We start from the raw sequence: 66510 nt of genomic DNA on the forward strand, positions 1-66510 counted from the left end.
ATTTTTACGGACTGGCTTTTTAAGATATGGTGGATTAATACTGTAGCAACTCTTCGATGAAGAAGGCAGAGAGAGCTCGTATTTTGACAGGCAAACATTGTACATCGCACAGGTGTCATCATCCCCCCCCTTCCCACACTCATGGTGCAGAAAAAAAGTAAACAGAACAGGAAGAAATAAGTTAGAGTGAAGCAAAAAAAACTGCTAGATGAAAGGACACGTAGGCAAAAAGAAATACCAAGAAGAGCGCCTTGGCCTGCGTCAAGAGTGACATGGACGGATGGAACAGAGAATCGGGCAATTTTTCAAAATAAAACATCTTTCAGATTCCGAAATAAATAAAACGGAAGTACAGTTATTTATTCTTTCTGTGTGACCCAGTACCAAATGACCCATGGACCGGTACCGGTCCGCTGCTTGGGGATGGGGCCCGCTGCTCTTGATGGATGGACGGACGGATGGATGGATGTCCCTTATGAAACTATTTCTGTCTGTTGATCCATACACCCATCAAATCAAACTCAAACTCAAACTTTATTTATTTATATAGCGCCTTTCATTTTGGTTAAAAACACAAAGCGCTTAACATAAAAACAGATAAAACAGTCATAAAAAATGAAAGTTGTTCAAAACAGAAAACAAAGGACAATCCCACAAAGAAGGTACCCCTCCCTCACCACCCCCCGCCCCCATCCCCACCCACCCAGTTACCCCAGTAGAACAGTGAAGAGAAACAAATAACTGCAGTTGAAGAAGGTCTGGCTTGGTACTGCTGTGAGGAAACGATATCATGGGGATCCATTCATTCCAAGGCCCAGCCGGACCACAGGGGCCATTACCGTAGCGCCCGCCCAACACAGGGCAGCCCAGGGCCCCATCCATGGCTATTAGACCACAGAGTGGGACCCCAGCCCGCCCAACCAGAACGGGCACCACAGCAACGGCACGCCCTACAGGTCAAGCTGGTGGTGCCCAAGAACGATGGATCCCCCAGAGGAAATCACATACACAGTAGATTAAAACACACATTTAATGTAGAATAAATAATGTAAATATTGTCAAATACAATAATTAAACTCATAAAAGCAATAAATTCTTATTCAAACCAATTGTGTGATGTTTACATTTTATTAGAGCTTAAATCTGCTCACATTTAGTACTGTGGTTTTTTTTATTGCAGCTTGGGTTAAAGCCTTAGTCACATCTGTATGGGGTTGACCTGGCGGTAACAAGAGAAAGGTGCTGATTGGTTTATCAAGACCAAATCTGTTAAAAGTCTGAAGTTGTATCTAAATGTTGTATCTGTTTACATGCATGCTCTTGCAGAAAGAACACTTGTGTGTTGTATGTGGTCCTTAAAGTATCCTGTAAAATTTAAAAAAATGAAATAAAAATCTGTTGCTGTAAATATTTTCAAAAGTTTTAATATTTACTTTACCAAAGGAAAAAAAGAAAAAAAATGATGTTGCGAAAGTACAAAATAATTCTGCATGTGAAAGATTTTTTCCCAAATGCAAAAAAATGAAGATATTATTCAAATGCAGCTCTATTGAGCAGCAAGCTTTAACTTCTAATAGTTTCTGCTATTTGCAGATGCAAAACATATTTAAACGTGTGCACATTATGTACTAACTCAAAAATTGAAGCTTTGGTGCAATTGCAATACAGAAGATCTACCTCACTTCCAGGTAACCTGGGTTCTTGTGTCACTCACTTTACATGCTACACAACACTCATTTGTTGGCGCAGAGCAAGGCCGGTCTCTTCCCATCATCCATCTGTTTACGTGCTCTACCCCTAGCTTAAAGCCCCTCACACCCCCAACCTAACATCAGTGGTGAAACAGAAATGGTGAGCAATAATGGAGCCATCCAGCCGTACAGTTTGGAGCCAGAGACCAGCTTGGATGAGGTCAATGAAGACGTATGGATCTATTTGTCTACAAGCGGATGCAGAATGGGGCAGAGCAGAGTGGCTTGTGGTTTGCTGTAGTAACTCCTGATTCACGTGATATGAATACAGAAATTCTCAGAAAGGCAATTTTTAGGCTACATTTCCTTTATACGTCTCCTCTATCATGAGAAAAACCCCAAGAACACGTTAAAAACACAGAAAAACACAGTTTTCATTGGAGTGGGTCAATACAAGGAATACAAAAAAGTAATACAAGAAAATGAACAAATAAAATCCTCTGACTCAAACAGAAAGACAGGAAATCACTCAAACAGCTGCAGAACAGTTGAAATCAATCAAAATAGTGACAGGAGAAAACAATGACTTAACAACACTTTTCCAGCTTTGTCCTTGATCACCTTAACCCGTTACACGTCCTCACATTTCTGTTTCCCCACCTCACATGTTGAGACCCAGCTCTCCCTCTTTTGGGTCCAACAATTTATAAATGAATACAATTTTTAAACCACATATAAAATAGAAACTTATCACTAAAACTATAATAAGGAACACATGACATAATCTGACATTAAGTTACTTTAGCTAAAATAATATTGTGTTCTGGCTATTGACTTTGACAAAAAAACAACTTAAAAATACAACATCCACTTTAACAAAAAAACCAAAAAACAAACAAACATTACAGTAGATCTTATTCAAATGCAGTTCTATTTAAGCAGCAAGTTCTAACTTCTAATAGTTTAGGTGCCCTAAGAGTTTGTTGTATTTCCAGTTGCTAAAATAATCTTCTGTTCTGACTATTGGTTTGGACAAAAAAACAACTTAAAAATACGACATCCACTTAAGCATTAAAAAAAACATTACAGAAGATCTTAGTCAAAGCAGTTCTATTTGAGCAGCAAGCTCTAACTTCTAATAGTTTAGGTGCCCTAGGAGTTTGTTGTATTTCCAGTTGTCGTTTCTGGGTCTTTGATCTTCCTCAGAGTCAACACAAAGTAGAGAAATATGAAGAAACCTGCATGAAAAATGAAGGAAAAAAGTAAAGTCAGACTGTGAGCTAAAATGGGTTCAAGTAATTTGTAAAAAATGTGAATAAACAGTTTCTGGAGTCGCTTTAAGACCAAATTATTTGTCTTATGTCTCGTGTTTTTCTCTCAGGTCCATTGTCTTTAAAGCATCCACCGTCACTGATTTTAACAGTCTTCTTTACTTTTCTGTTTGTGTTCAACATCACACTTTTACTATAACTTTTTAATCCAATTTAACAATTTTCCCAAACAAACCTTCACCTTTTAGAGCACAAGTGTTAAACCCCATAACTCTGGGGCCATTGTCTGTCATGGTTTTCAACTAACCCACCATTATAGCATCTTACTGAAAAAATAAACCTGATCCAGGTAATCAGGAGCCTGTGACGTCTATAGTCCAAGACGCCTGTTGTCTAATCCAGGGGTGGGCAAACTACGGCCCGCAGGCTGGATTCAGCCCGCCTCCATAATTGGTCCGGCCCACTGAACAATTTCAGAGACCTGTGTTTTTGTTTTTTTATCTGGCCACACGATCAAGACCCGCATAGAACGTGATATTTTATTCCACCCTTCTGCAGTCTGTGCTCCTACCTGAAACCCTTTAATATCTCTGTCAATTAGAACGGAAGACAGTCTTCCCTTTCCATGTCGCAGTTCATCTTTCCCGGTTTAGCTCATTCTTTTAGAGCGATTATGCTGCTTTTTTTTTAAACAGTGCACCCTGTTCTGTTTCCTGATTTGGTGGAGACCTTGTCAATCAATCTCCTCAGTGCCGTGTCTCCTTTACAGAAACGCAGAGCTCTTCAGATCTACAGAAATCTTTGATCGATCAGTTGTGTTGCTGTTGTTGTTGTTCTTGTTATTGTTCTTTTTTTTAAGAGTTGTGAATACAGTATTTCTATTTTCTATTTTATTTCATTTTTATTCTATTATTTAACTTCTTCACTCCAAGGCTGGTGCAATTTCATTGTATCCCCACGTACAATGACAATAAATGATTCTGATTCTGTTGTGTTTGAGGCCACAGCATTGCTGGAATCTACCCAGCTGCTGTCAGTCACTGGTAGGATCATCTAACCACTTCTGTCCCTTAGATTGGAATGCTGTGATTGTTACAGACAGGTCCAGAAATCTACCTAATATATTAAAAGTTCATACACTTGGCAGTTTTAACAACTTCAGATAGGTATATCTCTACAGTAATAAAATTTGGAAAATACCTAATAGACATCACATTCTGAAATATGTAAAATAAATGAAACATCATATAGGTCTTTGCTTTGTGAACTCCACTTCAAAATTTACCAGTTGAGAACAAAGACAGTGTGTCACCTTGCAGTGAGTTGACAGTGGAGAAGATGTAGAGGAGAGGAGTTGCCTGGCGCCAAAATGTGAAGAAGAAGCAGCCCCAGCCAAGGCCAAGCAGAGTGATGAGGGCCAGCAGCATGGCCATGTCCTGCATTCTGTTCTTTTTCATTTGTCCAAATTGATTAAAACAATAAATGAATAAAGAAAACAATTAATGACATTTTGTTCAAGTAGAGGTGGATCAAACATAAGCTCTATATCTTTAAACAATTCTAAACTTTTTATCTTTAAACTATTCAAATTAGTCAGCTGGCATTGTTCCACACGGATTTTCTCTTAGGATTTTAGGAACCCAATAATATTCAGATATTAGACAAGTTATAGAATTTTGAAACAACAAGTTGTGACAAATATGGCCATATTGTTACTGACAATTTTTCTAAGCCCTCCAGTTAGTTTATTGATGAATTTTTCTTCTTTTATGTCAAATGTTTTTTTTTTAAATCAGATCATAAATTCAATGAATCTTCATGTTAGACTGCCATATGTCTCACTTCTTTACTGTATAAAAACAGATAAAAAAGAAGACTACAATTGTGTCATGAAACTAAAGTGAACAAAGAACATTGGCACCAATGAAAATACGCGGTACATGATAGTAAGAATTACTGCAAAAGAACGATAGATTCACATTGTCTTAATTCTATTAAAATTCCTTGTATGCGAATGAAACATCAGTAAAGAGTGAAACTTACTTCTTTATGATGCTGGTTAGTTATTAGATATCTCACAGTCATAGAAAACATGACCGTGTTAGAGATGAACAAAAGGGCGAACGGTCCCAGCGTGGTCACCAGCCTCACTTTACTGTCAGTTATGAAGCACCTATTGGAAGAACGAAGACGTTTACTATTTAGAATTCTAATTAAAAACACCCCTGAAAATTATTGCAGGATTTTTTGAGGCGGTCTATTCCCCCTCATAGTCTTAGGTTTCCTCCATGTGCTCAAAATTTGCTATGAATTTTGAATCTAAGTTGAAAGAAATATTGTACAATTTCTTTTTTTTTTTTTAGCTACTGTAGGGTGCAGTTCTCTTCTTGACCTGCTGGTAAAAAAAGTCCAAATTATTTTCAAATTATGATGACTCTCTGGGTGGGCATTATGTTTTTAATCTGCTGTTCTGATTGTCAAAAATAAGGGACATTTTGTTCATTAAGGTATTTTCCTTTTTTGTTTAATTGGCAGATGGGTGAATCAAACATTTACTTAACAAAACCTTCACAGTACTTTGTCCAGTCAATTCACTATTTATGAAAAGTTTTAAACTTGGGAAAATGCTTGTCTAGCTTTGTGCATCCACATTTGGTCAGTGATTCTTGGTCCAGTGCATATTTATGTTTTTTTTAAGAGAGTTAAAGTGGAACAAAGCAAATGAGGGTGGAAAATTCATCATTATTTCCCAAAGTTCTCAGCTGTTTCTAGAAGAATAATACCAGAATAACCCTTTAACACCAGAGCTGTCCCCATGCAGCAACATCAAACTAACATCACTCTTTGAACTACTGCAACTTCTTGAATTTTCATGTAATTAACATAATTCCAACAGATTCTGACTTTCCTAACATAAAGTGTTATATATCAGTGCAAAGCCACTTTTCTCTGTGTCAGAGACTTACATTGATTGTGAAAGTACTTTACTATTGTAAAGCGTCACATAAACACAAGGCTGCTTTTCTGAGCTTCAGAATCAGTTGGAATAAAATTAATTGCGTAAATGGTTGAAGAGTTTTATTTTCAAATAACATCAACACTGGAACTAAAGCTCTGGCGTTAAAGGTTAAACTTTTTTTTGAAACAAAACTTGTCTTGAGGTCCAGAACCACATCTTAACACTTTTCATGGCCTCCTCTAGTAGTTTACATCCAGCAATGCCTGGCTCCGGTGTCATTTTGGTTAAGTTGTTCCGCTTCAAGCACAGAGCCTATTCTGAGTGTGAAACCTAAGTACAATTGGAAACAAACCTAAACCACCTAAAAACATTGGGTCAGAGAGCAGTTCATAGTCACAGACCAGAATCGGCTTGTGTGTATTCAGACTGGAAATTTGTTCCTGATAATCCCGGGATACAAACTGTGGTGCAGTTTAAGTGAATCAAATGTGTCCAGTCTAAATAAACCCTTTAACCAGAAGGGACTTTAGACATGACGCAAGACTTGGTCTTTCTCAAACATCCGTGTTGGATGTACCAAAAAAGATCACTTTAGCAATTCTTTTTGCTGGAAGAGCGTGAAAATCAGCAAAAATAGGAACAAATACTCTTAAATGCTGGGACTTCTTAGTTTTGAAAGACTTACATTTTTTAACACTTATGCTTAAAAAGTTAAGAATCTTTTCTTACAGTTGAGTACTGTCGCTAAATTTTGCGAGTCCATAATACTTCTTATTTATAGACACCACAATTGAAAGAATGACTGCTGGAACTCCTGAAACAAAAAGACAAAAAAATGAATTAAATCTTCTTCAGGTTCAGTTTCTTAAATATTCAAAACTACATGAACCCACTCACCCCATCCAATCACGCTGACTTTCAGCAGGTATCTACTGATATAAATGTTGAAGACTTTGACTATGAGAAGGTAGAGGTGGAACCCCTCCAAGGCCATCCAGCAGAGGGTGGCCAACAGAAAGTAGTGAAGAGCAAGAGCCATGTAAAGGCAAAGGCCTGATGAGGAAGATGTTGCGACCATCTCATTGGGTAAAAAATGTAAATTGAGGAAGATCAAGGCAAACACAAGGTTGATATGGATCTTTCTAGAATCATCCACTCTGATTTTCCTGTCAGAAGAAGAAAACAAGATCAGGTAACTATTGTGTAGATTGGAAAACCTGTTTTACAAAATCATAAAGGGTCATCTTGCTTCAATAGTTTTTCTTTTAGAGAAGGTCAATGTTTCACTGGATGTTTGTTCTGTAGGAAAGTTGCACTTTAAGGCTTCATCTAGAAAACTGGATTCTTGATAACAGAGTAGATTCCTCAGTTCTAACTTCCGATAGGGATCCAAGTCATTTATACATTTTGGAGTTTTAAAAATATTAGCTATGTGGTCCGATTCCAACGTCTACAACCTGGTGCTTAACAAAATGATTGGCTAATGTCCTATTACTTTCAATGGGAGTCCAGGTATCATTCATTGTTTGTGTGTGGCAGGCACCTTAGTGCTCCTCTCCACTACATCTCACATCCACAACACTCAGGTCTTTGTCACCAAGATGACACACTAGACTCTTATGATGTTTCAACTCATTCCGCCAAAATTCCACAAAAGAAGCTACAGAAATGGTGAGGACAAGCCTGGAACAAGACCCAACCCTGCCAAATAGAACCAAGCAGACTTCAGAATACATTGGAGATCTGCTGGACATCTACCTGAACACCTGTTTCCAACTTTAGGGAAGTTCACTCTTAGGGTTAGAATACGATAAGGCAACTTCAACAGTTTCATTATATAGTAAAAGTGAACACATCTTTCCCACATTACCATGATACCATGGAAACACACACTGAGAATCAGCAATGGGACAACATCTGATAATATGAGCTTTGCTCATCAGCCCTCATCTTAGCTGTGCGTGTCAGAGGGTTGTCTGGCTAATACCCCAGAAAAGTTACATCTTGACAAAGGAGTTTTAAACAAAAGGGAACAAAGATGAAAAGGGAGAGATATGTGGTTAAGGCTATATGTTGCAGCCAGGATCTATACATTTGTAAAACTAAACAAACTTCCAATATTGAATTGAATTGAAAACTGAAAGGATTGTACAGCACAGGATAGCTACAAGTTTAGGCCAGAACTGTCAGAATGGAGGCCAGAAGAGGAGTCCAGGAAGAAATCCATGCCTAATGAGACATTTCCTGTCTCCTTTGCAAAATTAAGTTTTGACAACTTTGCCAGGGAGACATTTACGTCTGCCACACACAAACAATGAACTTCTAATGGGTGCCCCCACCTCTGAGCCAACTTACAGGGCAGTACTTCACTATTCTGGTAGGCACTGGATTGTTGACATCTGCACGCATGAAATCTAGTTATTTTACTTTTTTTAACCACATCTTTGAAGCAGTCAGCAAATAAATAACATCAGGGGTGCTCATTACATTGATCGCGATCGACCGGTCGATCTTCAAAGACTTGAGGGTAGATCGCAGGCCAGCAAGGATGGATAACCAAAAAAATAAAAAAGTTAATCTAAAAAATCCGTCAAGGTATCAAAATCCTCACCAAGAAGAACGGGACTTGATTGACATGCAGAACGGCCAATCAGACATTCTGTGATACATACGTCACTGCAATACGTGTGTAGCAACTTTAAAACCAAACAGTCGCTGAGAGGCTGATACTGGGTCAGGGTTATTGAACGACGCGCTCGAGCTCAAAAAAAGGACCATGCATAGTGAAGTTTGTTTCCTGAACTTTTAATCGGGACAAAAAAGGATAATTAAAGGTAACATAAATAAATATATTCAAAGCGTAGAGAGCTTATAAAGCGTATGAAGCTGTCAACAAAAAATACGGCAACCCAGCTCATCCCCCCTTCCATCTTACACTGGTAAAGCACCACAGGTGAGATAAAGTCAATTAAGGTCACCGCCCACAACCATGTGACCCACCAGCTGGTTACCTACTCAATGGCCTATAATCAAAACAAATATATATTCATTCACCATAAGAAAGACCACACTTAATTCATGGCACCTACAACGTGTTTAAATACACTTATCGCAAATTATGTCATGAGAAAGTGGCTACTTGCCCCACGGCACGTCAAGTCCCTGGATAACGCTCCAGATAACTGGAGTGTTTCGCACCGTGAGTCTCCTCTGGCTGCCTGCTCCGTAGCCCCCCCCCCCCCCCCCCCCCCCCTTCTGTGGGACGCGCTCCTCACGTAGCCAGCAGGTTTAAATGCCATGCTGCCCCCAATCTTCCTGTCTAGTTGAGTTATCAGTACATAATTATATAAACAATGAAATGTATTAATAGTTCATAATACTATGTTTATCAACCAATATTTTAGTCTCAAAATACCATATATGTATATATATGTATGTGTATATGTATATAAATACAAATGTTTTTGCAGTTTTAATAGAAAATGAACGAACGAATGAATGAATGAATATATATATATATATATATATATAGGTAGATCATCAAGACATTGTCGTCTCAAAAGTAGCTCACATGCCAAAAATCTAAAAATGGCTATTTAAACTTGTAGTTGTAGGGTTAGATAAGCTCAGAGTTCTGGAAAAAAACCCTGTCCATCCTAGGTGAGGATCCCTTCTTTTTAGTTTAGTCTGTTTAGTTTAGATTAGTCATTACCTAATGAATTCTACGACTTTCTGTTCCTAATGATTCATGTTTATAACATAACTACCGATTTGAAGCCCATTGAAATGAATATTGTTGTACCATTTGGCTAAATAGATTAAAATTGAATTGATTTGAAATTTATCTGTAAAGAATCACTAAAGTCCAGAATTCAGACAAGAATTCTGTGACATCAGAATTATGATTAAAGTGTGTTATTATGAAAGAATTCAATTTTCAAACCAAAGAGTTAATTACTTGTGTGTGAAGAAAAGAACAACAGTGAAGACCAGAGCTGTGAGAGAAATTCCACTGCCGATCAAAGTGATGTAAGACAATCTCTGCAGGTCTTCAGATGACAGGTTAATGGGTACCTGAAAAACCAAACAAAATACAGCTTTTTTCTTTATATTGTAACCCATAAAAATCTTGCTGGCGTAGTAATTCTTTCAGTGATGCACTATATATACAGATACAGAACCAGGTGTCCTAATCACTTGGCCTGGCCACAGGTGTATAAAATCAAGCCCTCATAATACGCCGCTCTCTGGAGCTCAGTGAATTCCAGCATGAAACTGTCAACACCACTGCAGCAAATCCAGTGGTGAAATTTCCTGGCTACTAAATATTCCATCGTTAACTGTCAGCTTTATCAGAACAAAATGGAAGAGCAGCAGCTCAGCCATGAAGTGTTAGGTCACATAAACTGATGGAGAGGGGTCAGCGGATGCTGAAGCGTATAGTGCAAAGAGGTCGCAGACTTCCTGCACAGTCAATTGCTACAGAGCCAAACTTCTTGTGACTTTCAGATTAGCCTAAGTACAGAACGCAGAGAGCGTCATGGAATGGGTTTCCATGGCTGAGCAGCTGCAATCAAGCCACACATCACCAAGTGCAATGCAAAGAGTTGAATGCAGTGGTGTAAAGCACACTGCCACAGGAGTGATGAATCCCGTTTTTCCATTTGGCAATCTGATGTACGTGTCTGGATTTTGAGGTTGCCAGGAGAAAGTTACATTTGGAACCACATTGTCCCAAGCGTGAAATTTGGTGGAGGAGGAATTATGGTGTGGGGTGGTTTTTCAGGACTTGGCCCCTTAGTTCAAGAGAAAGGAACTCTGAATCCTGAAGGATCCCAAAACATTCTGGACAATTCCATACTCCCAACCTTGTGGGAACAGTTTGGAGCGGACCCCTTCCTTTTCCAACATGACTGTGCAGCAGAGCACAAAACAAGGTCCATAAAGACATGGATGACAGAGTCTGGTGTTAATGAACTTGACTGGCCTGCACAGAGTCCTGACCTGAAACTGATACGACACCTGAAGGATGAATTAGAGTGGAGACTGAGAGCCAGGTCTTCTCCACCAACATCCGTGTGTGACCTCACCAATGCGCTTTCGAAAAAATGGTGAAACATTTCTGTAAACACACTCCTCAACATTGTGGATAGCATTACCAGAAGAGCTAAAGCTTTAATAGCTTCAAATTAATCTCTGGGGGTTAGGAACGGGACGGCAGTTTAGTTCATTTGGTAATATAGTGTTTTTCTGTTCCGTGAAGTGTTTGACAGGATCAGTCGGCCACTTTATTACTTCTTCTTTCTCTTTCGGCTTTTCCCATCAGGGGTCGCCACAGCGAATCATCCTTTTCCACCTCACTCTATCATGGACATCTTCTACCCTAACATTAGCCAACTTCATGTCCTCTGTTAAGACATCCATGTATCTCCTCTTTGGCCGTCCTCTCGCCCTCCTGCCAGGCAGCTCCATCTCCAACATCCTTCTACCAATATATCCACTATCCCTCCTCTGAACATGTCCAAACCATCTCAGTCTGGCTTCTCTGACTTTGTCGCTAACACAGGCAACATGAGCCGTCCCTCTGATGTACTCGTTCCTTATCCTGTCTAACCTGGTCACTCCTAAGGAGAACCTCAACATCTTCATCTCCGCTACCTCCATCTCAGCCTCTTGTCTCTGTCTCACTGCTACCGTCTCTAACCCATAGAGCAGAGCTGGTCTCACCACTGTCTTGTACATCTTTCCTTTGAGTCTTGCTGGCACTCTTCTGTCACACAACACTCCTGACACTTTCCTCCACCCGCTCCAACCTGCCTGCACTCGCCTCTTCACCTCTTTTCCACACTCCCCATCACACTGAACTGTTGACCCCAAGTACTTAAACTCCTGCACCTTCTTCACCTCAGCCCCCTGTAACCTAACGCTTCTACCTTGATCCCTCTCGTTCAGACACATGTATTCTGTCTTACTACGACTGACCTTCATGCCTCTTCTTTCCAGAGCAAACCTCCACCTCTCTAGCTGTTCCTCCACCTGCTCTCTACTCTCACTGCAAATTACAATGTCATCCGCAAACATCATTGTCCAGGGAGATTCCTGTCTTACCTCGTCTGTCAGCCTGTCAGTCGGCCACTTTATTACCATCTGTGTAAAACCAATAAACTCCAATAGTGGCACTTTGAAAAGGCTTGGCTCCTTTTGTTACCATTCACTGCTGCCCAGCAGTTGCCTGCTTTTTCTGATTGTGGCCAGCCCAATGTACAGATTTAACAAAGAAAATATATTTTTCACAAAACCTATTGATGCTTAGAATAGGTTGATAAATTGTAAAGCATTTAGAAAATGTTAGCCTGAATAAGACTGTTGATTAAAGAAAGGAGGACCAGCCTTACCAGGAGTACACCAAAGTATGTGAGATGGTTACAAGAACAGGTGACTTGGCTCTGATTTTTATCCCACAGGGTCTGGCAGCCATTACTGCTCCAATCTGGTGATAAAACAGTGATTTTTTTCTAGATTATAAACAAAAGAAATAAATTCTGTTTTTTGTAAAATAAACCATAAACCATCCAGCATTGACTTATTTTGTTAGTAATAGAGTATCTTTACTCACTTCCTGCAGAATTATTTAGGAACACACAGAGAGGTTCTTCTGATGATTGCTGTGACCAAACACAATCAAAACTTTAGCTAAGTATCTAATTTTTACCATTTTAATTTTTTGAATTTTAATTTCATTTTTTTACTTTTTTCATACACATGTTGGTAAGATTACAGTGTGACAGTGTCACATTACACTGATGTTGTGCAAAACACAGTTAGAGGAAAATTCTTAAGACATAGTGCCGTCAGGAATTTGTGTTTTGTTTGAAAAAGTGTGTGTATGTATTCCTGCTGTGGAAAACGTTGGTTGCCTGTTTTTCGTCATGTAAATTACTCTTCAAAGGTAAAAGAATCAAAACGAAATAATTGGGGAACATCAGTTAAAGACTATAAGGAGGTGGTGACGATACAGCGGGAGCCAGCTAACTTCCTCGGAAACGCCGGTGAGGGGTTTACCGCGAGGATTTCCCCTGTCACATCTGCAGGCTGCGAATGACAGCTCCACAAGTGGATCTGTTTGGAGTGAGTTCACTGGCTTTTTCGGACACTGATCGCTTTGATGGAAAAAAGAAAGAAACCCACCGGCGCCGGTATACGTACATTAACCATTCGGGTCCTTCGAGTCACACTACGGTGGCCCCACTTGGACAAACTGTGTGGCGTGGAGATCTACTCGGGCTCTATATATTTTCATTTTACATTTCCTTTTGTAAGCTAAAGTTCTTTTCTTTCATAAAGTGTGTCTGACATTATTCTCTGTAGTGTTTATGGAGAGATTTTGCCACAACCCACTTTGTAAAAAGATCTGTGGCTGTTTGAATGAACCTGCTGCTCCACATGAATGAACAGTGTCTCTGATCAGAGCAGCTGGAGTCTCGTAGCTTCGTGTTTGCAGGCGGGGAAGGTGCTTTGTTATAGTGTTCGGTCCAGAGAAAGGTTCGGACTGTAGTCCGTTCGGCTGCAAATGGACTTAATAATCATCATAACAATAATAAAAACATTTTTTAGAAGATAATCTCGCTCTATGTCGGAGCTCTGGTTGTTTACAACAGACTTCATAATATCTTCTATTATGGTAGTATCTTAATTTGTCTAGACCGATCACTATGTGACGCGTCATCGGACCAACATACAGCCAATCACATAATGTGACGTCAGCACTAGTCAAAGGACCCCGAACAGTAGTTATAGGCCGAACGGTTATTGTACCTATACCAGGTCGTTAGAGGAACAATGGAAGAAGCATTACCGAGAGGCGTGATTCCTATAGCATAACGTGCTTCATGATCAGGAGCAGGAGTGTTTGCTGCGAGACGCCACGTCAGAGATCCTGGGTTCAACGCTGGTGAGATCGAACCATTTTTTTTGTAGTTACTGGTATTTTAGAGCACAGCGATCGCTTTAGGGCTATTTGTCTTTCTTTTTTTTTTTGACTCTTAATAAAACAAATAGGTGGTGAAAATCCTTTATATTGGTGGGTAATAAAGGCTATAAAGTGAGGTGGTTGTCACCTTAAACAGTACATTTATTGTGGCTCTTCTTATTTTCTAGACAGATTTGGGTCAGTTTTTACATTTTATAATTCAGATGTCATGGAGAACTCTCAAATGTCCAAAAGATCCAGACTAATGATTTATTAAAGCCTTTGGACAGTTCTGCAGTTTTGATGAGATGAAAGGCAGACATTATAAATTGATAAGTAAACAAAGACATAGTTACATTTTGTCCCAGTGAAAAACTCATGGTCAGGTTGACACGTTCAGAAAGTCCTGAAATGGTTTTGTTGGCCACACTCAGGCCAACTAGTCTCTGTCCATACAGTTTTAAAGTGCTGTTCTGAATAGTCTGCAAACAGAAAAAAAAAAGAAACACAGTTTCACAACCTAATGTAAACGGTCTCTTCTTATATGAATGGATAAATATTTACTATTAAAAGAAACTGTCAAAAAACGTTTGGGGATTTTTTCAGACTCCACAGTGTTCATCTACGTGAACTAAAGCGAGTGTTGTATGGGAACGGGCCCCCCCTCTTCTCGGTTTTAATTGCACCTTAGACATTTAGGACCCTTGGTGGGGAGGGTGTTTGGACATCACTGTGAGTAATCAGGAGATGTCCTCTCAGTACCCTACCTGCCCATTTAAACTGCACCTCTTTAGTACACACACCCTTTACCCCTTAAAAATATACCCCCCAACACACATACATACACGCACACACACACGCTCACAAACACACACACATTATAGAAGGAAGGTGGGACTTCTGACCATCTGTCATCTACCCCATCCCTGGTAGAGGGTACCAGCAACGGCGGCCGTGTTCTTTGGGTGCTGGCTTCCTGGGCCTGGCGCCCCTCTCTCCACTCGGGGAGAAGGATTCCCTGTGCTCTCTGGCAAGACCGGGGGCCGGGGTTCACATCACATCTGAGCCTGGGGGTGTATGTGTCCCTGTGGTGTCGGCTCTGGTCCTTGGTCTCGGGCGCTGGTCTTCTCCAGATTCCATCTATGGGTGAGCCTGGTCGGGCCATAGTAACAACACTTCTTGTGGACCTCACCGCTCTTGGGTGTCTTCCTCCCGAGTAGGAGTGGCCGGCCCCTGCCTTGCTCTCCCCTGGACCAACTGTGGGATGGGTGGGTGGTTGTCTGGGGCATGGTGCGGTTCTCCCTTGGGGGGCCTGTGCCCAGGGTTGTGGTGGGTTGCTTGTCTGGGGCTGGGGGTGCTTCCCTGGGGCGGGCCCCACGTTGGGCCCTACCGTAGTGTGTGTGTGTGGGGGGGGGGGGGGGTCTGCCGCGGCGGAGGTCTTGGTGTGGGGATGGCTGGACACTCTCCCTCCCTCTTTTTACATTTCATCATTCACTTTAGAAGAGCATAAAGATCCACTTGAACAAAGGTCCTATCTCACCTTTGTACAAATAGTTTGTGATTAAATAAAATATTTCACGTGGGTCTGTGTGAATGCATAAGTGTGCATGTGTGAACATCAGTTGTATTGTGTACATGTTGACATGTTTTGTATGTGGCTTTTTTTGAGCCAACAGGTATGTTTGTGGCATTTGGGTGTGTGTGGACAGGATTTGTACTACTTATAAACCTGACTGTAATGATTGTAAACGTCCAGCAACTTGTTGCTTTATGATGCTTCACGGTTCTACCCCCCCACCCCCCTGGCATCCCTCTCTCTTCTTCCCTTCTTTTCTTTTCTGTCCGGTCCAACAAAAGACTGTCACAGATATGAGTAAGATGAAGATTGAATTTTAGCCTAAATTACAAAAAGGGTTTATGTGAAGGAAAATATTTTAGTATTATCATTGTGTAAATGTATTTGTGTAAATGTATGTTAAAATATTAACTCAGATTGACCTTTTTACCTCTTCTGAAAACAGTTCTGTGTGTTTGTTCATCTGTTTCTCATCCCCAGCAAGGAAGAGAGGGGGTTTTACGACACACTGTCCTTAGCTGATAAGGAATACTGTTTGAACTTAGAATCCAACCAAAAGGGTCATTTGACGACATCCACTAATGAACTTTTTCTCTTTGTCTTGAAGTTGTTACCTCCTTCTTGTGTTCTTAATAAAAGCAGCATGAGGAGAGGCAGACTTTTGAGAAGAGAAGCGTGGTAGACGTTTTCTGTCACTCTTGCTCCTCTCCCTCGTGCATGAGAAACTTGATTCTTGTTGTGGTTTGTTGTTTATAATTGTGTTTTTCTTTAATGTCTGCATGCATTTATCTGACAGTTTATTCAAATATCCATCTAGTGTGTCAGAAGATTAACAACCCCTATTGAAACAGTAAAATGTGTCCAACACAATTGGTTTTCACCTCTCATCTGTCTGTTCAGCTGTTGGACAGGACAAGTAAAAAAATATATATATAACTAAGGCGAGTGTTTGATGTTCAACCGTGTTGTCTGACCCCATTTGGAAACTGAAGAATGCAGAAGATGATTTTGTGTTCCTCGCCAATATCCAAACTTGCTGGGAGGTAAACGCTCACCGTGGCGTTGGCATTATGATGATAGGTAACGGACTGTTGGTGAAAAAAACAGCAAGTCAAAGATTTATTGTGTAGCAAAACATCCGACATTCAAACTTGTGACCTTAGTTTTTCTGTACATTCGTTCTGATTTATCCCTGCAGGAGACATTGCCATGTAGGCAGGCGGCTGTAAGGTCAAATCCTCAAGTCATATCAGCAAAGATTGATGCGTTCAAGTTCAGTTCCTTTGGTTTTATTATACGTACAATTATTCAGTAACATAATAGTTCAACTCTGGTCTTCATGTGAATTTTTTCTCTGCGAGGTGAATAAAGTTCAATTCTTTATTTGACAACATTTGTAGTAACAACACATCCTAGCAAACTATTTTCTTAGGTTTCCTCTTGTACGAACACAAACACAGCAATTTGTTGACATTTGGAAGCAGCTTTTGAGAAAAAAAACGTTTTACCATATTATTGTCAGAATGAAACTCTGCTCCATTGAAGGGATCATCAGGCTGGTACAGCAGCGCAGAATAGCTGTCGCCACAGAATAGAGTTGATTCTGACACGTTGGTTTCTTCAAGAACATCTTCCAGTTCATCAATGTCCCTGGGAGGAAAACAAAAGAAAAATGTTAAGCCTTAGCAGTCTGGGCTACTTTACTTTGACGAAGCAGTGTCACAGCGCCTAAACACTAGCCTAAATTGTTTGTTTTTGTCTCTTTTTCTCCCAGCCCAGTAGCAGTTTATTGTTTTTTGGACACATGCACAAACCCAGGCAAAAACAAATTCACATTTCATATTGTGTTTAATTCTAAGGTTGCACACTTGGTTTTAAACAGAATCTCACTCATCATCCAATTTTTCCTCCACCAACAGCCAAACCACAGCAATGTACACATCAGCATTCATATCCACAGGAAACAGAAAGTGACTTCACATGTCAGAATTGTTTTTTTTTTTTTTTTGCTTTGTTCCCCTGTCTAATTGATTTTGTTTTTGTTTTGTTTGTTACTTTTTAGAGGAAAGATGAGTGTACAAAATTCAATCAAGAAAATAAAGTTTGCATGCGTCACTTTTGTATTTGAACCAAAGGTTGAGTGTGTCAAAATGGAGTTATGTGTGTATTTGTCTGCTTTTTCTATTTCATTTTCTTTATACTGATTTTAAATGTGCAACAGCAGTATTTTTCAGTATTATTAGACCAAGTTTTAAAGAACTACTAAACAAAAATTTGCTTTTACATTTACTTTTGCAATGGTTGAGTTTTACTGACTGTTTTTGTGCAAAAGTCATCAGTCATATTGAAAAAAATTTCATTTGAAACAACAATTAAAATGTGATTTAAACCAGTGTTTTTCAACCAGTGTGCCCCGTGGGAGATGGCCAAGTGTGCCGTGGGAAATTGCCCTCATTAACTGATCTAAAAACATTTCCCATCTCCAGGATTTTAGCTCTCTGTTCATCCAAACAGGCCCTGATAAAACACTGAGGAGTTAGGAATATAAAAGATCGTAAAATACCTTTTCTTTGCGTTTATTTTATTTTATTAAAGACATTTTGATAAGAATGACGTACCGCGATTCAGCTGCACCTTCGGCTGTATTTTGGAAAAGTCCCGTGTTGGGGGGTTAATCACATGTCATCGGTCTGACCAATCAGAAGTGCTTAAAGTCTTCACTTCCTTGTCCCGATTTGGCTCGCAAAGTCGCTCAGTTCTAACAGAAATACCAGCTAAAGCTCGTCTTTAGCAGTGTAGCTTTCCACAGAATCCGGTATCAGACCGGGGAACAAGTGAACAAAACAGTGAAGCTCCGAAAACCGATCTTCGGCCGTTTTATGCACTACATTTCCCATGATGCATTGGGTTGTGAGAGTGACAGCGCAAAAGGAGATCTGTTGTTAAACGTCTTGAAACTAACGAACACACAAACTGTTTTTAAATCTTCTAACTTAACTTTTATTGCATCTTTTAGAAAAAAACAGCTGCAGTTTCCAGCTTTTTCTGCAACAATTATCTCAAAAATGCATGTGAGATTGTGGAGGGACTGTAGATCAATACAGACTATGAGTTTCTCCTTTTTTTTTAATTTTTGGATGCTGGTGTGCCGCGGGATTTTTTTTAAGGTTAAAGTGTGCCGTGGCTCAGAAAAGGTTGAAAAACACTGATTTAAAGATTTATAAGACTTATCCATTTAGACATCTGACCCACAATATTTAGAAACAAAAACAAGTAAATGACTTCTTTTACATATGAAGTGTAAAAAATCACCTCAAAAAGTTTTGGTGCATTCCATGCTCACACGTGTTGATAAAACTTTCCATGGCACACAGTGACTGAAATTTACCTGTTAAAATATTTATCAATAGTTATTGGAATAAAAGCAGGACATGAATCATTTCTGGGTTGACTGTATCACACACAAAGAAATAGCCCATGTGCATAAAATGGATGACATATAGTGCAGTCACTCCTACACATAAAAAAGAACGTATTTATCAAAAAGAGTTACCTAAAGTTCCCAGTAACATTGTAAATATGAATTGAAAATAGGTAAACCTTTCATCTTTGTATCTAAAAAGTTATCCAATGTGTACCTTTTTAGATACAAAGATGAAAGGTTTACCTATTTTCTTTTTACATCCATTTGTATTTTTGTTCTAGATGGTGTCATGGTTTACGTTTTAGGTCTCTGGATTCTTTGTTTTAAATTCTGTTTTTTTTCGAATGTTGACTGTGACTTCTCCCAGATAAACCCCGCCCTCTTTCTTTGGGTTACTTGAGTCAGTTCTTTTGGGTTCTTTGAGTCAGTCAAAACCGTCTCCACATAAACGTTAGTGTTTTAATTTATGAAGCTCTTTCTAAATTTGGTTAAAAAGTCTTAATCAACATGCTGTCCACCATTCATAACTATCAAGATGAATTTAACTTTTGTACTCACCATCTCCCTTCTCGTCCTTGCATTTCTGTCTATAAAATAAACAGAATCCATTAAAATTCAGAAGTGGTTCATACTTGAAACCATGTCAGGAGAAGAAAAATTAAATTCACAGTTATCCTAATTCAAATCATCCGTTTATTTCCAAACAGTTGATTGAGAATACAGAAACAATTAATGCAAACGTGGACAGATTTCTGTTTTACCACTGACACTACAAGCATTTATTTGAACTTTGATAACATACTCTATGCTTGATGTTGAAGGCCAGTTAAAATCCCAACACTGACATTCTGTTGACTCATGGTCATGTGTGTTTCTAATGATGCTTTGGAAACATCTACATGTTGAGGATTCAACACGTTGGTTGAGCCATCACTTTGTTTAGGACTGTAAAGCACAAAAGCCTCTTTACGATCACACATGGTGTGATTACATCACTTTGTGTTTGGCCAGACTGGAGGAAAGAGGATCTGGTCTTTGGAAGAGACAAAACCTCAGCTCACAAGTACCTGCAGCTAAAAACCACCAGGGGGAGCACTTTTCTGACGCTTCAGTTACTAATCTGCAGCATCATAAAACCAACCATCAGAGACAGAAAGCAGAAACTGTTTGGGGGTCGTTCAGATTAGATTTGATACAGATGTTAATTTTTGGACAATCATCTCCTGGTTCTATGAAAATCTTAAAGATGAATCATCATCAAGGACATTTATGACAGAGTTTTTATTTTGATAAGAGTCTAATTCTGAAGCTCCATCAGCTGTTGTTTCCATGTCCTCCAATCAGAGATTGTGATTGGATTACTAAGTGACTTTTGGATTTTCTACACTCCACTGAAATCTAGAGGAGACAGAGCTTTTGGAATGGCTGCTGATGGATCCTGAAGTTGGTCTCTGAGCATCAGAGCTGCTGCAGTTTTTCTCAATTTAATACTTCAATCAAAAATCACATCTTTGAAATAGCTTTTGAAAAAGCTAGAGAAAAACCTGTTTGGACTTTTAAAATAAAAAATAAAACTGTGTAGTCTCTTTAGGATTTATTTAAAGTTCTACAGAAAATAAACGAACACTTGCATTGACATTTACCCGATTGCTTTTGGTGAGTTATTATGAATTCCACCGTGGATCATCTCTTTGAGTTCCTTACAGTCTTGGGGTAGAAGAAAAAAACAAACATGAAATTGACATTTCTATTTATGTTAAAAATTGTACTATTTGGAGCATAAAACTTCAAATATCAATTTAGATGAATGAAAATAATACACAAAAAACACTTACTATTATCTGACGTATTTCTGCAGAGGCTATCCAGTGACCATGGTTTACATTGACTATCCGCATCATTTTTTGAGACATAGATGACCATCAATCCCAAAAATATCCAAAACATCATCCTGTGACATGAAAAAACTCAGATAAATAGCAGAACCTTTCTTTAGTATTGAAAGTGTTGTTATGCTGCTTCTCAGCTACACACTTCTCAAACAAACCTGCATCATTTTACACACAAACATGGAAGATCTACACCACTTGACCAAACCCAAATGGTTTTGGGTCTCCACCAAGAACATAGCTATACATTTTAATATTTAACTGCAAAAACTTAACTATAAATTATTTAAAAAAATAAAATAATAATAATTCAGCGAAAGCAAATGTTTTTTGCTTTGAACCCCTTACAAATCAAAAAAATAGTTCCAGTCAAATAGTTAAAACAATATTTTTTTCTGCTGCACGGTGGCACAGTGGTTAGCGCTCTTGCCTCACAGCAAGAACGCCCCTGGTTCAAGTCCTGGCTGGGGGACCTGAAGCAGAACAACAATGGGGGACTTTTCTGTGTGGAGTTTGCATGTTCTCCCCATGCATGTGTGGGTTTTCTCTGGGAACTCCGGCTTCCTCCCACCGCCCAAAAACATGCTTCATAGGTTAATTGGTCACTCCAAATTGTCCATAGGTGTGAATGTGAGGGCAAAATGCAAAGAGGGGATTGCATTTGCATTTTAACATCCAACCTGCGAACATTGTCACAATATTCAATTGGAAAAAGCATTTCCAGCGAGGAGGCGGGGCGATGACGTCAGTGCTTTCGCTGTGTGTCTGCCTGGCTGCTAAGAGACACAAACACATCAGGAGCAGTGGAGCTTAGACAGTTTGTGATGGTTGTCAACTTCTGATGATTGTACACAGCTTCTCAGGACTACAAAGCAGCATTTCCGCCTTCTGCGGTCCTCCTCCTGACGCACCGCGGACAAGTTTTTTTCTTCGGACCGGCAGCAGCCTCCGCATAGCGGAGCGCGAAGCTCCCGATCGTGATCGCCGAAGGCAGAAAAGCTTCTGCGATCTGAGAAACCATCATATGAATTTGTGCTTCCAGTGGTGTCCACAACAAAATAAAGGATGATGTAATTCCGACATATTTACATCCGAGATGCTCATTGCCCGTTCAGAGTTCTAAATACCTCCACAGAGTTTGGTAAATTTAGTGAGATATTCAAATATTCGTACTTCGGGCCTCAATAATATATTCAATATTAAAAAGAGATATAATCTTTCGAAATGAATATTGTGACAACGTTCGCAGGGTGGATGTTAAAATGCAAATGCAATCCCCTCTATGCATTTTCGTTTTAATTATGACACAGAATAAGCGGTTTTAAAGTATAAAATAAAAAAGCATTTTGGTGGATTGCTTTTTCATTTGAATTTTGAGTCATTTGATGCGGTTACATTTTGAAAATGAAAAAGTATTTCTGTTAATCCATTTAATTGTCAAATTAGACATTTCTAAATGAATTTTGCTACTACGCATTTACGAGAGAACCTTTTGAAAATGAAATGTCAAATACCATTTTATTTATCATTTTAATAAAGTGACAGAATAAGCAGTGAGGTAGAAAAGGAAAAAGCATTTTAGTGGATTTCTTTTTCATTTTAATTTTGAGTCCAAAAATGCAGCTTCATTTTGAAAATTAAAAAGCATTTCTGGTTTTGACTTTTGTGTTTAATGATGCTACAGAATCGCTTCCATACCCGTCAGCTTGAGAAGAAACATATAACTTAATGGCAGCATTTTAAAAAGGCTTTGGACACAGCTTCTATTGAAAAAAAAAGTCTGGCTTAAACTTTTATTTAACTTTTGAAAACTGCAGCATTAATTTATGTGATAATTTAGCTTTTTTATCTTTAATTAAATAAATTAGAATACAACACTCCTCAGCTCTGCCTCAGTAATATTTCTGCTTTCATTTGACCTACCTTGACTTCCACTGTATGGAAAACAAAACTATGTGAATATAAAATTAGCACAAATAGACACACATTCTTTGTTCAGCATTTGGAACAGCTTGCAAAACTGTCAACAGCAGTATTCAAATGAGGATTCATTGCGGTTTGGCATTGGGTAGTTTAGAAACTTTGAAAGGTCAAACACCTAAAATGAAGTTAAACCTTCAATAAAAGAATTGAAAATACTTGGGCTTCAGCAAAGAATGTCATCTAATGATTCAAATATGGGAGTCTTTGAAAAATGTGTCTGACGAAACAAGAAGACTACAACCAAAAACTATTCCTTTGATTACTTTTAATAGAACCTCAGCTAATGAGATAAGCTTAGGCTTCCCTGTGAAATTAATGTCCTGTAGAGGGATTGAAAATGTATATAGGCGGTAAGAGCTGCTCTGAAGTGCAGCAGCCACAGCCTGGAGATAGAGATGAGCATAGAGATGAAGACATAAACAGTAAAACATCTTACAGTTACAAATGTGACACACACAGAAAAAAAAAGACATCGTAGAGATATTTGTCAGCTATCATGACCTCTGCCTTTGATTACACATCAGCCCTCAGCTTCAGAATCTCATCAATATGCTATAAAAAAGGCAATCTGGATCAATCATTTCATAATAAAAAGATTTGGTATCCCTGGATTTGTGCCAAATTTGGGCTATTAGCCTTTAAGGAATCAAAAATATGGAGTGCCATTTTTTTTTTTTTCCTCAGGCTATTTTTAGTCATGTTTCCCCATGATGGGCATGTCAGATATTTAAATATTTCCAAGCAGTTTAATGATCTTCTGCAGTTCAAACCGAACATCAGAATGGAGAAGAAAGGTGATTTCAGTGAATTTAAAGGTGGTTGTTGGTGCCAGAAAGACTGGTCTGAGTTTTTTATAAAACTGCTGATCTGGTGGGATTTTCACCCACAACTATCTCTAGGGTTTACAGAGAATGACCTACGGTGGCCCAGAAGGGTCACAACACAACACATTAACTTAACACACAACACATTAACTTAACACACAACACATTAACTCACAACACATTAACTCACAACACAACACATTAACTTTACACACAACACATTAACTTAACACACAACACATTAACTCACAACACAACACATTAACTCACAACACATTAACCTTACACACAACACATTAACTTTACACACAACACATTAACTTAACACACAACACATTAACTCACAACACAACACATTAACTCACAACACAATAACTCACAACACAACACATTAACTCACAACACAACACATTAACTCATGGCCCAGAAAGGTCACAACACATTAACTTACCTCACAACACTTTAACTCACAACGGAAGTAAAGCAGCAATGGAAGTGCTTTTATTCTGAAATGTCCACTGGGCTGAGCGGCTAACTACTCAACAGAAGTTAATGTCAAGGTGATCTGTGGAGGGAGCATGTTATTGCTACAAGAGAAGCTAGCAGCAGTGTTGCCAGAAACTTTCCCTTTATTACGATTCTGCTTCCTCTGAACACACACAATATGAACGCACACTCCTCCCTCCCACCCCTCTCTGTCGCTGCAAGCGCGCTCCTCTCCTTTCTTCCGCTCCCTCCCCTCACACATGCACGTGCGGTCCCAAACACACACACACACACGGGCACGCGCGCGGACGCACACACACAATGAAGAAGGCCGGTCCGCTGAATAAATATTCAATACTGTCCTCCTTTTATTCGATCAGTAGAAAGAAGAATACACAGCTTTCGTTGAGTTTTCCCCCCTACTGGACTGATTTAGCACCCGATCCGATGATTTTTCAAAATAAAAGATAGTTCAGACTAATAATAAAAGGATTGATACAAACAGACACTGCTCCATGTAGCGATCAGACCATAACTTTAGCAGGTGGCTCATCCCACACGCAGCCGCAGTGTCAGGCTTTAAAGAACACAATTTTTAAGAGGCGGGGCGTTGCACCCCCCCAACAACAGGTTAGATGGCAGAGCCCGTTAAGCGTCTCTGCCTGGTGCGTTTACTGAGCTTCAGTACATAGAAGTTCACAGCCACACGGCCTAACGTAGTCCGCTATTATATATTCATGAGGGGGGAAAAAACGCAGAACCGACCCTAAAACCGCCCAAATTATGAAAACCCGGCTAAAGCCATTTTTACCCCACAAATTTAGAACCAAAACCGCCCAATCTGGCAACAATGCTGCTAGGTTCTCCTGTAGAAAGATCATGCTCCCTCCACAGCTCACTGTGACGTTACTTTCTGTTAGGTAGTTAGCCGCTCAGCCCAGTGGAAATTTCATGATAAAAGCACCTCAATTGCTGCTTTACTTCCGTTGTGAGTTAAAGTGTTGTGAGGTAAGTTAATGTATTGTGACCCTTCTGGGCCATGAGTTAATGTGTTGTGTTGTGAGTTAATGTGTTGTGAGTTAATGTGTTGTGTTGTGAGTTAATGTGTTGTGTTGTGAGTTAATGTGTTGTGTTGTGAGTTATTGTGTTGTGTTGTGAGTTAATGTGTTGTGTTGAGTTAATGTGTTGTGTTGTGAGTTAATGTGTTGTGTTGTGAGTTATTGTGTTGTGTTGTGAGTTAATGTGTTGTGTTGTGAGTTAATGTGTTGTGTTGTGAGTTAATGTGTTGTGTTGTGAGTTAATGTATTGTGTTGTGAGTTATTGTGTTGTGTTGTGAGTTAATGTGTTGTATGTTAAGTTAATGTGTTGTGTGTAAAGTTAATGTGTTGTGTGTAAAGTTAATGTGTTGTGTTGTGACCCTTCTGGGCCACCGTAATGACCAGATAAAGAAAAAGATATCCAGTGAGTTCTGTCGGCGGAAATGCCTTGTTTATATGTTAGGAGTGATTAGAAACAGAATAGTTAGAAACTCCCTTTTACATTTTATTATACTAACTCTTACCTTTTATTACATTAATGGCTTAACCTCGATTTACTATGTATTATCATCTCAAAATTATATTACACTCCGAACAGAGCACAGCCAAGACTATTGTCTCGCAAACATTACTTTAACATCCTCCCTTTTCATCTTTGTGTGTTCTTATGCCAGAGATCAGAGGAGAAAGATAGAAAGACAACAGGAACTCAAAGAACCAGTGGTTCCAACCTGCAGAAGAGCATCTCTGAACGCTCAACACGTCCAACCTTGAAGCAGATGGACAACAGCAGCAGAAGACCACACCGGGTGCCATCCCTTTCTGACCACAGTGAACCATCTTCTGGTGGCTTCTTCCAGCAGGGTAAGGCACCATGTCATAAAGCTGGAATCACCTCAGACTGGTTTCTTGAACATGACAATAAGTTCACTGCACTCAAATGGCCTCCAGTGTCACCATATAATTACCAAATAGATCTCATTAGGGATGTAGTGGAACGAGTGACTGGCATCATGGATGTGCAGCCGACAAATCTGCAGCAACTGCATGATGCTGTCATGTCAACATGGACCAAACTCGCTGAGAAAAATGTTTCCAGAATTTTGTTGCATCTATGCCTCCAAGCATTAAAGCAGTTCTGAAAGAAAAAAGAGTCCAACCCAGTACTAACAAGGTGGACCTACTTAGGTGGCCAGTCAGTGCATTGTGTTCAAACAATTTTTCATGAAAAAAATAATAATTCATTTTTATAAATCACCCAAGTTTCTTTTACAACAAGAACACAGTGCATTTATTAATAGTCTTCATAACATTTTTGAATTAATTCAGTTTTTGCTCAAGCAAATGGGTGACATCTTTATTAGGTGTTTAAAAAAGATGTAGTAAGCGTGTGCCTGAATTGCATTAAAATCCAGGACACTGGATACTATGTCCTATATCCTTTTTTTTGGGGTTTTAGAGATGATGTGACTGAATTTAGAAAGTGCTCAAATCACATGTAAACAGACTAAAAGAGCAAAGAAAACCTGCATTTTGTTTGGGATGTAATTTTAAAAAACTAATAATTGAACAGTATAAACCACATAATGTCATGTAGGGAAAACAACCATCAAAACTTTATATAGGCTAATGTTTCTGCTTAGCTTTACATAAAAACTTTCCATAAGTCGGACATTTTGATCAATGAAGGCTGATACGCATGTAAGTCTTTGTAAAATATAACTAAAGCTTCATTAGTGAAAAAAAAAATATTAGTCTTCTCTATTTGCTTGATCTCCAAACATTTAAATGTGGACAAAAGAGAAAATGAACGTACCTTGAAGGATGCTGATGTCTTTATTGTAAGTGAACAGAGCACAAATGATGTGACAGCCAAACTTGAGTTGCTGAACAAATGGAAGTTAGAGCTTTTTCAGCAGACCTATAAGCAAATGACATTCAAAAGTACTCAAAATAACAAAGACATAACTGTACTTGCTAAACTAGTCTTATGTTTTTAATAAGTCCACTTCATCTTTGGGCTTATTTGCTATGCAAAAAACAAAAAAAACAACAACGCACAACATGGCTTTATTTGAATTGGCTAAATATTTTGGTCTTACACTTTTTCTTAAACAACGCGTGCACAGTTCTAAAGACTTATCCAGAAGTCCAGTATTTATGCTTTCACTTTCTGTTTGGTAAAAGGAGGTCTGTTTCCCAATAATCAATCAAGTGTTTGATTAATAAAAATCAAACACTTAATATACTGATTAATAAAATCAAACACTACAAAAACTGTAAAGAGGAAAATAAAATATAAGTTTTGGATTCTTGCAACACATTTACAGCACTTCCAGAACACACTTTCAGTCTATAAAATACTGAACAACAAACTACACCAATTAGAAAAGTAAAAGTAACAGCTGTACTTTCTTCAATCAATTACATGGGTGATCAGTGGGGCAACTGTTGAGGATTTCTTTTGGTAGTAACAACAAAAAGAAATGCCAAACTGACCACAATACAATTTATTTAATACAGGGGTTCTGTCTTAGGTTAATATGTAGTTTTGGTATGTAATTATCCAAAAGTCAGGAGGATATATTTTTCAGAAAACAAAGGTTCAGGTGAAAGGTTCTATAGGTTCAGCTTGCCCCTACTGTGGGCATTCCAAATGTGGGGGTATTCTAGATCAGCGGTCCCCAACCTTTCTTGCACCACGGACCGGTTTAGTGTCAGACAATATTTTTACGGGCTGGCTTTTTAAGATAAGGTGGATTAATACTGTAGCAACTCTACGATGAAGAAGGCAGAGAGAGCTTTTATTTTGACAGGCAAACATTGTACATCGCACAGGTGTCATCATCCTCTCCCCTTCCCACACTCATGATGCAGAAAAGAAGTAAACAGAACATGAGGAAATAACCAAGAGTGAAATGTCGCGGCTGCGTGAGGCTTTCCCAGGTTCGGATGGTTAAGGATATCAAAAGTCAGATGTGCAAATGGGAAAAAGGAAAAGTCACACGACTTGCATGCATTTTCAAACCTTTTGCAAAAGGGAGAGCCAGGGGCATCTGCAGAAAAAATGCTTAGCTTCTGCTCTGATCTGCTCTTAGTTCCCCTTTTGCAGCAGGCAGGTTTTATTACTCAATATGTGTAAATCAAATGATAGCATACAATGGGTCTGTGTTAATCCTTACAAGCACAAAGTTAAGAGGCAACCCGTTCCTGGTACCTATGACAGTTATGACCACATTCCTTAGGCACAAACAAGAAGCAGATACAGGTTTTAGCACTTACTTCACATAATGTTCATGTCTTTAAAGAACCAAGTGAATGCATAATCAAAAAGTATAAAAGTATAAGAAAATATGTGATAATAAAATATGTAATCATGCTACAATGCTACAGAAATAAAACTTCTAGATGAAAGGACACGTAGACAGAAAGAAACACCCGTGCTCCCCCCTAATTTGACCAAAGCACGTGCACGTGACCACCACTACAATACAACAAAATAATATGATTGGGCCTGCTTGAAAACTGTGGTATTTTCTAAACATAACAATAAACACGAATTATGACATAAGCACGTTCCTCTCTGGCCGCAAAACTCTCTGGTCGCTCTGGTAACATGCCTTCAAAATAAGATATGCCGCAAGCAAAAACTGCATGAATAATCCGACTTACTTGGTCTCCAAGTGGCGAAGTAGCTTTGAGGGCTTCATTAGAGAGCCGGTCGCTGCATATTATGCAAAGTGGGCTTGGTGTGTGGGAATCTCCCGTTGGGGTAAATCCGTAATATAAGTAGGACTCCTGATACCGTCTATTCAATGTAGCTTTCTTTTATTTGGAAGTCGAAGTCAAAGCTTCTCTTCTCCTGGCTGGGCCTTTTCCCCTTGGCAAAGAAATTTTCCAAAGATGTTTGTTTTTTTACTCATTTTGCTAGCTCCTGGGTTTTATTTTAGCGGTAACCAATCATGTGACAGAGAAGAACGCCTTGGCCTGCGTCAAGAGTGACATAGATGGATGGATCAGAGAATTGAGCAATTTTTCAAAATAAAAAATCTTTCAGATTCCGAAAATAAATAAAACGGAAGTAACATAAGTTATTTATTCTTTCTGTGCGGCCTGGTACCAAATGACCCACGGACCAGTACCGGTCCGCTGTTCTAGATGGGTGGATGGAGGGACGTACAGATGGATGGTTGGATGGATGTCCCTTGTGAAACTACATGTCTGTATGTTGACCCATACACTCATCAAATCACACACACAGTAGATTAAAAACACACAATTAATGTAGAATAAATAATGTTAATATCGTGAAATACAATAACTAAACTCATAAAAGCAATAATTTCTTGTTCAAACCAATTGTGTGGTGTTTACCTTATATACCAAAAGCGCTTTGAGCGTCTGGAAAAGCGCAGATAAATCCAATGCATTATTATATTTTATTAGAGCTTAAATCTGCACACATTCAGTACTGTGGTTTTTTGGTTGCGGATTAGGATAAAGCCTTAGTCCCATCTGTATGGGGTTGACCTGACTGGTCATGGTGATCAGTTCCCCTCCCCTCCTCCAGCTGCTCCTCTCCTAACCACCACCAGCTGTCGTCACTCAACCTCATCAAACCCTGCTGTTAAAAGGAGACCTCATCAACCAGTTCATCGCCAAATCGTTACCCCTTATGGTGACTAAGCCTGGTCTCAAGTCAGATTTTGCTTTGCTCTCTGTCTTACATCTTGCCTTTGGCTAACCTTGCTCTCCTGCTTCAGGAAACCTACACGCCGACCGCGTTCGTACCTCCAACCACAGCCGCCTCTGGATCACCCTTGGACCTTCGGACCTCCTGGGAGAAAATAATAAATAACATTCTTACCTGTCTCATTCTCTGGGTTCCAGCACTTAGGTCTGCCATGCTAAGGAAATCATGACACTGACAGTAACAAGAGAACGGTGCCGATTGGTTTATCAGTTAAGACCAAATCCTGTAAAGTCTTAAGTTGTTTCTTAAAGTTTTATCTCTTTGTATCTGTGTAGCTCTTACACTTGTGCGTTGTATGTGGTGCTTTAAGTACCCTGTAGTAGTTTTGAAAATAAAAATGAAAAATCTGTAGCTGTAAATGTTTTTCACATGTTTAAATCTTTATTAGTCACAAATCTATTTTACACAAGGAAAAAATGAATGTTGTTTGGGTGGCAGTCGAAGGCAGGTGCCTCGGCGGCCCAAATCCTGGTCATGAAACTTGTCTTGTGGGACATGGAACGTCTCTGGATGCTGTGGGAGTGTCTTGGTTGACACGTGTCGGCAGCATCGCGTAGCAGTCGGGAGCTGTACCATTGGATTGGCAGACAGGGGTGGTGGTTCCCCTTTTTAAGAAGGGGGACCAGAGGGTGTGTTCCAACAACCGGAATTACATTCCTCAGCCTCCCTGGGAAAGTCTACGCCAGGATACTGGAGAGGAGAGCCCGTTGGATAGTCGAACCTCATCGAGGTTCAGGAACAACAGGGCGGTTTCCGTCCTGGTCGTGGAACAGTGGCCCAGCTCTACACCCTCTTTAAGGTGCTGGAGGGTTCTTGGGAGTTTGCTCATCCGGTCCATTTGTGTTTTGTGGTTTTGGAGAAGGCATTTGACCGCTACCCCCGTGGTATCCTGTGGTGGGTGCTCTGGGAGTATGGGGTCTGGGAAGCCTTACTGTGGGCTGTCCAGTCTCTGACTGGAGAAACAGCTTGGTTCACATAGCCGGCAGTAAGTCAGAACGCGTTCCCGAATACAAGCGGCTGTAATGAGCTTCCTCCGCAGGCTTGCTGGGCTTTTCCTTAGAGATAGGGTGAGAAGCTCAGTCACCTGCGGAGAGCTCGGAGAATCGTTCCTCCTCCACATCAAAAGGAGCCAGTTGAGGTGGCTCGGGAATCTAGTCCGGATGCCTCCTGGACGCATCCCTGGGAAAGTGTTCCGGGCATGTCCCACTGGGCGGTGGCCCCGGGGAAGACCCAGGACACGCTGGAGAGACTTTGTCGGCTGGCCTGGGAACGCCTCGGGGTCCCCCAGAGGAGCTGGAGGAAGTGGATGGGGAGAAGGAAGTCAGGGCATCTTTGCTTAGACTGCTGCCCCCGCGACCCGGTCCCGGATAAGAGGAGGAAGAAGGATGGATGGATGAATAAAGGAATTCTCAAAAAGGCAATTTTAAGCTACATTTCCTTTATACGTCTCATCTACCATGAGAAAAATACCCCATGAACATGTTAAAAACAGTTTGTATTAAGTAGGTCTATTCAAGGAATACAAAAAAGGTAATACAAGAAAATAAACAAATAAAAACCTCTGACTCAAAACAAAGACAGGGAATCACTGAAACAGCTGCAAAACTAGTGACTGGAGAAAACAATGACTTAACAGCACTTTTCCAGCTTTTTTTTTTTTTTTTTTTTCAAACCACATTTATAATAGACACCTATGACTAAAACTATAATAAGGAACACATGACATAATCTGACATTAGGCAACTTTAGCTAAAATAATCTTCTGTTCTGGCTATTGGTTTAGACAAGAAACAACTTAAAAATACAACATCCACTTAAGCAAAAAGAAAAGAAAAAAAACATTACAGTAGATATCATTCCAATGCAGTTCTATTGAGCAGCAAACTAACTTCCAAAAGTTTAAGTGCCCAAGGAATTTGTTTTATTGACAGTTGTCGTTTCTGGGTCTTTGATCTTCCTCAGAGTCAACACAAAGTAGAGAAATATGAAGAAACCTGCATGAAAAATGAAGGAAAAAAGTAAAGTCAGACTGTGAGCTAAAATGAGTTCATGCAATTTGTAAAAAATGTGAATAAACAGTTTCTGGAGTCGCTTTAAGACCAAATTATTTGTCTTTTGTCTCATGTTTTTCTCTCAGGTCCATTGTCTTTAAACCATCACAGTCACTGATTTGAACAGTTTTCTTTACTTTCCTGTTTGTGTTCTACATCACACTTTTACTATATCTTTTTAATCCAATGTAACTATTTTCCTGAACAACCCTTCACCTTTTAGAGCACAGGTGTTAAACTCCAGGCCTCGGGGGCCATTGTCCTTCATGTTTTCAACTAACCCACCATTAAAGCATCTTACTGGCAAACTACACCTGATCCAGGTAATCAGGAGCCGGTGAAGTCTGTAGTCCAAGACGCCTGTTTTAGAGTATCTTTCATCTACTAGTGTCAGTTGCCCCTGAAAATGACTGTCTATCCTTTCCATCCATCCATCCATCCATCCATCCATCCATCCATCCATCCATTTTCCAGACTTGCTGTTGTGTTAGCTGGAATCTACCCAGCTGCTGACAGTCACTGGCAGGGTCATCTAACCACTTCTGTCTCTTACATTGGAATGCTGTGATTGGTACAGACAAGTCCAGAAATCTACCTAATATATTCAATGTTGATACACTTGGCAGTTTTAACAACTACAGACAGGTTTATCTCTACAAAGTAGTAAAATTTGGGAAATACCTAATAGACATCAAATTCTAAAATATGTAAAATAAATGAAACATCATATTGATCTTTGTTTTGTGAACTCCACTTCAAAATTACCAGTTGAGAACAAAGACAGTGTGTCACCTTGCAGTGAGTTGACAGTAGAGAAGATGTAGAGGAGAGGAGTCGCCTGGCGCCAAAATGTGAAGAAGAAGCAGCCCCAGCCAATGCCAAGGAGAGTGATGAGGGCCAGCAGCATGGCCATGTTCTGCATTCTGTTCTTTTTCATTTGTCCAAACTGATTAAAACAATAAAGGAATAAAGAAAACAATTAATGACATTTTGTTCAAGTACAGGTGGATCAAACATTAGCTCTATACCTTGATTATACTATCTTTAAAGAATTCTAAACTTTTCACCTTTGAACTATTGAAATTAGTCAGCTGGTATTGTTCCACACAGATTTTCTCTTCCGTTTTTAGGAATCCAATAATATTCCGATATTGGACAAGTTATAGTTTATAAGTTCAACAATTAAAAATTGTGACAAATATGGACCATATTGTCACTGACAATTTTTCTAAACCCTCCAGTTAGTTCATTGACACATTTTTCTTCTTTTATGTCAAATGTTTTTTTTCTTGAAATCAGATCATAAATTCAAGGAATCTTCATGTTAGACAGCCATATGTCTCACTTCTTTACTGTATGAAAACTGATAAAAAGAAGACTACAATTGTGTCATGAAACTAAAATGAACAAAGAAGATTGGCACCAATGAAAACACACGGTACATGATAGTAAGAATTACTGCAGAAGAAGCATAGTTTCACACTGTCTAAATTGTATGAAAATTCTATGATCGCAAATCAGTAAAGAGTTACACTTACCTCTTTTTGATGCTGGTTAGTTATTAGATATCTCACAGTCATAGAAAACATGACTGTGTTAAACATGAACAAAAGGGCAAACAGTCCCAGCGTGGTCACCAGCCTCACTGTACTGTTAGTTATGAAGCACCTATTGGAAGAACAAAGACGTTTACCATTTAGAATTATAATTAAAACACCTCTGCAAATTATTGCAGGATTTTTTTACTGTACTATTTTTTTTGTTTGTTTTTTAGCTATTGTGGGGTGCAGTTTTCTTCTAGGCCGTCTGGTAAAAAAAAAAAAAAAGTCCAAATTATTTTTTAATTATGATGACTCCTCTGGGTGGGCATAATGTTTTTGATCTGCTCTTCTGATTTTCCAAAATAAAGGACATTTTGTTCATTAAGGTCTTTTCCTTTTTGTTTAATTGGCAGATGGGTGAATCAAACATTTACTTAACAAAACGTTCACTGTACTTTGTCCAGCCAATTCACCATTTAAGTGAATTGGCTGTTGACAACCTGGTCCACAGTGAACAACCTCACCTTGAACACCAGTAAAACCAGGGAGATCATTGTCGACTTCAGGAAACATGGCGCGGACCCATCCCCCCTCCTTATTAATTAAAAACAGCTTCTTTCCAAAGGCAATAATCTTACTCAATTCCCAAATGCACAGATAAAATCCATATTCCTGTCTACTTACTCTGTCCACAGTGTCAACACTCTACCTCATTACCACCTCTTGCACTTCTGACATGTTTACACACAGTTTTTGTACGCAATTTTGCACAAACATTTGGCACTCTTCATTACAGTTTATATTTATACACTTGTACATACTGTTTGTTTGTTTGTTTGTTTGTTTTTGTTGTTTTACAATGATCCTACCTTGCTGTTCTTGCACTGATGACGATGGTTCAATCTCATTGTACAATGGACAATGACAATAAAGCAAATCTAATCTAATTTATGGAAAGTTTTAAACTTGGTTAATGTGTTTGTCTTGCTTTGTGCATTTTCAGTTGGTCAGAGATTCGTGGTCCAGTACATATCTATGGTTTTTCTGAAGAAAGTTAAAGTGGACCAAAGCAAATGAGGGTAGAAAGTGTATCATTATTTTCCATAGTTCTCAGCTGTTTCTAGAAGAATAATGTCTGAGTAACCCTTTAAGCTGTCCCCAGCAACATGAACATAACATAATTCTGACAGATTCTGACTTTCCTAACCTAAAGTGTTGTATATTGGTGCAAAGCCACTTTTCTCTGTGTCAGAATCAGTGGATTTACATTGATTGTGAAAGTACTTTACTATTGTAAAGCGTCACATCAACACAAGGCTGCTTTTCTTAGCTTCAGAATCAGTTGGAATTATGTTAATTGCGTAAATGGTTAAATAGTTATAATTTTCAGATAACATCAACACTGCAACTAAAGCTCTGATGTTAAAGGGTTAAACTTTCTTTTTAAACAAAGCTTGTCTTAATGTCCTGCACCACATCTTGACACTTAGGGTGTATTCCGACTGGAGAAATCTGTTTGTCAGGATCGAGTCCTGAACCGTGTGTTTGGTTTGTTTTCAGACTGCCATCAAATTGACTTTCCTGTTTCAAACCAAAGCATGTAAACAAAACCATGTGACTAAAGATTTCTTCAGTCATTGGCCAGGAATCACGAGGGCGGGGCAGAGCAATGGGTGAAAGTGTAGTCCTTGTTGGGATAGTTCACTTATTCAAACTTTATATTTCGATGAATAATTCTGAAAGTTTGTAACAACTGTACAACAGTTTTTACTTTGGTACGGTGGAGGCGCTCTGCAAGGTGATTGCTGAGATTACGGTGACTCAGAAGGTACGCTGATAATTGTTTATGACATATAGATTGTCAGGAAAACAGAGCGAGAAGCAACGTGTATCATGTTTAAAGTAGTTTTAGTGGGCTTCCATTCATTCGACAAAATTTCAATGAGTTGCTATGTCTCCTCATTGCTCAACTAGTCATTTACATCCAGTAATGCCTGGCTATGGTGGTCATTTTGGTTCAGTGTTTCCGCTTCAAGCATGGAGCCTATTCAGAATGTGAAAACTAAGTCTGATATGAAACAAACCTAGACCACCTCAAAAGATGGGTCAGAGAGGGGCTCATAGTCCCAGACCAGAGTCCGCTTGTGTGTATTCAGACTGGAAATTTGTTCCGGATAATCCCGGGAAACAAACTCTGGTGCAGTTTAAGTGAACCAAATGTGTCCAGTCTGAATACACCCTTTAAACAGAAGGGACTTTAGACCTGACGCAGGACTTGGTCTTTCTCAAACATCTGTGTCAGATGTGCCAAAAAAGATCGCTTTAGCAATTCTTTTTGCAAATTCATCTCTACCGGTTCTTTCATATAACAATAAGGAAAATTTGTAACAAGATGTTCTTATAACTACAAGTTTTGGAACTAAAGATTTGATCTGTACTTCAAAATAACCATAAATCACTCTAACCATTTCAAATGGAAAGAAAAAAAAAGAGAGAGAAGATGGCTTTACTGCGTAATTTCTTATATACTGGTCACAAGCATGTAACAGTAAATGATTATGTGACATGAGAAAAAAGCGAGTAAAACAATGCTATATATTGTGGGAGACATTGGGCTTTGGGCAGCAGCATCTTGCCTGGCCTGCTGCTGCCAACACGCAGAGTAAAGCTTTTACATCTGACAAACATTTAAAAAAAATACCATAAATTGTGGCTAGAAGAGCATGAAAGTCAGCACAAAAAATAGGAATATGTACTCTTAAATAGTGGGACTTCTTAGTTGTAAAAGACTTACAGGTTTTTAACATTTATGCATAAAAAATTAAGAATCTTTTCTTACAGTTGAGTACTGTCGCTCAATTTTGTGAGTCCATAATACTTCTTATTTATAGACAACACAATTGAAAGAATGACTGCTGGAACTCCTGAAACAAAAAAACAAAAAATGAATGAAATCTTCTTCAGGTTCAGTTTCCTAAATATTCAAAACTACATGTACCCACTCACCCCATCCAATCACACTGACTTTCAGCAGGTATCTACTGATATAAATGTTGAAGACTTTGACTATGAGAAGGTAGAGGTGGAACCCCTCCAAGGCCATCCAGCAGAGGGTGGCCAACAGAAAGTAGTGAAGAGCAAGAGCCATGTAAAGGCAAAGGCCTGATGAGGAAGATGTTGCGACCGTCTCATTGGGTAAAAAATGTAAATTGAGGAAGATCAAGGCAAACACAAGGTTGATATGGATCTTTTTAGAATCATCCACTCTGATTTTCCTGTCAGAGGAAAAAACAAGATCAGGTAACTATTGTGTAGATTGGAAAACCTATTTTACAAAATCATAAAGTCTCATCTTGCTGCAATAGTTTTCTTTTAGAGAAGGTCAATGTTTCACTGGATGTTTGTTCTGTAGGAAAGTTGCACTTTAAGGGTTCATCTGGAAGACTAGATTCTTGATAAATAAGAGTAGATTCCTCAGTTCTAACTTCCGATAGGGATCCAAGTCATTTATAGAATTTTGGAGTTTTTAAAAATATTAGCTATGTGGTCAGATTCCAATGTCTACAACCTGGTGCTTAACAAAATGATTGGCTAATGTCCTATTACTTTCGATAGGTATTATTCATTGTTCGTGTGTAGCAGGCACTTTAGTGCTCCACTCCGCTACATCTCCATCCACAACACTCAGGTCTGTGTCACCAAGATAACACGATGGTCTCTTATAAAGTTTCAACTCAATCCGCCAGAATTCCCACAAAAGAAGCCATTTAAACACGAAGTTGTAGGGTTAGATAAGCTAATTCTTCTCTAAGAGTTCTGGTACGTTTTCTGTCCATCCTAGGAGAGGATCTCTTCTTTATGTGGGAACCCCTGAGGTTTCTTGAATCTTTTTTTTAGGAGTTTTTCATTACGGAGGAGGGTCAAAGGGCAGAGATGCCCAGTTAAGTTTAGTTTATTTAGTTTAGTTTTGTCATTAATGAAGAACATAAAAGCTCACAGAACTGTTTTAGAATCACGGCTAGTGGATAATGCATGCCATAAAACCCCCACTAAAAGCTCCTAGGAGCAGATGTCAGGATGTGAAGCAGGGGTGTCAGGAACTCATGGTGGGAGGATCCTTTGTAGTTTCTGTTCTTCTCTTATCTATGCAGATGGCTGCGGGACAGCTAACATGCCTTGAAGCCGTGGAGGCCACTGACCAGGCGGATTCTACACCCTCCTCTCTGGATTTACATATTCCTTAATACATTGGATAAATGCCGGTCAGGGGCAGAGACAGTCCTCTTTTCTTTGTGTTTCTGCTGTGAGTCCTGTTTTAGTAAAAGGCATTCAGGGAAATTGATTGAGCCCAGATATCTATATTAGAAATATTGTTAGGGTAATCAATCTTTGGCTTGAATTGGATACCCCCGTCTGTGCGCTTTCATTCCAACAGAATCTCCACACTTCATTACCTAATGAATTCAATGACTTTATGTTCTTTATGATTCATGTTTATAACACAACTACCGGTTTGAAGCCCATTGAGATGACTATTGTTGCACCATTGGGCTACATTGAATTGATTTGAAATTTATTTGAAAAGAACTACTAAATTCCCGAATTCAGACAAAAATTCTGTGAGATAAGAATTAAGTAAAAGTAGCGGCAAGATAACAAACAAATTTGGTCATAGTGTGTGATTTTGAAAGAATATCATTTTTAAACCAAATAGTTAATTACTTATGTGTGAAGAAAAGAACAACAGTGAAGACCAGAGCTGTGAGGGAAATTCCACTGCCGATCAAAGTGATGTAAGACAATCTCTGTAGATCTTCAGATGACAGGTAAATGGGTACCTGAAAAAAACAAACAAAATACAGCTTTATATTGTAACCCATAAAAATCTCTGCTGTCATGGTAATTCTTTCAGTGATGCACCATATATACAGATACAGAATCAGGTGTCCTCATCACTTGGCCTGGCCACAGGTGTATAAAATCAAGCCCTCAGGCATGCAGACTGTTTTTACAAACATTTGTGAAATAATGCGCCGCTCTCATGAGCTCAGTGAATTCCAGCATGAGACTGTCAACACCACTGCAACAAATCCAGTGGTGAAATTTCCTGGCTCATAAATATTCCACAGTCAACTGTCAGCTCTAACAGAACAAAACGGAAGAGTTTAGGAACAGCAGCAGCTCGTCCACCAAGTGTTAGGTCACATAAACTTATGAAGAGGGGTGAGTGGATGCTGAAGCGTATAGTGCAAAGAGGTTGCCAACTTTCTGCACAGTTAATTGCTACAGAGCTCCAAACTTCATGTGACCTTCAGATTAGCCCACGTACAGAACGCAGAGAGCTTCATGGAATGGGTTTCCATGGCCGTGCAGCTTCACCAAGTGCAATGCAAAGCGTCAGATGCAGTGGTGTAAAGCACGCCACCACTGGAGTCTAGACCAGTGGAGACGCCTTCTCTGGAGTGATGAATCCCGTTTTTCCATCTGGCAATCTGATGGACGAGTCTGGGTTTGGAGGTTGCCAGGAGAAAAGGGACTGACTGCATTGTGCCAAATGTGAAATTTGGTGGAAGGGGAATTATGGTGTGGGGTGATTTTTCAGGAGTTGGCCCCTCAGTTCCAGTTAAAGGAACTCTGAATGCTTCAGAATACCAAAACATTTTAGACAATTCGATTCTCCCAACCTTGTGGGAACAGTTTGGAACTGGCCCTTCCTCTTCCAACATGACTGTGCACCAGTGCACAAAGCAAGGTTCATAAAGACATGGATGACAGAGTCTGGTGTGGATAGACTGGAGTGACCTGCACAGAATCCTGACCTGAAACCGAAAGAACACCTTTGGGATGAATTAGAGTGGAGACTGAGAGATCAGTTAGCCACTTTATTACCATCTGTGTAAAACCAATAAACTCCATAGCTGGTGGCACTATGAAGAGGGTTGGCTCCTTTTCTTACCATGCACTGCTGCCCAGCAGTTGTCTGCTATTTCTTAATGTGTCCAGCCATGATAACATGGTTCACTTTGGCAGCATGCATGCATTTCCACCCCCATGTGCACATGCACACTGACGTTCCCTGTCTGCTTTATCCCTCCTCCTAACCCACAGCGTATCGATGGACAGATGTCTTTCGCTTGTCTCAGTGTCGAAATTTCCCGTTTGGATGTAATATTTGCCTTTCTGCAGATCTAGCATAAATGTTTCACAGATTAAATGATAACCTATTCAAATTAGTAACTCAGCACTTGTATCCCCTCACTGTCTCCCCCTTCCTCTTTATTTTTTTTTATTCTACCCCCCCCCCTCCACACACACACACGTTCTCCATCTCCCTCCCCTTTAATAAAAATTATGTATTCATACTTACAGTCAGGACCATAAATATTTGGAAAGAGACACATTCTTTCTAATATAGTTTCTGTACATTACCACAGTGAATTTTAAATAAAACAACTCAGAGGCCATTGAAGTGCTTTGAAGACTTTCAGCTTTTATTCCATGGGTTGAACAAGAAGATTGCAAAAAAATGTGAAAAACTAAAGTATTTTTTAAACACAATCCCTTCATTTCATGGGCTGGTAAGTAACTGGACAAATGAAATAACTGAAAACAAAATGGTCATTACTAATATTTGGTTGAAATCCCTTTGTTGGCAATGACAGCCTGAAGTCTTGAACTCATGGACATCACCAGATGCTGGGTTTTCTCCTTCTGAATGCTCTGCCAGGCTTGCAGCGGCTTTCAGTTGCTGTTTGTCTGTGGGCCTTTCTGTCTGAAGTTTAGTCTTTAACAAGTGAAATGCTGCTCAATTGGGTTAAGATTAGGTGACTGACTTTTCCATTCAAGAATATTTCACTTCTTTGCTTTAATAAACTCCTGAGTTGCTTTGGCTGTATGTTTTGGGTCATTGTCCGTCTGTATTATGAAACGCCGCCCAATCAGTTTGGCTGCATTCACCTGGATCTGTGCAGACAGTCTGTCTCTGAACACCTCAGAATTCATTGGGCTGCTTCTGTCCTGTGTCACGTCATCAATAAACACTAGTGTCCCAGTGCCACTGGCAGCCATGCACGCCCAGACCATCACACTGCCTCCACAGAGTTTTACTGATGATGTAGTGTGCTTTGGATCATGAGCTTCTCCACGCCTTCTCCATACTTTTCTCTTGCCACCATAGAGGTTGATTTCAAAGTCAAAGTCAGCTTTATTATCAAATATGCTGCATGTACATTACATACAGCACAGATGAAATTACTTTCCTCTCGCCCCACAGTGTAATCAGCTTTAAAATAATAAAATAAAATAAATTAAAATAAAATAAAATAGATAAATAACAGTAATAAGAAGCAGAATAACAGCAATAAGAGCAATGAGATGGTTGAAGAGACAGTTTAAAGTGACAACAGTGCTAAGAAAAGTAAGTAGATGAGTCAGTGATGGCAGTCTTTGGTGAAGATGATGTTCTGATGCAGGAGTGAAAGTTTTTCAGTGTGAGTTTGTAGCAAGGAGTTGAGGGGGCAAAGGGGGTAGGGCAGGGAGGGAGTTGAGTTTCCTTATCGCCTGATGGAGGAAACGCTCTTTGAGCCTGCTGGTTCTGGCCTGGAGACTTTGCAGGCTCCTCCCTGATAGCAGCAGGAGGAAGTGTCTCTGGGATGGGTGTGAGGGGTCCCTTGCAATCCTGATGGCTTTGCAGGTGAGTCTGGAGTGATAAATGTCCGAGAGGCCTGTGAGAAGGACACCGATTATCTTCTCAGCTGTTTTCCCAATGTACTGCAGAGTCTTCCGGCAGGACGCGGTGCAGGCTCCGTACCAAACGGTGATGCAGCTGGTCAGAATGCTCTCGATGGCGCCCCTGTAGAAGGTCTGCATGATTTGGGGAGGAGCTCTGGCCCTTTTTAGTTTGCAGAGGAAGTACAGGCATTGTTGGGCTTTCTTGACCAGTGATGCAGAGTTGTGGTTCCAAGACAGGTCGTCGGAGACGTGCACCCCCAGGAACTTAATTTTCAGCTCACCCGTTCCACGGCAGCACCATTGATGATCAGTGGAGCGTGCAGGGTGTGAGTTCTCCTGAAGTCCACAACCATCTCCTTTGTCTTCTCCACATTCAGGTGGAGTTTGTTGTCTTTGCACCACAGAGCCAGCCTGCTTACCTCACTCCTGTAGGGGGTCTCATCGTTCTTGTTGATGAGATCCACCACTGTTGTGTCATCCGCAAATTTGATGAAGAGGTTGGAGCTTGATGTTGGGGTGCAGTCGTGAGTCAGCAGAGTGAAGAGAAGGGGGCTCAGCACACATCCTTGGGGGACCCCTGTGTTTATTGTGATGGTGCTGGAGGTTTCTGCCGATTTTGGTTTCATCTGTCCAAAGACTGTTTTTCCAGAACTGTGCTGGCTTTTTTAGATGCTTTTTATCAAAGTCTAATCTAGCCTTCCTATTCTTGAGGCTTATGAGTGGCTTGCATCTCACAGTGTACACTCTGTTTCAACTTTCATGCAGTCGTCTTTTGATGGTAGTCTTGGATATTGGTATGCATACCTCCTGGAGAGTGTTGTTCACTTGGTTGGCTGTTGTGAACGGGTTCATTTTCACCATGGAAATAATTCTGCGATCATCCACCACTGTTGTCTTCCGTGGACATCCAGGTCTTTCTGCGTTGCTGAGTTCATCAGTGCTTTCTTTCTTTCTCAGGATGTACCACACTGTTGATTTAGCCACCCCTAATACTGTAGCAATTTGTGGCATGGTTTTTTTCTGTTTTCTCAGCTTAATGATGGCTCCTTTCACCTAAATGGAGAGCTCCTTTGACCACATGTTGTCCGTTCACAGCAAAATCTTCAAAATGCAAGCATGAGCCCTCTAATCAACTCCAGGCCTTCTATCTGCTTCACTCATAATGACATAAGAAGGGAATTGCCCACACCTGCCCATGCAATAGCATGCAAGTCAATTGGCAAATCACTGACGAGCCCATGAAAAGAAGGCATTGTGTTTAATTTTTTTTTTTCACATTTTATGCAATCTTTTTGTTCAACCCATGGAATAAAAGCTGAAAGTCTGCACTTCAATGGCATCTGAGTTGTTTTATTTAAAATTCACTGTGGTAATGTACAGAACCAAAATTAGAAAAAATGTGTCTCTTTCCAAATGTTTATGGTCCTGACTGTAAATCACCAAATGTAACAAATAATTAAAATAAAAAAAATAAAAAAGAGGGCTGCATTGTGGGGCAACGGTTAGCGCTCTTGCCTCACAGCAAGAAGGCCTCTGGTTCAAGTCCTGGCTGGGAGATCTGAAATGGAACAACAGTGGAGGACCTTTTTGTGTGGAGTTTGTATGTTCTCCCCGTGTTTGCGTGGGTTCTGTCCGCGGACTCTGGCTTCCTCCCACTGTCCAAAAACATGCTTCATAGGTCAATTGACAACTCTAAATTCTCCATAGGTGTAAGTGTCAGTGTGAATGGATGTGTGTTTGGGGCCTTGCGACAGACTGGCAACCTGCTCAGGGTTTCCCCCTGCGTTCAACTGTAAGTGGCCGGAATAGGCTGCAGCAGCCTCGTGACCCCGTAAGGCAAAAAATGGAAGAAGATGAATGAATGAATGAATGAATAATAAAAAAAGGAAAAAACAGAAAGGGGTTCATACAAATTGACACACTGGCTCTCCGAAGATTCATAACCCCTATTGTAATAGTAAAACCTGTCCAACACAAAAGACCTTCAGCGCTCATCTAATTGCATAGTTGTTGGACAGAACAAGTTATAAAATAAATAAATGATTGTGGACAGCCAATTTGCAGGTTTGACAAAAAAAATACATTTTCACATAATCTTTTGAAGCTTAGAATAGGTACTAAATTGTAAAGCATTCTTAAAATATTAGCCTGAATAAGACTGTTGATTATAAAAAAGAGGATCAGCCTTACCAGAAGTACACCAAAGTATGTGAGATGGTTACAGGAACAGGTGACTTGACTCTGATTTTTATCCCACAGGGTCAGGCAGCCATTACTGCTCCAATCTGGTGATAAAACAGTGATTATCTTTAGGATAACACATAAGAAACATAAAGTCTCTGATTTTTGTAAACTAAACCATAAACTATCCAGCATTGACTTGTTTTGTTAGTAATAGATTATCTTTACTCACTTCCAGAATCATCTAGGAACACACAGAGGGGTTCTGCTGATTGCTGTGACGAAACACAATCAAAACATTAAAGCCGCAAGCGGCGTTGTATGGCCCGCAGACGCAACCCGCCTTCCACGCCCAACTCTACGCACCACCGTCGCCCTCAACGCCCTCACCGCCCACAAATTAATAGCTAGTCAAGGCTGCATTTGCTAATTATGCTAACTATGCTAACTATGTTAATGTGGCTAAATGTGCTAGCTTTGAGATCAGCATCATCAACTCTTTCAGAAAAACACATTGCTCAAAATGCTAATTATGCTAACTATGCTAGTTATGCTAACGTGGCTTAAAGTGCTAGCATTGCGACCAGCGTCATCAACTCTCTCAGAAAAATCACATTATCTAAAATGGCAAAGCGATCAGCATCATCAACTGACTCAGAAAAACACATTCCTCAAGATGCTAATTATGCTAACTATGCTAGCTATGCTAATGTGGCTAAAATTGCTAGCATAGCGATCAGCATCATCAACTGACTCAAAAAAACACATTGCTCCATTGGTGAGAGCTACATGTCATAAGTTGATAAAAAATCCCCATTTTTTCAAAATGGCAGCTTTTCTGTTAATTTTATCTCCATAGCAACCATTTTGTGTTTTGGTCGCCTTTTGATGACGAACAGATCGATGTTAGTTTCAGACGAATCGGCAAAACTAAACTTTTTGTTGTCCTTAGCAACAGTAGTGTCATGCTAACCATGCCCACATTCCTTATATGTCCATATCCAGTGTTTTTAATTGTGTTCAGCTCCTGCTATGGATGCATGCATTCAATTTTTACTAAATTCCAATGAAAAGCATGGGAGTCACAACAGTGCGCCACTTTGCTAGCTTACCACGCGGACGCCGTTCAAAATCTACAACTTCTAATTCCAACATTTTTTCCACAGTAGCTTGCCATTGATGCCCAAAAAGTTTCGAGACGATCGTTAAAAATTCCAACGACGAGTTTTCGTTTGTATCTGGTGCTGGAGGTGCTTTTTTGAGAAAATTCAAGATGGCGGCCTTTTCCCAAGGTCAAAGGTCAACAACACTTCTGTGGTGTTTGTAGACTGGAGCTGGCAGCAAGTGTGTGCAATTGCGTGAAAATCGTTCAAACAAAAGTGTCGTCTTCCCATATCGTGGGAAAACACAAAAATCGCCAATTCTCAGAGTTCGCCACAAAATGGCCGCCAAGCCGTAGGTCGCATGGCCGTCCCATAATGATTTCAAAACTTCTTTGGGATATCCCTGACACGCGTGTTTTGGTTTCGCGACTGTATTTTATTTTTCTTTTTTTTTTTTTCTTTTTTTTTTTTTTTTTTTCTAACTTGTCCTGTCCAACAGCTAGGCAAACAGATGAGAGCTGAGGGCCTCTTGTGTTGGACATATTTTATTTTAACAAGAGGGGTTATTCATCTTCAGACAAACCAAAGGTATGTCTGAATAAACCCCTTTTGTAATTGAGGCCAAACTTTATTAATTTCAATCATGTTTGAAAATCTTTGGTGTTGGACCGGACGGAAAAGGAAAGAGGGGAAGAAGAGAGAGGGACGTTAGAGAGAGGGGGGGGTAGGAGGGTGATAATAGGAGGGGAAGGGGGGTAAGACCATGAAGCAGCAAAGAGCAGGCAGGTTTACTGGTTGTTTATCGTTACGGTACGGTTCAAATGTAGTACAAAAAGGGCGGGGCCTGTTCACACACACTCAAATATTATCAACACACCTGCTAGCCGCAAAAATGTCCACATGTCAACATGCACACAAAACAGATAGTGTTCACGAACGCATACCTATGCCTTTAAACCAACTAGTGTGAAATCTTTCATTCAATCATGCAAACTATTAGTGCAAAGGTGAGCTAACACCTGTGCTCAGGTGAGTGTTTATGTTCTTCTAAAATGGATGGTGGAATGTGAAAAGAAGGAGGAGGAGCGCCCAGCCACCCCCACACCCACACCCCCGCCGCAGCAGCAGCGGCAGCCGGAGCCCCCCCAACGCCACACGGGAACAGGCAGGGAACAACCGCCCCCCGGGCGACCAAGACCGCCACCCAGGCCAGGGCCAGCAGGACCGCCGCGAGGCCCCCAGAGCCAGAGAGCAGGGAGGCGCAGAGGGAAAGAGAGCGCCGCCCCAGCCCAGCCAGGAAAGCAGCCCCCCGCCGCGCCGGAAGAGCCCAACGCAGGGCCCCACCGGAGAGGGACGCCCACAGCCCCAGACGAGCACCCCACCACCACCCAGGAGTTCCGGGCATCCCCCCGCCCCGACCCCAGGTACGAGCCAGGACCCCCCAAGGGAGACCCGCTCCGCACTCCAGGCAGCCACCCACCCGGCCCACGGTTGGTCCAGGTAGGAGCAAGGCAGGGGCCCGCCGCCCCCGCCCAGGAGGGGGGAACCCCGGGGAAAAAAGGGCGGCCCACAAGGGATGTTATAAATATGGCCCGACCAGGCTCGGCCATGTTGGAAGTTTGGCGGGGCCCAGCGTCCAGGGGCAAGGACCAGGACCCACCCCCCAGGGACACGAACACCCCCGGCTCAGGTGTAATATGCGACTGTATTTTGAAGTGCATTTTGTTCGGCCCCATACGCAATTTTCGGCCCATTCATTTGTTTGACGGGATCGCTGGCCTTGATGTTTACGTTTGAATCCGGCAATAAAGGTAATATTTATAGAAAATTCAAGATGGCCGCTTTTTCCCGAGGTCAAAGGTCAACGAAACTCCAGAGGTGATTGTAGACTTACGCTAAGGACATGCGAGTCAAATTTCGTGAAAATCGCTCGAAAAAAAGTTCATTTTTCCATATTGTGTAAAAACGCGAAAAACGCAAAATGGCAGATTTTGGCACAAAATGGCCGCCAAACCGTGGGTCGTGTAGCCATAACGTAATGATTTCAAAACTTTGTTTGGATATACCCACAAAGTTGTCTGGGCTTTGTTAGCCGATTTTTAGAAAAAAAATTAGAATTTTTTTTTTAGCCGAGTCAGTACTTTTTTTTGCGATCGTTTTTTGTTTACCACGGCCGCATTCCTTTATCGATTTTGTCGTATGTGACATAGTTTTGTTCAGTGTGGGTCAGGGAATCGCATATTTTCATTTCAGGCTATTCCGATAAAATATGTGCGAGCTAGCTAAAATGGCGACGGTTGCGAATTCGCCACGCGCACGCGTTTCAAATTTACAACTTCTAATTCCAACATTTTGTCCACAGTAGCTTGCCATTGATGCCCGAGAAGTTTCAAAATGATCAATAAAAATCCCTAGGACGAGTTTTCTTTGTATCCATTACTAAAGGTGCTTTTTTATGACAATTCAAGATGGCCGCCCCTTCCCAAGGTCAAAGGTTAACAAAACTTATTTGGTAGTTTTAGAATCGTGTTTGTGGCATGTGTATGCAATTTCGTGAAAATCGCTTGAACAAAAGTGTCGTTTTCCCATATTGTGAAAAAACACGAAAATGGCCATTTCTCTGAGTTCCCCACAAATTGGCCGCCAAGCCGTAAGTCGTGTGGCCATCCCATAATGATTTCATAACTTCTTTGGGATATCTCCAACACGTGTGTTTTGGTTTCGTAACTGTATTTCGAAATATTTTTTTTTGGCCCCATAAGCGATTTTCGGCCCATTCATTTTTTTTACGGGAACACACGCTGTGATGTCATTGACTTCGGGGGGGGTGACATTCTCTTTGCCGAAAATTCATTTTCAATTTATCCTAGGTGTGTACCAATTTTGGTGAGTTTTCGGGTATGTGGCGGGGGTCAAATTTGCGCTCAAAGTGGAAGAAAGAAAGTAGAAGAAAAATACTGAAACAAAGCAGAAACAATATAGAAGTTTTTGCAGTCAGGTGGCCTATGTATTTCAATGCGGCCTGTCTTTTACTATAGGCTGGGCATGTCTTTTTGGCGTTAAACCCTTCTTTTGAGGGCTTTTTGGGGCTTTTTTTTTGGCTCTTTCGTGTTTTTGTCATCATTTTTGCGATTACAATTTTGTCGTTTGTGCGGGGGTGTTGTGCGTGCGTGTGTCTATTTTTCTTGCGTTACACAATTGTCGTGTCGTTATGTGCTTTGGGCGACTTTTGACCCCATTTTTTGGCGTTTTGACGCGTTTTTTTGACGTTTTGGACCTTTTTGAGTGTTCGACCCTCGTAGCAGTTACAATATGGTCCTTGCACTCTGAGTGTTGCGGGCCATAATTAAGTATCTTTTTTTTCCCACTTATTTTTTTATTTTAATTTTATTTCATTGGTTTACTTTTTTCATACATACGTTAGTAAGATTACAGGTGAAAATAAATAGCATTTAGGAACAAAGCACACTATTGTCCTAGTGTCAGAATTGGATGATCATTACATAACAATTCTAGTTTGAATTCTGTTGTTTGTCTAAATGTATTCTGCAGGAGATTTTGTTCTTACATAATTATCTTTGTAATTATCTTAAATAGCAAATAAAAAAAGTACTGAAATACCTTGTAAATAAAACAAAAAGGTGGTGAAAATCCTTTACATTGGTGGGTAGTTAAGGCTATAAAGTGAGGTGGTTGTCACCTTAAACAGTACATTTATTGTGACACTTCTTATTTACTAGACAGATTTGGGTCAGTTTTTACATTTTATAGTTCAGATGTCTGGAGAACTTTCAAATGTCCTAGGATCCCAGACTAATAACATATTAAAGCCTTTGGACGGTTCTGCAGTTTTAATATGATGGAAGACAGACACTAAAAACTGATAAGAAAACAAAGACAGTTACATTTTGTTTCAGTGAAAAACTCGTGGTCAGGTTGACACGTTCAGAAAGTCCTGAAATGGTTTTGTTGGCCACACTCAGGCCAACTAGTCTCTGTCCATGCAGTTCATCTGTGTTGTTATGAACAATCTGTGAACAGAAAAAAAAAAAAAAAAAACACAGTTTCATAATTGATGTAAACGGTCTCTTCTTGTATAAATGGATAAATATTTACTATTGAAAGAAAGTATCAAAAATTGTTTGGAGGATATTTTCAGACTCCACAGTGTTCATCTACGTGAACTAAAGCGAGTGTTTGATGTTCAACCGTGTTGTCTGACCCCATTTGGAAGCTGAAGAATCCAGAAGATGATTTTATCTTCCTCACCGATATCCAAACCTGCCGGGAGATAAACGCTCACCGTGGCGTTGGCACGTTGATATGTGAACGACTGTTGGTGAAAAAAACAGCAAGTAAAGATTTATTCTGTAGCAAAACATACAACATTCTAATTAATTAATTAATTAATTAAGTAATTAATTTTATTTGTCCTGTCCAACAGCTGGGCAGACAGATAAGAGCTGAAGGCTTCTTGTGTTAAACATATTTTACTTTAGCGACAGGGGTTATGAATCTTCGGAAAAACCAGAGGTATGTCTGAATAAACCCCTTTTGTAATTGAGGCCAAACTTTATTCAGTTTTATCATATCTGAAAATCTTTTGTGTTGGACCAGACGGAAAGGGAAAGAAGTGAAGAAGAGAGAGGGATGTTAGAGAGGGGGGGGATAAGAGGGTGATTATAGGAAGGGGGGGGGGGGGGTTTAAAACCATGAAGCAGCATAAAGCAACAAGTTTCTGGATGGTTATAATCATTACGCTCAGGTTCAGATGTAATGCAAGTCTATAAGGGCGGGGCCTGTCCATGCACACACTCAAATTTTGTAAACATACCTGCTGGCTCCAAAACGTTCACCTGTCAACATGTACACAATACACAATGTTCACACAAGCATACCTATGCATCCAAACCAACTAGTGTGAAATATTTCATTCAATCACGCAAACTATTTGTGCTGCAACTTTCAATCTTGTGACCTTAGTTTTTCTGTACATTTCTTCTAATTTGTCCCTGCAGGAGACATTGCCATGTAGGCAGGTGGCTGTAAGGTCAAATCCTCAAGTCATATTAGCAAAGATTGATGCATTCAAGTTCAGGTCCTTTGGTTTTATTATACGTACAATAATTCAGTAACATAATAGTTCAACTATGGTCTTCATGTGAATTTCTCCTCTGTGAGATGAACAAAGTTCAATTCTTTATTTGACAACATTTTTAGTAAAGCGTGCAAATGTCTCAAATTTATTTAAGATATTCAGACTAATTTTATTTTAATTTAAAAAAAAACAATTGGAAGAATTTCAAAATTACACACCAGGTCTTCTAAAATTTTCACTACTGCATTTTTTCCGCTATGTTTGCTACTCAAAATTCATCAAACACTGAACTAATTCTAATTCTAGAGGACTTGGACTCTCATGGGATCCAAAAATTCTTTATCGCATCATTTGGAATTGTTAGTTTGTATTGTTTAACTGCAACAGAAAACCTAAAAATGTTTGATAAAGCAAAGACAAAACCAGTTATGTGGTCATATATCTGCTAGAACACTATTTAGTGGAAAATAGAAGAACTTTATGAAATTATCTTCAAATAAAGGTGTAATATCCAGAAAAATTACACATCCTGTGGCTGTAAGTTAAAACAAAACTTGCTGTGCATTTACATCAATGTTCCAATCAAATTCCAAGTTATCTCTTCAGGCTGTAATTTGAAACCCAAATTGAATTGAATTGTATCTTCACTTCTAGACTAACTACAAAAAAAACTTTTTTATTTATGTATTTTTTTTTTCAAATAAGAGTTTTAATTGATCGGGGGACTTTAAGCAATGGTTAAGCACAGCTCTCTCAGAGACGTACCACAGTTTTCACTGAGGTTGATGTCTGAACCTGCACTGAACCACTTGATTATTTACTGGATTCTAAAATACAAACTATGTTTCATGATCCAAAATCATGCAGACTATAACGTTCACCTGACAACACATCCTAGCAAACTATTTTTAAGTTTTATTCTTGCATGAACACAAACAGAGCAGTTTGTTTTACCATATTCTTGTCAGAATGAAACTCAGTTTCATTGAGGGTTTCACCAGGCTTGTACAGCAGCACTGAATAGCTGTCACCAAACAATAGAGTGGATTCTGACACGTCGGTTTCTTCCAGAACATCTTCCACTTCATTAATGTCCCTGGGGAAAAAAAATAAGTTAAACCTTAACAGTCTGGGCCTTTGTGAGCATTTTCTTTACTAATTTAAATTTTGCTCCAATATTTTACATGTAAAATAAGGTTTTTGTGAAAACCTTTGATATTAATTCTTTAGCTCCATACCAGCCTCTATTTTTTTTATCTTTTTCATTATATTGCACAAAAATGATGCAATAACCCTTGTGGTATCGTAGGCACTTTAACATTGGGAGTTGGGTCATCTAGACCCACTAAACAGTGCTCTGAACCTTTTTTCTTCAATGATTTGTGATCTTCACTGGTGTCCATGGATTACATGAAATCTTTCGACCTTTATCCACCTTTGTCATGGTGGGGAGAACACGTCAATGTAAGGGTGGGGTCATCTAAGATAGCACATTAAACCCGAAAACTGTACAAAAAATATCCAAAAATAAAAAATGTTTTCTTCTTTACCCTAGCAGTATTAGAGCATGGAGATTTAACAAGGTAAGAAAAACCTGCATTATTTCATTAGAAATGGTGCGTTCCTTATTTTTATTTTTTTGTGCTACTTTTTAAAGGATAGCTAAGTGAACAAAATTCATTATGGCTACATTTTCTTAACTTGTTCTGCCCAACAGCTAAGCAAACAGATGAGAGCTAAAAGGCATATTTGTTGGACATACAGTGATCCCTTGCTATAACGCGGTTTACTTTTCACTGTTTCGCTAATTCACGGATTTGCATCGTGCATTGTGTTCTGCATTCTGATTGGCTAAAAAGTCACTCCGCTTCTTCTCTACCTGTGCGTCAATAACGTTGCAGTTTAATATGTACACGTACGTAAAACAGCTTGCCAAATTTACATTACGTACATGCAAATTCTCTTGCAATTTCGAGTTTCTCTAAAACCCATAGAAAAAGAGCGACATCTGCCAATCACTGTGTTCTTCTCCAGAACAAACACAGCTGCAACACGAGCTTCAAAAGAAGAAGACACTGCAGAGCGGAGTCAGGATCAGCAGCTCAGACTGAAGAGCAGTGAAATACACCTGAGTCACTATTTGTCCCACTGTACTTTGTATTTTTTTCATAATCATTTTAAATTTTCTCCCGTTTAATCCAATTACTCGGGTCGCGGTGGGCGGGGCTAATCTAATTAAAATTATTGTTTGACAGTACAGTACAGAAAGTTATTTTTTTCTAAAGTACTTTTATTTGTTAAACAAATGCTTGAGCCTGTAAAATGGTTTGTTCTTTCTTTTCAATGTCTAATAGAGTATTTAATTGCATATTCCTTTCTCTTTCGGCTTTTTCCATCAGGGGTCGCCACAGCGAACAAGTCCCATGGTAAACTTGGCAATGTTTTACGCCGGATGCCCTTCCTGATGCAACCTTCTCAAAGCAACCGGGCTTGGGACCGGCAAAGAAGTAGAGAAGGGAACAGTATTTAATTGTATATTAATTGTAAGACAAAAATAAGGTTTCTACTTCACGGATTTTGCTTATCACGGGTTCTTTTTGGAACATAACCCCTGCGAAAAACAAGGGTTTACTGTATTTTACTTTAACAACAGGGGTTATGTACCTTATGATACACCAGATGTATATTTAAATAAACCCATTTTGTAATTTCAGCTAAAATGTATTCATGTTAATTATATTTGTAAATATTTTTTGTTGGACCGGACAGAAAAGAAAAGGAGTAAAGAAGAGAGAGGGATGACAGATAAGGGTGGGGGGGTAGAGGGGTGATTATAGTAGTGAGGGTAAGATCATGAAGCGTCAGAATTCAACAAGTTGCTGGCGCTTTATGATCACAACTGACAGGTTAAGATGCATGAAAAATCTAAAATGGGCGGGGCCTGTCCACACACACACTCAAACGTTTAAACACACCTCCAAAAGTGTTCACACACAAAAAAGTCTACCTGGACATACTACCATACTACCACTAATATTCACACACGCATACTTATGCATTCAGACTAACACATGTGAAACATTTCATTCAGTCACGCAAACTGTTTGTCCAAAGGTCAAGTGAGTGTTTATGTTCTACTGGGGTGGATGATGGAATGGAAAAATAGGGAGAAATCCCAGCCCCCCAACACCACCACCACCACCAAGGCCTAACCGTAGCAGCAGCCGGGACCCCCAACACTCGCACAGTACAGCAGATAGAGAAAGACCGGCTGCCTGGCAGCTACATCCCCCCACCGGGGACCGCCACAGCGGCCCCCAATACCAGAGAGCAGGGGGGTGCAGAGGGTAGAGAGAGCAAGCCACAGCCCGACCAGTAGAGCAGCCTTCCCACCGCGCCAGGGGGCCCAACGAGGGGCCCTGCCCCAGGGGGGCACCCCAAGCCCCAGACAGGCGGCCCACCACCACCCAGGAGTCCTTAGCATCCCCCAGCCTCAGGCACGAGTCAGGGCCCCCCAGGGAAGACCCGCCCGTACGCTCCAGGAGCGAGGGTCCCCAAGGGTGATATAAATATAGCCTGACCAGGCTCACCTGCAGTTGGAAAATACGAAGGAGGCCGGCGGGCCAGGGGGCCAGGAGCATTCAGTCGAGTCAGGGGCCAGGACCAGAACTCATGCCCCCAGGACACGGACACCCCAGTCTCAGATGTGATATGATACCTGGCTCCCGGTCTTGCTACATTTTGGCAACATTTTAAATCAAGAAAAACTAGGTTTCCGGTGGGAAAAAAATCATACATTTTTCAAGCGTCCGTGTGTATTTGTAACACAGGTTGAGTGTATGTAAATGGGGTTAGGTGTGTTATTGTTTGCTTTTTCTATTTCATTTTCTTTAAACTGATTTTTAAATGTGCATCAGCAGTAGTTTTCAGTATTAGTAGACCATATTTTGCATAACTACATAATAAACACTTGCTTTTACATTTACTTTTGTAATACTAGTGTTTTATTGACTGTTTTAGTGCAAAAGTCACATTAATCCATTTAGAAATTCCACCTACAATATTTAGAAACCACAATCATTTTATGACATCTTTTACATATGAAGTGTAAAAAATTTACCTTACAAAGTTTTGGTGCACTCCATGCTTAAAAGCGTTGATAAAACTTTCTACAGCACACAGTGCCTGGAGAAGACCTGGTAAAATATGAAGCTATATTTATTAGAATAAAAGCAGAACATGTCACAGTCTTCAGATACCGCCCCTTCTCTTGGTGCTCTCCATTTGTGGCACTCAGCTGTCTGGAGTTAGGCTAATTTGTTTGTACACTATTTAAGTCTGTCTGTTTCTGCCTTCTGTGTCGGAGTGCGTTTCTTGTTTGGTCTGTATCATGTTGGTTCCTAGTCCTGTTATGTTGTGGAGTTTTTTTCCCCACCTAGTGTGGTGTTTTTTTGGTTATTAAAGACCTCTGGATCTTTTCTCAACTTTGGAGTCTGGTCCTGCATTTGGGTCATCCTGAGATACCGTAACATTACACTCCGACCATGTCTGACCCAGCAGGACAAAGTAAACCCAGTGATTTTTTTTTTTTCTCCAGCAGAGGAGAGGAACTCTGCCTTTATCCAGGACATGCGCAGCTGTTTTTCTGGAATGCTGCAGCTTCGTGATCATCTCTCCATGCTGGACCACGCACCCACACTCCCACTCAGGCAAATTCAACTGGGCCACCCTGAGCCATTTGATGGGACTGCTGAGGACTGCGGGCGTTCCTTACCTCCTGTCGCCTCCATTTCGACTTCAATCCAAGTGAGTTCCCCTCTGAAAAGAGCAAAGTGGCTTTTGCTTTGAGTTTTTTGACTGGTCGAGCCAAGCGATGGGGGTTGGCAGAGTGGGACCACAGAGCTTAACTGTGCCACTCTTTTCGGGCATTCTCCAACCAACTTTTGACTGTGTTTGATCCAACCACTTCTCCGTCTCCAACAAGGAGCCCGCAGCATCTCCTGATTACGCATTGGAATTCCGGACTCTGGCTGCCAGCACCCGCTGGTCGGACGACGCGCTGGTTGACGTTTTTCTTCAAGGCCTCTCCAACGTACTCAAGGACGAGCTGGCGGCGAGGGAGATTCCGGAGGAACTGGAGGGGCTGATGGATCTGGCCGTGCGCATCGGTTGGAGGATGAGAGAGCGGGGTCAAGAGCAACGCAGCATCGCAAGCCTTAGGATGCCGCTTGCTGTGTGTGTTTCACCACTCCAACACTTGTACTCCACGTCAGGATTTCCCTCCTTCCCCAGAGCCCAGGCAGCAGGGATCAGGAAATCTAACCACTGAAGGGCGACGGAGACGTATGAGTGGTGGCCTGTGCATTTATTGTGGGCAGCCAGGTCACTACATCAGAGTTTGCCCAAAGAGACCTCAGTCACGAGCAGCGGGGCAGTTGGTGAGTCATACTTCACTTTTTTCGTTGCCCACTCGCCTTTTCAACAAACTTTTGGTGACTCATGCTCAGCAGAAGGGTGAGTTTGAGACTCTTATAGATTCTGGATCTGATGGAGACCTCATCTCTCAGGAGGTTGTGAACAGACTAAAGATTCCAGTTGAGCCTCTAGTTCCTGCGTTACAGATAAATGCTATAAATGGCTCATTGATTCGCAAGGTCTCGGCAAAGACAGTACCAGTTACTGTAACTGTATCTGGTAATCATACTGAACTTATGTCGTTTTTTGTGGTAATCTATACAGGGAGGATTACGTCCCTGTATAGATTACTGGGGTTTGAACAGTATCACTGTACGCAACACTTACCCCCTCCCACTAATGAACACTGCTTTTGACTTGACAGCCTTCAATACCCCCACTGGACATTTTGAGTACCTTGGCATGCCCTTTGGTTTTACTAACGCTCCTGCAGTTTGTCAAGATTTGATCAATGATGTACTTAAGGACATGATCAATAAGTTTGTTTTTGTTTATCTAGACGACATCTTGATTTTTTTCTCCAGACCCGGTTACCCATGTGCAGCAAGTCAGAGTCATCCTATAGCGCCTGTTGGAAAACCAGCTTTTCTTCAAGGCTGAGAAATGCAAGTTTCATACCAATGAAACAAAGTTTCTCGGGCATGTGGTCACTCCAGACGCTGTTCGTATGGATGTTTCCAAGGTTCAAGCTGTTTTGGAGTGGCCTATCCCTACTGGCAGAAAACAACTTCAACGCTTCCTGGGTTTTGCCAACTTCTACAGGCGCTTTATTAGGGGCTTCAGTGGCGTTGCTGCACCTCTCCATAGGCTATCTTCAGAGACGGTACGTTTCGTCTGGGATGAGGGGGCCAACAAAGCGTTTACCAAACTTGCAAGAGAGATGCTTCTCTGAGGCTGCTATTCTGGTTCAACCTGACATCTCCAAGCAATTCATTGTGGAGGTGGATGCGTCTGACTCTGGGGTGGGACCCGTATTATCACAGAGAGCATCCGATAATAAAGGCCATCCCTGTGCATACTTCTCCTGCAAGCTCTCTCCTGCGGAGAGAAACTACGATATAGGGAACAGAGAACTGCTAGCAGTAAAGATGCCTTTCGAGGAGTGGCATCAATGGTTAGAGGGGTCTGGGCACCCTTTCCTTGTTTGGACCAACCACAAAAATCTAGAGTACATTCGCACTGCTAAAAGACTCAACTCCCGGCAGGCGAGATGGTCGCTGTTTTTTGATAGGTTCAGGTCTACCTTGTCATTTAGCCCTGGCAGTAAGAACCTTAAGCCAGATGCACTCTCTCGTCAATTCCAGGAGGAGGAGAAGGACAGAAAGTGGCTCCATAATTCCACAATCTATTGTGTTGGGGACAAATCGCTGGGCCCTGGAACGCAAGGTTAAGGCTGCTGTACGTGATGAGTCTGCTGTTCCTGCAGGTTGCCCAGCTGGTTTTTTATATGTCCCTTCAAGTCTCCGCCCCAGGTGCTGAGATGGGGACACTCATCTCGTCTGGCATGCCACCCTGGTGTTACGAGGACTGCCTTTCTGAGGGCACAATGTTTTTGGTGGCCTTCCATGTCTTCGGACATAAGGGCCTTCGTCTCTTCGTGTCCCGTCTGCGCCAGCGTGAAGGTGCCACGAAGACCCCCGGCTGGACTCCTTCAGCCTCTACCTGTGCCTTCTCGACCTTGGTCCCATATAACTATGGACTTTATCACCGGTCTCCCCAACTCAAGAGGTAAAATGGTCATCCTGACCATTGTAGACCGTTTCTCTAAGTTGGTCCATGCCATTCCACTGCAGAGACTTCCCTCAGCCAGAGAGCTAGCTATGGTGGTGGCTAGACACATCTTCCGCTTGCACGGCATACCCGAGGACATAGTGTCTGACAGAGGTCCTCAGTTTGTGTCTGGCTTTTGGCGGGAGTTCTGCAGGCTGTTGGGGGTCAGGGTCAGTCTGAGCTCAGGCGTCCATCCACAGACAAACGGCCAGGTAGAGCGCTGCAACCAGGACCTAGAGACCACACTACGCGCCATGTGCTCCAGGAACCCCAGTACATGGTCCACCCAATTAACTTGGGTGGAGTATACTCTTAACACTCTCTTAAACTCTACTGGATTCTCACCTTTCCAGGCAGCTTATGGATACCAGCCACCTCTCTTCCCCCACCAGGCGCAGTTGGCGGCTACATCAGGTCCAGCTGCTTTAGTACGGCGTTGTCAGCGCACCTGGAGGACTTTCAGGAGTCGTCTATTGAGGAACCAAGAGAGGTTCACGGTTGTGGCGAACCGTCGATGGACTTCTCCTCCAGTGTATAAGGTGGGAGACAGGGTTTGGCTGAGCTCCAAAGACATTCCCCTCAAGGGTGGCTCCAAGAAGCTGCATCCCAGCTTCATCGGCCCCTTCACCATCAGCAGGATAATCAACCCTGTGGCCGTGAAGCTGGACCTCCCGCGCACCTTAAGGGTACACCTGGTGTTCCATGTGAGCAAGTTGAAGCCTGAGAGAGTAAGTCCCCCTCCATGCACCATCAGAGAGACCCCCTCCTCACCATCTCGTGAATGGCGGTCCAGTGTACACGATCAAGTCTCTTATTGATTCTCGGAGGGTGGGTCGGGGTGTCCAGTACCTGGTGGATTGGGAGGGTTATGGTCCGGCCTATCGTCAGTGGGTCCCTAGCCGACGCATCCTAGACAAGGACCTGATGTCCCGGTTCCATCAGGATCATCCGGACCGGCCATGTCGTCCGTCTGGTAGCCGGACGTAAGGAGGGGGGTTCAGTCACAGTCTTCAGGCCTCCTGGGGCTCTCCATGTGTGGCACTCAGCTGTCTGCAGTTAGGCTAATTTGTTTGTACACTATTTAAGTCTGTCTGTTTCTGCCTTCTGTGTCGAAGTGTGTTTCTTTTTTGGTCTGTATCATGTTGGTTCCTAGTCCTGTTATGTTGTGGAGTTTTTTCCACCTAGTGTGGTGTTTTTTTGTTATTAAAGACCTCTGGATCTTTTCTCAACTTTTAAGTCTAGTCCTGCATTTGGGTCATCCTGAGATACCGTAACAGAACATGAGTTGATTGTATCACACAAAAACAAATAGCTCATGTACATTAACTGATAACATGATACGATCATTCTTACAACTTTTTTTTTTGTGAAAAAGAGTTACCTACAGTTCTCACAAACATTGATTCAATGTGCAACTTTTTAAGTACAAAGATGAAAGGTTCCCTATTTTCGCTTAACATCCATTTGTATTTTTGTTAGATGGTGTCATGTTTTTTTTTTAGGTCCCTAGATTCTTTGTTTTGAATTTTGGTGTGTTTGTTTTTTTGCAGGTTGGCTGTGACTCCTCCCAGATAAACCACGCCCTCTTTCTGTGGTTCACTTGGAGTCAGTCAAAGCTGCCTGCACGTAAACGTTAGTGTGTCAACTTATGAAGCTCTTTCTAAAGATTCAATGTTTTGTCTGATTTTCTTTCTAGCTCTGATTCCAGTTTAGTAATTCCCCAAGAACTTTTCATGCAATGTTTGATAAAAGAAGTGTGAACGTCTTAACCAATATGCTGTATACTGTTCATAACTATCAAGATAATTTTTATTTTTGTACTCACCATTTTGTTCCTTAAGCATTTTCTCACATTTTGGCCTATAAAATAAACAGAATCCATTAAAATTCTAAAGTGAATCATACTTGAAATCATGTCAGGAGAAGAAAGCTGAACAGTTAGACCAAATTAAAATCATCCGTTTATTTATCCATCCGTCTAAGAATTCATTGTCACTTTAGAAAAAAAAAACAATGCAAACATGGACAGATTTCTGTTCTACCTCTGACACTAAAAGCGTTTAATTAACATTTAGTTACGGTCTGGACATGTTCAGAGGAGGGATAGTGGATATATTGGTAGAAGGATGTTGGTAGAAGGATGTTGGAGATGGAGCTGCCATGCAGGAGGGCAAGAGAATGGCCAAAGAGGAGCTATATGGATGTCTTAACAGAGGACATGAAGTTGGCTAATGTTAGGGTAGAAGATGTTCAAGATAGAGTGAGGTGGAAAAGGATGAGTTGCTGTGGCGACCCCTGATGGGAAAAGCCGAAAGACAAAGAAGAAGTAACTGATTACTTTAAAACTCTAATATAATCAGCAGATCAGCTTAAAGTCTATCCTTTACATACTCAAAACTTGCAAGACTGGAATTTGAAAAAATGCATGTTTACAAGCCACAAAGCTTCTGGGAAAATGTCCTTTGGAAAGATGAGACAAAACTGGAGCTTTTTGGTAAGGCACATCAGCTCTATGTTGGTAGACTCAAAAATGAAGCATCCAACCAAAAGAACTCTGTCCTTACTGTGAAACATGGAGGAGGCTCAGTTCTGTTTTGGGGCTGCTTTGCTGCATCTGGCACAGGGTGTCTTGAAGTTGTGCAAGGTAAAATGAAATCTCCAAATTATCAAGGCATTCTGGGTAGAAATGTGCTGCCTGGTGTCAGAAAGCTTGGCCTCAGTCGCAGGTCATGGGTCTTCCAACAGGACAATGATCCAAAACACACAGCCAAAAACAACCAAGAATGGCTAAGAGAAAAGCGTTGGACTATTCTGAAGTGGCCTTCTATTAGCCCAGATCTGAATCCCATTGAACATCTGTCAAAGGAGCTGAAACAGGCCATTTGGAGAAGACAGCCGTCAAACCTGAGACAATTGGAGCAGTTTGCTCATGAGGAGTGGGCCAAAATACCTGTGGACAGGTGCAGAAGGCTCATTGACAAACACAGAAACCGTTTAAATGCAGTGATTGTCTCAAAAGGTTGTGCAACAAAATATTAAGTTATGGGTACCATCTTTTTTGTCCAGCACTATTTCATTAGTTTGTTTTAAAAATATTTCTGTTAATCAACAACTCAAAAGTAATGGCTGATTTTGATTATTTAATTTTCAATAAATTTTAATTCATTGTTACTTTTGAACATTTCAAGTCATTTCAGTGAGCATTGTGGACTTTCTTTAACTGAGGGGTAACAACTATTCTGTCCACCACTGTAATCAGACCTAATTAAAATCATCACTTTATTTATCCATCCATGCGTTTAAGAATTCGTTGTCAGTATAGAAGAAAAAAAATGCAAACATGGACAGATTTCTGTTCTACCATTGACACTAAAAACATTAAATCAACATTTAATTACGATTACTTTAAAAACTCTAATATAATGAGCAAATCAACTTTAAGTATTTACTTATACATAGTCTATATAATTGATGTTGAAGGCCAGTTCAAATCCCATCACTGACATTCTGTTGACTCATGGTCATGTGTGTTTCTAATGATGCTTTGGAAACATCTACATGTTGAGGATTCAACACGTTGGTTGAGCCGTCACTTTGTTTAGGACTGTAAAGCACAAAAGCCTCTTCACGATCACACATGGTGTGATTACACCACTTTGTGTTTGGCCAGACTGGAGGAAAGAGGATCTGGTCTTTGGAGACAAAACCTCAGCTCACAAGTACCTGCCTTAACACTCACCTGGTCTTGAGATTTCAGATTTAACAAGATATGCAAAACGGGCAGTATTCCATAAGAAATTGGAAGTTACTTTTTTAATACAAACTGTTTTTGTTTTGTTGTGCTACTTTTTAAAGGATAGCTGAGGGTATGGTTACATTTTAAATCAAGGAAAACCAGGTGTCTGCTAAAAAAAACAAAGTTTAACTTTTGTACATGTAATAAAGGTTGTTGTGTTGTTTTTGCTTTTTCTATTTCATTTTCTTTAAACTGATAGTAAATCCTTTTTTTAAATGTGCAACAGCAGTATTTTTCTGTATTATTAGACCATCTTTTGCCTAACTACTAAAAAACACTTGCTTTTACATTTACTTTTGTAATACTAGTGTTTTATTGACTGTTTTTGTGCAAAAGTCATCATTCACATTGAAAGTATTTTCATATGAACCAACAATAAAAATGTGAGACACTCACATTTATCCATTTACAAATTCCACCTACAATATTTAGAAACCAAAACAATTTAAAGACATCTTTTACATTTGAAGTGTAAAAAATTTACCTTGAAAGCCTTTTTTCTTTTTCAATACACATTTGGATAAAATTTTCACCGGCACACTGGGACTTGGGTGGACCTGTTGAAATATTTTTCTATATTAGAATAAAAGCATGATCTGAATAAAGCAACCAGATAAACCCCGCCCTCTTTCTGTGGTTCACCTGGAGTCAGTCAAAGCTGCCTGCAGGTAAATGTTAGTGTATTTTCATTTATGGAGCTCTTTCTAAAGTTTCCATGTTTTGTCTGATTTTGTTTCCAGTTCTAATTTCAGTAATTCTCTGAGGACTTTTCATGAAATTTTTGTTTGATAAAGAAATGTGAAAGTCTTAACCAACATGCTGTATACCATTCATAACTATCAAAATATTTTTTTATTTTGTGCTCACCATTATCCTTCTGAAACATGATCTTGCAATCCTCTCTTTAAAAAAAACAGAATTGAATAAAATTCAAAAGTGGATCATACTTGAAACCATGTCAGGAGTAAAAAGCAGAAATACACAGTTAGACCTAATTAAAATCATTTGTTTATTTCCTAACAATTGATTGATAATACAGAAATAAACAATGCAAACATGGACAGATTTCTGTTCTACCACTGACACTAAAAGCATTTTATTAACCTTTGATAACTGATTATTACCTAAAAAAACAAAAGACGCAAATCAGCCTTTAGTGTTTTTCTAATACAAACTCAATACTTGATGTTAAGGCCAGTTCAAATCCCATCACAGACATTCTGTTGACTCATGGTTATGTGTGTTTCAAATGATGCTTTGGAAACATCTACATGTTGAGGATTCAAACACATTGGTTGAGCCGTCACTTTTTTTAGGAATGTAAAGCACAAAAGCCTCTTCATGATCACACATGGTGTGATTACATCACTTTGTGTTTGGCCAGACTGGAGGAAAGAGGATCAGGGGCCTCATTTATAAAACTTTGCGTAGGATTTGCGTGAGAAGTGGCGTACGGATGAAACATAGGACGTGCGTACGCACAGAGATATTCGGATTTATAAAACTGTGCGCACGCACATCCTACGCATCTTTCCCTTAATAAATCACAACCAATTCTAAATGCAGCGCAGCTTTTGCGGCTTCACGACACGCCCATAGTTGCCCATAAATAGTCTGTGAAACGCCCACAAATGAATATTCATTGATTGCGAAACCATGGTAAACACAGAGAGGAAATCAAAAAAACGTAACTTCACTCAATGTGAAGTAGAAGTTATCGTTGGCGAGGTGGAAAAGAGGAGAAAAATGTTGTTTGGAGGGCACAGTGTGGGCATTACTAATGCCAAAAAGGCACTTGAATGACAAACGGTGGAAGACGCCGTAAATGCTGTAGCCTCACAACCTCGGACCGTGGCCGAAATTAAAAAGAAATGGTCGGACATCTAAGTCGCGGCAAAAAAACGTCTGGCGCTGCATCGCCAGAGTGTGTCTGCCACGGGGGGTGGGGGACACCGGAGCTGACCCCTCTTGCTGAGAGACTGGCGGCAATAATTGGGGAATCCCTTTTAAGGGGAGTGGTGACTGAGGCGGAGGGAGACACCGATTCGCCAGATGCACAGGGTGACACCCCCCCAAAAACCCGCAGAGGTCCAACAGGACGGCTCGAGGAAGTCGGAACCGGCTCATAAGCCACTCGTCCTCGTTTGCCAGCAAGTCTTCTTGCCGTCTAAAGATGCGTTCACTCCGAATTCTTCCACTTGCCACATCTTCTAAGAGCGCAAGATCAGCCATTGTGCGTCATTACGCATTGGGGAATTTTATTTCCATCCATTTAATTAGATCTGACAAGCTACAGATGTCGGTAATAATCGACGTGGAAATGGGAAATTGATCAGCGCAAATGTAATTTCTTGTTGCTTTCTGAATGGTTGAGACATACGCCATACATTGTTTTATCAAAAATAAAACAAACTAAAGGCATATGCATGAATACCATAATTCCATAGCTTATAAAGAAATGTTTTAATATGAAAACAACTTTCCCCAGTGGACAATTGATACGTCCGTCCGTCCGTCTGTCTGATTCGCACGCATCTGGCGGCGCGTGCACACGCAGCGGCTCCTCTCTCCCCTTTTTTTGGCTTTTCTTTTGGCTTTATCTTTTTGGGTTTCAATGATTTATTGTTTTTAAAAGAATGTATTTTTTAAGTCGTTTATTTATTATTTTATATGCTGCTTGCACTGTGGGGTGAGAGGAAAGCAATTTCATCTGTGCTGTATGTCTTACGGATGCAGCATTTTTGACAATAAAGCTGACTTTGACTATATCTGCTCCGCCAGACAGACACATTGACGAGAATATCAGTTTTGTACATTATTTTGTTCTGTTAACTATATTATTTATCAGGATGAATTGCACAACATGCCAATATTGCAGAACATATTTCACTTTTCTTTTTCCAAATATGTGTTCATTTGAATTTCTGTTGTAATTTTCGTTTGATCTTTTTTGTTTGTTTCACTGCTGATCGATCAAACGGGTGTTCGCCTAGGCTGTTAATTGTAAGACTTGCTTTGTGAAGTCTTCATGTTATTTCTGAGAGGCAATATTGTCATTTTCACTTTCACGTGTTTCTTCCATCTGCCGACGGTGTCGCCGTTTCTCATTTCACCCGTTTTTGTGCGTACGCCTGGGTCAGAGCTTGCGTGAAGGACCGCACATGACCCGTCAAGTTTGCTTTTTATAAATCCCAACTGTTGCGTAGAGAGTGGCGTGCGCCTTCTTTTGTGCGTACGCATCGTTTGTAAATGAGGCCCCAGGTCTTTGGAGACAAAACCTCAGCTCACAGGTACCTGCAGATCCAAACCACCTGGTGGAGCCCTTATCTCATGCTTCAGTTACTAATCTGCAGCAATCGCACAAAAAACAACCATCAAAGACAGAAAGCAGAAACTACTTGGGAGTCGTTCAGATTAGATTAGTTACAGCTGCTGATTTTAGGACACTCATCTCTTGGTTCTATGAACATCTTGCAGATGAATCATCATCAATCAATAAGGAAATTTCCCCATCGTGGGACTAATAAAGGAATATCTTATCTCTTATCATCATAAAAACATATGATATAGAGTCTTTATCTTGATAGAATCTACTGTAATGCTGAAGCTCTTATGCTTAGTTCTACTAAGTGACTTTTGGATTTTCCACGTTCCACTGAAATCTAGAGGAGACAGAGCTTTTGGAATGGCTGCTGATGGATCCTGAAGTTGATCTCTGTGCATCAGAGCTGCTGCAGTTTTTCCTCAATTTAATGCTTCACTCAAAAATCACATCTTTGAAATAGCTTTTGAAAAAGCTAGAGCATAAAAAGTTTTGTCCTTTTAAATAAAAAATAATCTCTCTAGGATTGATGTAAATGTGCTACAAAAATAAAATGAACATTTACATTGATATCTACCTGGTTTCTTTTGGAGATTTTCCATTGGTTCCACTGCTGATCCTCTTTTCGAGTTCTTCACAGTTTTTGGCTATAAGAGAAGAAACATAAAACTGACATTTCTTTTAATGTTAAAAATTGTGAACTGTTAGGAGCATTTAAAACACACAATAACATCAATTTAGATGAATAAAATAATATGCAAAAAACATTTTTCAGTATCAGACTTACTTTCATTTGATATATTATTGCAGAGGCTCCCGAATGACTTTGGTTTACATTGACTATCTTCATCATTTTTTGAGACACAAATGACCACCAATCCCCAAAATATCCAAAACATCATCCTGTGACATGAAAAAACTCAGATAAATAGGCAGAACTTGTATTGGACTTTTCTTTAGTATTCAAAGTGTTGTTATGCTGCTTCTCATCTACACACTTCTCAAACAAACCTCCATCATTTTACACACAAACAGGGAAGATCTACACCACGTCACCAAACCTAAACAGTTCTGGGTCACCAAGAACACGGCTGCTCATTTTAATATATAACTGCAAAAACTTTACTATAAACTATTTAAAAAAAAAAAGAAAAAATGATGAAGTGAAAGCTAAAGCTTTTCTTGCTTTGAACCCCTTACAATCAAAAAAATAATTCAAGTCAAACAATATATTTCCAATGGAATGAAATACATGAAAAAGTTATTTTTAGCCCATTTTATTGACTTTTGAGATTTTTTAAAACCTACATAAAAACAGATATACGGTCCATCTATGTATGTGTATATATATACAGTATATATATGTGCTGATACACATGTAAGTCTTTGTAAAATATAACTTGAGCTTCATTAGTAAAAAAACAAAAGATTAGTCTCTAATTCCAAACATTTTTATGTGGACAAAAGAGAAAATGAACGTACCTTAAAGGATGCTGATGTCTTTATTGTAAATGAACAGAGCACAAATGTGACAGCCAAACTTAAGTAGCTGAATAAACGGAAGTTAGAGCTTTTTCCGCTGAACTATAAGCAAATGACATTCAAAAGTACTCAAAATAACAAAGACATATCTGTACTCGCTAAACTAGTTTTATATTTTTAATAAGTCCACTTCACCTTTGGGATTATTTGCCATGCAAAAAAAAAAGCACAACATGGCTTTGTTTAAATTTGCTACACATTTTGGTCTAACACTTGTTCTTGCACAACACGTGCACAGTTCTAAAGCATTATCCAGTAGTTTAGTATTTTTGCTTTCAATTTGTTTGGTAAAAGGAGGTCTGTTTCCCAATAATTGTATCAATCAAGTGTTTGATTAATGAAAAATCTAAAACTTGATACACAACTTAATAAATTCAAATACTACATAAACTATGAAGCGAAAAATAAAATATAAGTTTTGGATTCTTGCAACATATTTACAGCACTTGTAGAACACTTAAATACTGAACACACTACACCAATCAGAAAAGTAGAACAAAACAGCATTACTTTCTATATATTTTTTTAACTTGTCCAACAACTGAGAAAAAAGATGAGAGCTGAAGGCCTTTTGTGTTGGACAGGTTTTACTATTACAAAAAGTGATTATGAATCTTGTATCTCAGTGTGTAAATTTGTATGAACCGCTTTCTGTTTTCTTTTTTTTATTATTTTTTATTTATTTGTTACATTTTGTGTTTTAATAATTTTTATTTACCCTTGTGCTATCCTCGGCACTTTGGGCAATGATTCTTTAATGATTTGTGATCTTCACTGATGTCCATGGTTTACATGAAATCCTCTCCACCTTTATCCACCTTTGTCAGAGTTGCTCATTTAAATAGGTTATTAATTTAAGCTTCAAAACATTTATGCTAGATCTACAGAAAGGCAAATATTAGATCCAAACGGGAAATTTGAGACTAAGATAAGTGGAAGACATCTCTCCATCAATGCACTGTGGGTTAGGAGGAGGGATTGAGCAGACAGGGAGCAGTGCACGTGGGGGTGGAGATGCATGAACGCTGCCAAAGTGAA

The 66510-nt window shown here is 40.2% G+C and overlaps 1 protein-coding gene and 2 long non-coding RNA genes across 6 annotated transcripts; all 3 read right to left on the bottom strand.

Annotated features, from left to right (window-relative positions):
- Positions 1–1012: 1012 nt before the first annotated feature.
- Positions 1013–21660, bottom strand: LOC105358520 (adhesion G-protein coupled receptor G2-like). 3 transcript variants are annotated; one of them, XM_078944685.1, is made up of 15 exons: positions 20726–20893; positions 20534–20597; positions 19449–19477; positions 18779–18854; positions 16975–17116; positions 16441–16554; positions 14247–14372; positions 12538–12586; positions 12317–12411; positions 9880–9995; positions 6819–7087; positions 6651–6735; positions 5006–5135; positions 4275–4405; positions 1013–2929 (listed from the first exon to the last, which is right to left on the bottom strand). In XM_078944685.1, the coding sequence occupies exons 1-15, from the start codon at positions 20838–20840 to the stop codon at positions 2827–2829; spliced, it is 1644 nt and encodes a 547-aa protein (XP_078800811.1). In that variant the 5' UTR covers positions 20841–20893; the 3' UTR covers positions 1013–2826. The 3 variants fall into 3 exon arrangements, with proteins under 3 accessions (XP_078800811.1, XP_011492463.3, XP_078800812.1); XM_011494161.4 differs by having other exon boundaries at positions 4275–4410; positions 20726–20862; XM_078944686.1 differs by lacking the exons at positions 12317–12411; positions 12538–12586; positions 14247–14372 and having other exon boundaries at positions 20726–21660.
- An 8577-nt stretch (positions 21661–30237) lies between these two features.
- Positions 30238–37942, bottom strand: LOC144991036 (uncharacterized). 2 transcript variants are annotated; one of them, XR_013654951.1, is made up of 4 exons: positions 36294–37942; positions 33452–33581; positions 32706–32859; positions 30238–31856 (listed from the first exon to the last, which is right to left on the bottom strand). It is a non-coding gene; the product is annotated as an uncharacterized LOC144991036 (long non-coding RNA). The 2 variants fall into 2 exon arrangements; XR_013654950.1 differs by having other exon boundaries at positions 33452–37937.
- Positions 37943–38172: 230 nt separating this feature from the next.
- LOC144991038 (uncharacterized) lies at positions 38173–48804 on the bottom strand. Its single transcript, XR_013654953.1, has 5 exons — positions 48692–48804; positions 48375–48500; positions 43599–43641; positions 43376–43470; positions 38173–38292 (listed from the first exon to the last, which is right to left on the bottom strand). It is a non-coding gene; the product is annotated as an uncharacterized LOC144991038 (long non-coding RNA).
- Between the last annotated feature and the right edge of the window lie 17706 nt (positions 48805–66510).

Source organism: Oryzias latipes, chromosome 3, assembly GCF_053564925.1.
Source record: "Oryzias latipes strain Hd-rR chromosome 3, Olatipes_Hd-rR_3.1".
NCBI lineage: Eukaryota > Metazoa > Chordata > Actinopteri > Beloniformes > Adrianichthyidae > Oryzias > Oryzias latipes.

Bases quoted from the DNA above. Each gene is read 5' to 3' on its own strand.
- LOC105358520 (XM_078944685.1), bottom strand. From the start codon at position 20,840: ATGATGTTTTGGATATTTTTGGGATTGATGGTCATCTATGTCTCAAAA. The intron at 18,855-19,448 runs GTGAGTACAAAA...ATATTTTAACAG, and splicing joins CAAGGACGAGAAGGGAGATG to GTAAATTTCAGTCACTGTGT. The intron at 2,930-4,274 runs GTGACACACTGT...TTTTTCATGCAG, and splicing joins CACTGTCAACTCACTGCAAG to GTTTCTTCATATTTCTCTAC.